The 61,463-nt window shown below is 55.3% G+C and overlaps 2 protein-coding genes across 2 annotated transcripts; one reads left to right on the top strand and one right to left on the bottom strand.

Annotated features, from left to right (window-relative positions):
• Positions 1-19,680: 19,680 nt before the first annotated feature.
• Positions 19,681-46,035, bottom strand: IGHMBP2 (immunoglobulin mu DNA binding protein 2). The gene is made up of 15 exons (XM_068555495.1): positions 45,879-46,035; positions 43,985-44,154; positions 40,453-40,636; positions 40,146-40,243; positions 38,245-38,408; positions 36,557-36,757; positions 34,390-34,537; positions 29,823-29,997; positions 26,911-27,093; positions 26,513-26,631; positions 25,873-25,967; positions 24,767-24,890; positions 23,257-24,087; positions 21,599-21,771; positions 19,681-20,772 (listed from the first exon to the last, which is right to left on the bottom strand). The coding sequence occupies exons 1-15, from the start codon at positions 45,962-45,964 to the stop codon at positions 20,575-20,577; spliced, it is 2,949 nt and encodes a 982-aa protein (XP_068411596.1). The 5' UTR covers positions 45,965-46,035; the 3' UTR covers positions 19,681-20,574.
• Positions 46,036-46,098: 63 nt separating this feature from the next.
• MRPL21 (mitochondrial ribosomal protein L21) lies at positions 46,099-58,384 on the top strand. The gene is made up of 7 exons (XM_068556199.1): positions 46,099-46,216; positions 49,528-49,585; positions 51,999-52,084; positions 53,223-53,386; positions 55,082-55,134; positions 55,507-55,610; positions 58,269-58,384. Exons 1-7 carry the CDS (start codon positions 46,117-46,119, stop codon positions 58,331-58,333), a joined length of 630 nt encoding a protein of 209 aa, XP_068412300.1. The 5' UTR covers positions 46,099-46,116; the 3' UTR covers positions 58,334-58,384.
• Positions 58,385-61,463: the final 3,079 nt, after the last annotated feature.

Here is a 61,463-nt window from a genome sequence, read left to right as displayed (position 1 = left end):
CTTGCTGGCCCCCCGTCCCCCGATGTCCCTGCCCCACCTGATGACTGCGGTGCAAAGGACCTGCGAGGCCCTGTCAGCAAATGTGGAGGGGCCTCCAGGGGGTTAGAGGCAGGTCGCGACTCCAGGGTGGGCACTGGGCCGGGCGGGGGCACACGTGCTGGTGTCCAAGCCAAAGCAGGGACTCAGCAGGGGAGGAGGGGCCTGGACACAGCAAAGGGGCGGGAGGAGAGCAGGCGACAGCTACCCAGAGGGACTCTCCCAGGGGATGCTGCATGTCCTGCTTTCAGAGCCATCCTCCGGTTCCTTATCCCTCCCACATCTTTAGAGGACAGATCCCCTCACACTGTCCTCCACGCACATTTATAGGAGGAAACCAATCCGGTGGAGCATTCAGGGTCTGTCCTTAGAAAGAGAAGAGCACACGGCCTGAGGCCACTGCCTCAGCCCCCCAGCAGCCCCCTCAGCCTAGAGCAGAATCTCTCCACTGACTCTGCGGGCAGAGAGGTGGGAGGAGGTGGGAGCCCTCGGGACAGGGAAGGGGCCTCGGTCAGGTCCCATCCCCCAACCGCGCCCAGGCCTGGCACAGAGGAGGCCTCGGTGACCAGTGCAAGAATAAAACAGTACAGAGGGGGAAGGGGAAGCTGGGACGAAGTGAGAGAGTGGGACGGACATATATACGCTACCAAACGTAAAATAGATAGCTAGTGGGAAGCAGCCGCATAGCACAGGGAGATCAGCTCGGTGCTCTGTGACCACCTAGAGGGGTGGGATAGAGAGGGTGGGAGGGAGACGCCAGAGGGAGGAGATATGGGGATATATGTATACGTATAGCTGATTCACTTTGTTATACAGCAGAAGCTAACTCTCCTTTGTAAAGCAATTATACTCCAATAAAAATGTTTAAAAAAAAAGAATAAACAGTATGATCTGTAATATGAATAGCAGCAATAAGCAATACAACCCATTACATCATTAGTACAGAAAGAAGTGATATTTGTGAAATAAAGTAGCGGCCACCATCAGCGGGGGCTCCGCGTGCTGGGGCCGCACCCACAGCCTTCACGCGTGAGCCGGGTCCTCAGGGGACTCTGCCGCAGAGTCTGGGCTCCGAGGATGGAGCTGAGACCTGTAAATGGGTGTGATGACATTGACCTTGGCCGGCACTGCAGGTCAGGAGAACAAGTGTACGTGGTGCTCCCGGCCCCAGGCTGCTGGGCCCATCCCAGGTCCCAGCCAGGCCCCATGGACCCTGAGCTTTGCCACCCCGGTTCTCTGAGCCTCCCATGCAGGGCACCTCAGGGGCGAGCAGGTCAGACCAGGAGGGCAGTTGGCAAAAGGAGTAAAGGAAGTCCTGGGTGGAGGAACGCTCTGGCCCATCAGAGTGCGGGCAAATGTCAGGGACGGGGACGTCACCGGCCATCAATTACGCAGCGGATGTTTGTGGAGACCCCTCCCCAGGCCCAGAGCTGTGCTCAGGGTGAGCCCTGGGGTCTGGCAGGTAGCAAGCCCCGCTGTAACTGCAGAGGGGCCATGCTGACCGGAGGCCGCACTCGGGCACCTGGGAGAGGTCAGGAAGCTCACTGGGTCATCACTGAGTGTGTTGTGTATCCATGATGGGGTGCAAGGCGCCAGGCCCAGGAATCCCAGCTGCGGAGGGGCAGTGCCCATCACGTCCCCCGGGGGCCCATCGTAGTGAGCACTCGCGCGCAGCCACTCTGCCCTTCCATGCTGGCTGCTGCAGGACCCGGAGCTGGGCACTCAGGGGCTCCAAAGGGGCAGCACCCTGCAGGGTGGAGGCCGGGCCTGCTCTGGGCGCTGACGGCCAAGCCCGGGGGCTGGGAACCTTGCCCCGAGCTTGGCCACCCTCACATCCAGCAACAGAAACGAGCCCTGGCCTGCCCCAAAGCTGCGAGCACGTAATCTGAATTAGGCGTGAGGGAAAGTGACCTAGCGTGGCCAGCGACAGCTCCAAAGAAGGGCAGGTGGTATAACGAGAGGACATCCGGTCACCGCATGGCCAAGCTGGAGGTCCCCCACACTGGCCTCTTCCCTGCGTGGGAGCCCTGAGCGGTGGGGCTCGGACGCAGGTGGCAGGGGAGTAGGCGGGACCCTGTGGCCCGGGGGCCCCAGCTCCGGGGGCAGAGGGTGCACTTCTGTCCTCCTCATGTGCAGGGATGGCGGACGCCCTACTCCATGGCAGCAGGTCCAGGAGCAGCGGCCCGGGCGCTGCCAGCCCCAGGGAGGCGCCCACCCACACGGCGCGGGCGGTGCTGCACGCGCTGGTCCTGTTCACCTGCGTGGGCGGCATTGCGGGCAACGGCCTGGTGGTCTAGCTGCTGGGCTCCCGCTGGCGGAGGGGCGCCGTGGGCATCTACGTCCTTCACCTGGCCGCGGCCGACCTCCTCTTCCTCCTCTGCTCGGCGCCCCTGATCGTCCTGAACGCCAGCTCCTGGGCGGCCCGCGTGCACCACTTGGGCTGCCTGGCGGGGAGGAGCGCCAAGCACCTCGCCCACACGGCGGGCCCGAGCCTGGTGACAGCCCCCGGCGCCCAGCCCGGCCTCTGCGGCCTCGTCCCCACCTGGTGCCAGGTCCACTGGCGGCCGCGCCTTTGGGGCCTGCTGGGCACCACGCTCTGGCTGCTGGCCCTTCTGCTGACCGCGCTGGCGCTGTACTTCCACGAAGAGGCCAGGCATCGCCACCTGCAGCCAGGCCCCGCGGTGGACACCGTCTTCCACTCCTTCACGCCGGCCAGCTTCACGACCGTCGTGGCCCTGTCCAGCATGGCCCTCTGCCTCCAGGAGCAGAGAAGCTCCCGGCCACGGCAGCGGCGGCCCACGCGGCTGTACGTGGCCATCCTGGTAGCGCCTTTGTGCTCCGCATCTGCGCCCTGACCCTCGGCATCTCCGGGTTCCTCCTCTGCTGGCTGGACCTGCCCCAGAAGACGAAGATTCTGTTCAGCCACTTCGCCCGCCTCTCCCTGTCCGTGAGCAGCAGCGATCGGGGAAGGGTTGTGGGGGGAGGACTGGCTCTGGCTTTGAGCCTCGGCTCCACCACTACCTCCCTGGGCGCCTTTTGTCCTCTCTGAGCTGTGTTCTCATCTGTAAAATGGGGACAACCACCTCCCTCCGCTACCAGGCTGCTGTACAGAAGGGATGTCCTGCATCCGTCTACCAGTGGGCGCTGAGAAGTGTTATCCCTAAGGTGGAACCCTGGGCCTTCTGGTGAGGTGGCCTGTGCTGCATTAGAGCTGTATGGACACAGCCCGGCCCTGCCTGACCCATCCCAGGCCCCCTCCGTCCTGTGCCCGGGTCCGCCAAGGGTCAGGTAAAAGATGTCAACCCCCGAGGGGACTCACGGGATCTCAGAGGATGACTTTTCATCCCAAATAAAGCCAGGACTTATTCGGCTCTTACATCACCTATGCCTTATTTTCCGGGGCAGGGTTGTACCCCATCCTTGACTCAGGAGCTCCACTTCAGACTTGCAGAGCCCAGGGCACACTCACTCCAGAGACAGCCAGGGGCAGTAAACAGGGCAGTGAGGATGACCAAGGGGGCTGGATGACAAGGGACAAAGGCAGTGATGACCAGGAAAGGCCAGGGTGACCAGGGGAGGCCAGGATAACCAGGGGAGGCCAGGGTGACCAGGGGAGGCCAGGATGACCAGGGGAGGCCAGGATGACCAGGGGAGGCCAGGATGAACAGGGAAGCCAGGGTGACCAGGGGAGGCCAGGGTGACCAGGGGAGGCCAGGGTGACCAGGGGAGGCCAGGATGACAGGGGGCCGTCAGGGTGACGCTCTCCGTCCCGGCCAGGCAGCCTCCACTCCAGTCGGCTCCAGTCCACTCTGTTGCCGAGGCCCCCTGGTCCCCAGAGGCTCCTCTCAGTTGCCTTTTGCCAAGGGGAACATTTGCCTTTTCCAGACCTGGCTCACTGCAGTCTGACTCAGGGAGGACGCGGAAGAGGCAAACGCAGAGGGACGAAGAGAACCGGCCAGTCACCTCCCCAAGCCTTCCTCCCTCCCCACACTCCTGCCCTTTCAAGCAGCGATACGGGGTGCAGGGAGGGAAGCCCACTTCAGAGAGCCCCAAAACACCTGCAATGGGGATGTATAAGCCCGATGCGGCATCTCCTGCACCTCCAAATAGGTGCACGGGTCACCTCACAGTGACCCCCTCGCAGAGCGTCCGGACCTCCAAGAGTGACCCAAGGCAGCCTCTCCACCTGGCCAGGCTATTCTGCCCGGAAACAAAACGCGGTAACCAGGGAGGTAGCCGAATCAGGACCCTGAGCAAGCCCTGTCCCAGGCCCGCCCACCAGGCCCTGCCCCGCCAAGCCCCGCCCCACCAGGTCCCCGGGATAAGCTCCTCCCCAAGCCCCACCTTGCCCCCTACAAGCCCTGCCCTAGGCCCCAGGACCAGGCCCCGTCCAAACAATCCCCACCCAGATAAGCCCCGCCCCACCAGGTCCCACCTAAATAAGTTCCTCCCAAGTCCCGCCCTTCCCCGGGCAAGCCCCGCCTCCAGGCCCCTCCCAGCCTCAAGCCCCGCCCTCCACCCCCTGTAAAGATCCCCTTAGCAAGGGTCCCACGCTGGTGAGGAAGGGCTGGGCCTGGCTGGGGCGGAAGGGGGTATGTAGTAGGGGCCCTGGAGCTCAGAAGCCTCCCACTAGAGCCCCTGCCCAAACCGAGGAGCCACCTCATGCAAACCGCTTCCAGCGGTCACGGCCCCACCATGGGTCCCGCGGACCCTGAGCCTCTAGTCCCAGGGGTGCCTGAGACCAGCCTCCTCCTGCCCCAGCCTGGTCAGGGGAGGCCGTGTGCCGGTGAGGTCCCCCTGCATTAAGACCCACTCAAAATGTGATTATTAACCTGTCAGCACTTGCACGCAGGCAGCCCTCACCCGGGGCCGTGCACAGTCCCAGGCACGGTGCAGACGAGCCCCTTCAGTCCCCCACAGCACTGGCAGGGCGTCCTATTCGCACCTCCTTCTACAGGTGAGGTGGCTGAGGTGGTGAAACACTGAGGGGCTTGTCACCAAGCCAGGAGGCAGCAGAAATGGACTCTGAGGCCAGGCATTCAGCTCCGGAGTCTGTCAGCTCCACCCACGTGCCTTTTGAAGGTCAGCACTCTTCATACTCTTCAGCAAACCCAGAGCCCAGCACGAAGTTGCACTGATAAACAGACAACTGGATGTACCCTTAGTGCTCTCCGTCCTAAAACAAACCAGCTTCCGGGTTGCATCCATGACACCAGACAAGACCGAGAGCAGGGACGAGGCTCATTCTGACAACTGGAGAAAAAGTGCAGCTACACACTGGTCAGGGAGACCCCCCAGCTCCCTGGGCAGAAGGTTGGAAGATTCTTTACTGGGTGTGTTAGTTTCCTGTTGCAGCTGTAACAAATTTAGCATTTTAAAACAACACAAATTCGGACTAATATCTCTGAGTGGACTTGGAACTACTTTTTTTTTTTTTTTTTCTTTTAATTAGGAAAACACAGCTCTTTGTAGGGATACTTTAGTCTGTTGTTGCCTGAAAAGTCACTAAAGCGTGATGCTACAGAGAGCTTCTGGCCGGCGAAGCATGCATTTTGAATGAAATGAGACTTATTAGCTAAATCACAGCCGATGCTTCACTTCTTAACCTTGTTCAGCAAATAACATTTTCTCAGGGTCTTAGGGTCCTATTTTCCATGTTTGTCTCTTAGTTGTATCAGAACCAGATCTTCAATATTTTAAACTTGGTGACACATTTACATATGTTAAAAAATGAAAGTGGAATGCAATCCCTACAATGGTATAAAAATGAAATATTTCTTTAGTTAGAGATCATTTGAGTAACCACTTTAAGCTATTGGTTCTAAAAACTGAATCAAAGATGAAATATAGGGACTTCCCTGGCAGTCCACTGGTTAAGACTCTGTGCTTCCACTGCAGGGGGCACAGGTTCAATCCCTGGTCGGGGAACTAAGATCCCACACGCTGTGCAGCACGGTCCAAAAGAAAAAAAGAAAGAAGAAAAGAAAAGAAATTTCCACTTGAAATAAATAAATAAATACAGATTCATCATCCTATAGTTTGGGAGGTCTGAAGTCTAAAATGGGTCAGCAGGGCTGCATTCCTGCTGGAGGCTCTAGAGGAGAATCCGTTTTCCTTGGCTTCCAGTTTCTAGAGGCTGCCTGCTTTCCTTGGCTGGTGGCCACTTCCTCCATCTTCAAAGCCAGAAGCATAACATCTTCAAATCACTCTCTCTCAGCTTCCATCACCACATCACCTTTTCTGTCTCTCACATGCCTGCCTCCCAGATCTTCCAAGGACTTACTGGGCTCAACCAGACAATCCAGCATAATCTCCCCATCTCAAGACCCTTAACTTAGTCACATCTATAAAGCCCTTTTTGCCATACAAGTTCACATATGCACAAGTCCAGGACATCAGGACATGAACATCTTTGGGGGACCATTATTCTGTCTACTGCACAGTGGAAAATGGCCTGTCCAAGAGTCAAGACTGGGACTTCCCTGGTGGCGCAGTGGTTAAGAATCCACCTGCCAATGCAGGGGACACAGGTTCGAGCCCTGGTCCGGGAAGATACCACGTGCCGCGGAGCAACTAAGCCCGTGCACCGCAACTAATGAGCCTGCCTTCTAGAGCCCGTGAGCCACAACTACTGAAGCCCATGCGCCTAGAGCCTGTGCTCTGCAACAAGAGAAGCCACCGCAATGAGAAGCCTGCACACTGCAAGGAAAAGTAGCCCCCACTCGCCGCAACTAGAGAAAGCCCACACACAGCAATGAAGACCATCAATTCAAATGTGAAGCTAGATAAAGAAAAGTACTCAAAAAAAAAAAAAATCTGCCTACCATTCACTCTTTCTCAGAAAGTCACTAATAGCACAAACCAAGAAAGAGGGGTGTTTCAGTTTTGTCAGAGTATTTGGGGATGAATTCATAAAAGCTCATAGAAAATAAGCAAATGAAAAAAAAAAAACCAAGGCAATTAATAACTCTATGAGAAGCAAAGAGTTGTTTGAGAAAGGAAGTGAAATCAGGGTACATCATACTTCTCTCCTCTATTCTGATTTGTCCTCCTAGATGAGCCCATTTAGTCCCATGGTCTTAAATACATTATAGACCAGTGAAACCCTTCTCTCCCATTGTATCCCATTACCCACCTCCCTCTTGAGAGTCAAACTTTCACATCAACCTGTCTTCATAACACCTCCCCTTGGGTGTCTAATAGGCTCTACAAACTTAGCACATCAACAGCAGAGTCCTTGCAGTCCTGGGACCCAGCAGAGCCCTGGGTCTTGGGCTCTTCTCCCAGTCTGCTCCATCTCAGGAATTCTAACCCCATCCACCAGCTGCCTAAGCCAAAAACCCAGGAGGTGTCTTAACCTCTCTTTTCAACCCCTCATCTCCCACATCCTTTCAGCAATCCTGTAAGTTTAAACCCAAAATATATCCAGGTCTCTCCATCAAACCCTCACTTTCTCCTTGCCTCTGCCTCTGTCCCTGCAATCCATTCTTGACCAGTCTTGGGTCTCAGTGGGTCTCAGAGTGAAATGCAAGCTCCCTTCCACAGCCTCTGAGGTCCTGGCCCACCTGGCCACCCGCCCATCACTCTCTGCCCCACTCACACTCACCTTCCACTGGCTCCTCAACAGTGTCCATCTCGTTCCCATCTCAGGACAGTTGCACCCACTCTTCTCTTGACCACAAATGTCCTTCCTTGTGGTCTTTGCACGGCTGCTCCTTCTCAACACTGAGATTCCAGTTCTATCACCTCCTGGTGTCAGTTCCTCAGATAGGCCTTCCCAGACTCCAGGACCTTCCACTGGCCACTCTCTGAGATGATCGTATTTCACTGTCCCTCTTCCCATCCCACTCAATGTCACTTCCAGAACATACCAGCCCCCAGAGCTCAGGAACCCTGCATGCTCTGTTCATTCCATGCCCCACTGTACCCCAGAGCCCTCGTACAGCACCTGCCACTTAAAAGATTTTGAAGAAATCAAAACCCGCCCCCCAAAGTAAATAACCTTAATCAGGGGTAGGCACACTTTTTTCTGTCAAGGGACTGGTAGGAAATATTTTAGTCCTTGTGGCCACACGGTCCCGGCACAGCCACTGGATTCTGCCGTTTCAGGGACAGACAGTAACCAAATGGGCAGGGCTGTGTTCCGATAAAACTTTACTAATAGACACTGAAATTTGCATTTTATGCCAGTGTCATATGTCACAAAACATTTGTCTTCTTTTGATTTTTTTCAACCATTACAAAATGTAAAACTCATTCTTAGCTTTAGGGCTGTACAAGAAAGGGCAGAGGGCCAGATTTGGCCTGAGGACTAGAGTTTGCCAACCCCTGATCCGAATAACATTAGGAAAATGGTTTACTGAATTACAGAGAACTCCATGATGTAATACATGATGTACTACTCACAAGGCGATTTTAAATGACAATTGCGACAAGTATTTTTTAAAACATGGGAAAATGTTTAAGACACATAAAGTGCAAAATAGCAGAACCCACAAGGGATATGAACAGCCTGACTGATGGTAACTCTGTAAAAGTGTGCAGACACATGGAGGATAATCTGTAAAATGTTAAAAGGGCCGTGCTTGGTAAGCAGAGTAGGAGTAGTTTTATCATTAGTTCTTCCCATTTTTCTTCAAGAAGATTCAGTATAATTCTTGGCTCCTGTTGTAAAGTGAAGTTCCAGAGGCTGGGGGAAGCCAGGGATTAAAGTCATAACTTTGGACCACGTTAGGGATTTGAACCCAGCTCTGGTCCTTACTCGTTGCTGAACCCCAGTCCCCTCTTCTAGGAATGTGCGAGCGGGGAGTGAGAGGGTGAGTCCAGATAGAGGGGGGGCCCTGCATGGGGCCCCCCTCCCGTGGCGGCCTCCTCGGCCACCGCCCATCATGGGCCCCTCCCTCACGACTGTTCCCTGTGTCTCAGTGGTTAGCCAGCTCTCTGCAGGAGGCTCCCAGGCAGCCCTGGTCATCGGGGGCCCCGCCCAGACTGCACCAGCACTAAGCCAGCTCCTCCTTCAGAGGAAGGAGCAGAGGCTCGGAGGCCAGGCCAGCCATGGAGCTAACAATCATCCCTTCCTCACAGGGGTGAGTAAGGACCAAAGGCAATAACAGTTATAAAGAGCCTGGCTCAAGGGCAGGCTAGAAGGCTTAAACCACTGTTTGCTTTTCAAGAAGTCCAGGGGACACAGAATGACCAACTGACCCAGCACTTCCACTACGAGAGAAGTGAAAACAGGTACGCGTAAAAACTCATATGCAAACGTCCCCAGCAGCGCTATGCACAACGGCGAAAAAGTGGAAGAGTCCAAATGTCCGTCAGCCGAATGGATAATTATGAACGGGTAACAACATGTGGTCTGGCCATACCAGAAAATAGTGTTCAGGCATAAGAAGGAATTTACACATGACACACGGAAGAACCCTGGAAACATTCTGCCCAGTGAAAGAAACCAGACACTCAAGGTTATGGACTGTATGGTCCCATTGATACGGAATGTCCAGAGCAAGCGAATCCACAAAGGCAGAAAGGAGATTTGTGGTTGCCAGGGGCTGGGAAGCGGGGGATGGGGAGTGACTCCTGGTGGGTATGGGGTTTCCATCTGGGGGATGAAAATGTTTTGGAGCTAGATAGAGGTGATAGTTGTACAACATTAAGAATGCTGCCGGGGGACTTCCTTGGTGACACAGTGGTTAAGAATCCGCCTGCCGATGCAGGGGACACGGGTTCGATCCCTCGTCCGGGAAGATCCCACATGCCACGGAGCAACTAAGCCCGAGCACCACAACTACTGAGCCTGCGCTCTAGAGCCCACGAGCCACAACTACTGAGCCCGCGTGCCACAACTGCTGAAGCCCGCGCGCCTAGAGCCCGTGCTCTGCAGCAAGAGAAGCCATCGCAACTACAGAAAGCCCACACGCAGCAACGGAGACCCAAAGCAGCCAAAAAATTTTTAAAAAGAGATGAGACAAATACGATTATTATTAAGAACATTTGGGCGGGACTTCATGAACCGTTAAGTCACCCATCACCCAAGCCAGAAACATGGACATCTTCCCAGCCTCTCACCCCACTGTGGGTCAGACAACAAATTCCAATGATTTAACCCATGAATATTCAGCAGTTGTGCCCCTCACCCCCTCCACCTGGTCACCTCTCCGGACTCTGGCTACACTTTCCCGCACGACTCCTGTCCACCTCTGACACCTTCTCCTCATGGTCATCACCAGAGGGACTTTTCTAGAACACGAACTGAGCCGATCTCACCCTCCTCCCACCCGTGTGAGACCCAGGCTCACCCCACAGCCAACCAGGACCACACGAGGCCCAAGATGGAGAAGCTCGTGGAGGACCCCAGACCCAGGAGGGATCGTTCTGTTCTGATTACAAGACCAACACTCACCGTTGGGGAAAACTTTTAAGAGGTAAAAAGCAGTGCAAGTGAAATAACAAGCGCCACACCAAATCCCAGAGGTCAGAGAGGTTTACAATTTGGCCTTATGGCTTTCCATCTTTCTTACGCGTATCAGTGTGTTTTACGTAAATTAGAGCGTACTGAATATATAGCTTTGTATCCCATTTTTATCATTAAACATGAACATTAAATGATTACACAGTGTAATTATAAGATGATTCTAGGGACTTCCCTGGTGGCTCACTGGTTAAGACTCTGGGCTTCCTCTGCAGGGGGCACAGGTTCGATCCCTGGTCGGGGAACTAAGATTCTGTATGCCGGGTGGTGTGGCCAAAAAAACAACAAAAAAAGATTCTACCATTCGATTTTTACAAAGTATCTGCAAAAAGATGAATTCCTAAATGTTATAGAGGAACTCTGGGGTAAAGATGGCAGATTAAACACATACACCAACTGAAAGTCACCCAGGAGTCAAGCAGACTGATTCCACAAAATCACCGAAGGCTCAGGAAGTGGGGGCCTTGGGTGATAAAATAACCAGGATGGAGGAAAGCCTTTCAGAGAAGCAATCGCTCATAGAGACAGTAGGACAGAGGTTACCAGGGGCTGGGGGAAGAACTTAGGGTTTAATGGGGACAGGGTTTCCATTTGGGAATGTGAGAAAGTTCTGGAAGTGGACAGTGGTGATGGTTGTACAATATGGTGACAGTACTTAATGCCACTGAGATATACCCTTCAAAATGGTTAAGATGGTAAATTTTATGTGTGTTTTGCCACAATTTTTTTTTTTTTTAAAGATGCAATCAGATCCTCAAATCCCATCTGCTACTCAGCGAGCCTCCTCCCCAACCTGGGAGAAGACTCACCGCAAGCCTGGTCTCTGCTGTGGGTAAAACGGGCACCTCCGCTCTGGGGCCCGAGGCACAGTGGCGGCGGGGAACCCACACAGAGGAAAGAGCATCAATCGGGGAGATGAACAGCAAGGCTGAGGCCCACCCCCCACGCCACCCCCTGCCACTGGGGATCCAACAAGTCCAAAGGGAAAGACAGGCACCGACCTCCGGCCCCCAGCTCCAGGGCCGGGCAGCTGACTCCACAGCAGAGTCCTCGGTCAACGAGCCCGTGTGGGTCCATCTGAGGGTCCAGGCCTCAGTAGGTACAAGTGGACAACCAACTGGTGTCTGAAGAGAGCCATCCTGCAAAGGCAGACAAAAGCAACATGGGGGGAAAGAAACGCCGCGGGAAGAGGAACGCAGGGAGCAGTACACCAACAGCACCCCAGGAGAGGAAGCAGGAGAGAGAGCTGTAAAAAATGGAGAATTCTTAAACCGTGAAAAATGTGATCGTATGAATTTTCAAAACAAATAGAACGGTTGGGCGAATAAGGCTGAGGAACAGCTCGTAAAAAGAAAGCAAAAGGCCGAGAGACAGAGAACGGAAGAGGTAAAAAAAATTAGAAAATGAGTCCAGATTTGCCATACGCACGAGAGGAACTCCACGGAAAGGGCAGAGAGACATCACAAAGAAGAAAACACTCAGCAAAAGGACCTCAGAAAATCTCGCTGAGCAGAATCACCAAAGAGCACTGTCCTGGCTGCAGAGGGACAGGCCCGAGTCATGCGTTCGACAGATGATCAGAAGTTCCAGGAGGTAGACCGGGGGTTGAGACGGGTGCAGACCCACCCCCATGGAGCTTACAGACATTTTAAACCAAGACTCACAGAAAGAAATGCATTTACGTCGCAGCTCTGTACACACAAACCCCTGAACAAAAGTTTCAGCAAACAATGCTTCCTTCGACCGCATCTGTCACACTCCGATCACTCCCATCTCGCTTATTCTATTCTGTTTCATTTCAATTTTGTTAAAACCCTGGTCATGACTCACCAGATTGATTTCACAGCCCACCAGTGGGATATGACCAGCAGTTAATAAGAAAAACAAAACATTTGGTACATATGTACAATGGAATATTACTCAGCCATTGAAAAGAATGAAATCATGCCATTTGCAGCAACATGGATGGGCCTGGTGATTATCATACTAAGTGAAGTAAGTCAGACAGAGAAAGACAAATATATGATATCGCTTATATGCGAAATCTAAAAAAAAAATGATACAAATGAATTTATTTACAGAACAGAAAGAGATTCACAGATTTAGAGAATGAACTTGTGGTTACCAGGGGGGACGGGTGGCGGGGAGGGATAGATTGGGAGTTTGGGATCGACAAGTACACGCCACTATATTTAAAATAGATAACCAACAGGACTTCCCTGGTGGTCCAGTGGTTAGGACTCCGCACTCGCACTGCATGGGGCACGGGTTCCATCCCTGGTCGGGGAACTAAGATCCCACAAGCTGTGCAGCGCAGCAAAAAAAAAAAAAGATAACCAACAAGGACCTACTGTAAAAAATAATAATAATAAAAGAAAAACAAAACACTAAGCTAGAGGGGACGGCAGATACTATAATGGTGTAGTAATGAAGTCTCATGTGTTCCACTTTGCTAAGCTTTGAAACTTCACCCCAAACCCCAGAGCCTTCCCTCTGACAGCAAGCTCCCGGCCCCCTTGTCTGTGTGTGGCAGGACCCCCGCCTCCGACTGCTTTGTTGAGAACATCTCGTAGGTGCAAGGCTGGAAGCTGGGAGACCAGAGCACCAGTGGAGTCAGGAAAAAGGGAAGCCACGGTGGGCACTTCAGTCCAAGGATCTCACCCAGGACGCTGGCTGCACAGAGAAAATAAGCAGCTCCCAATCACCCTCAGTGCTGAGAGGACAGAAGGGCCGCGAGCTCAAAGGGCGGGCCCCGCAGCTCTCTGAGAAGTGGGTGCCGTGCAGCCTCTGAGGACAGGCGAGAGGCTGGTTCTGGAAGCACCACAGGCAGCTGCCCTGCTGGAGTGACACTGAGAGGGACAGGAAAATAGGGCCCAGGTCCCTTCTACCATCTCCCAGTCTCCCTCTGGAGCCGGCTGCTGGCAGAACAGGAGGACCAGGGTGTGGTCTGCGGAGCCTCAGCCCAGCATCACAGAGCAAAGCAGAGAAAGGGGGACTCGGGGGAGAAAGGTGCTGTGTAGCTGCCAGCGACCCCGAGGCGGACGGGAGGCGGCTGTGCTGGGGACTCGGGGAGGCGGGCCGCGGGCGGGCGTCTGGGCTAGGGCGGCAGCAGTGCGACGGGAAGACATGGGCAGATTCCGAGCGTGGTTTGAAGGCAGAGAACAGAGGACTTGCTGGCAGGTCACTGTGGGGTATAAGAGAAAGGGGCACAGGATGAGCGTGAGAGTTCAGGGCGGGGCGACCTTAAAGATCGAGCTGCGGATGTAGACGGCGTGTCAGTGTCCTGGGGCAGCTGCAACAAATGACCCCAAACTGGGCGGCTTAAAACCACAGAAACTTGTTCACTCCTGGTTCTGGAGGCCGCAAGTCCAAAATCAAGGTGTCAGCAGGGCCACGCTCCCTCCCAAGGCTCTAGGGGAGGAGCCTGCTTGCTTCTCCCAGCTTCTGGGGCTCCAGGTGTTCCCGGGATCGTGACCGCGTCCCTCCAAACTCTGCCTCTGTGGTCACATGGCCTTCTCCTCTTCTCGTGTGTCTGTCCTCTTCTGTCTCTTATGAGGACACCTGTCATTTGCTTGAGGGCCCACGGGCCGCCAGGATGACCCCATCTTGAGATCCTTAATTATGTCTGCATAGACCAAAAAGTCTTATTCGTAGGTCCTGGGTAGTAGGATGGGGGCATATCTTTTGGGGGCCACCATTCAGCCCACTGCCGAGGAGGCAATCAGGTGCTCAAATTGGGACGTGTTGAGTTTGAGATGCCTCTTAAATACCCAGGTGCAGATGTGAGCAGGCATTCATTTGGAGTTGGGGGAAGACGGCCGAGAAGACAGTCATCGGGGAGCCAACAGCATATAGTTGGCCTTAAAGCCCCGAGTGGCTCAGGCCTCAGTCTCCCAGAAGCAGAGGTGGGGGATCCAGGATTCAGGTGTCTGGCTTACGGGGAGCGGCCGCTGGAGGAAGAGAGTGAGGAAGCCGGTGGGCTCGGGGGAAGCTGAGCGAAGAGGTCTTAGCTGGAGACAGGCGTCGGCCTGATCCCAAAGTGCTGGGGGACAGATCTCACCAGAGTCCCCCCGCCTTGAGCCAAGGGCCAGCATCTTGAACCTCTGTGTCCTGCTGAGTTCCGTCCAAATTCCTGAGCCCAGAACCCAGGAGTTTGATAAACGGTTGTTTTATACCACAGAGTTTTGGGTAAATTTGTTATGCAGCCATAGCAACGGGAACAGCCTTTTTTTTCCTCTGCTGAATGGGAAAGCCCCAGCCGGCATCTAGTCCGAGTGTGGCCCTGGCCTCACCCCACCTCGGAACTGGCCCTTTTTGCCCCCATCACCCACAGGTATAACACCCTCTGCTTCTTCCCAGACCAGGAGCCTAGCAGGCCCACTGCTTCCCCGCCTCTGACTGCCCTAGTTCTGTCTGCTTTCTGGAACACAGGGATGTTTATCTTTGGGTGGGGTGTGGCTTCATGTTTTTAAACCTCTTTTCCATTTTATTAGGATGGCTGGGGGTGGGGTCAGAGACGGGGGGGGGGGGGCGGGGGGGGGCGGTGAGGGCCGTGCCCCGAAGCATAAACTTGCAATGTCATCTTAACCGGAAGCCTGAGTTCTACGCCTCCTGCCCTCAGTGATGGGGGCCCGGAGGACCCCCATGGGGCCTGCCCCTCCCATTGCCTCACCAGGGGAGAATAAAGAATGGGATGGCACAAGCCCTGTTCTCAGGCTTGCCGAGGCGGAGGGTCCTGCCTTGGCCTGGAGACGGCTGTCTCTGTGCTGTAGAAGAAAGAGGCAAGTTTATCCCCAGCTGAGTCCCCGGATCAATGGCCTGCCGGTGTCTTCCCCGTACATTCAGAGACAGGGCCAGCAGTCCGTACAGGGTTTGCTAAGGCTTGGCTGCGTGGATCTAAGTGCTGAAGCCAGCAGGGAGATCCACCAGCAAGGGTAACCTCTGTCCTCTCACTCCAGGAAAGGGTGTGAAAGACACCAGGACACTCCTGCATTCACTGCAGAGGATCAACCAGAAATTCCCTGCCCCGGCTCGGCTGTGTCATCCAGACCTGGGCACCCCATGCCCATCCACAGCCTCTGTCTGTCCGGGGCCACTGGCAGCCCCCGTAGCATCTCTGGGCAAATTAGAAACTGGAAGCCCCCTCCACCCGCCAAAAAAGGGACTTCCCTGGCGGTCCAGTGGTTAGGACTCAGTGCTTTCACTGCCAAGGGCCTGGGTTCAATCCCTGGTCGGGGAACTAAGATCCCGCAAGGCACGCGGCACAGACAAAAAAAAATAGAAACTGAAAGCCCTTCCTCTGAGTGGCCACAGCCAGTTGCGCAAGACTTGATAGGCTGGGCACTGGTGGGTTTCAGCCCCAAATCACCCCCAAAAGCCACTTCTGTCCACTCCCGAGAAAGGTGAGCAGGTCCAGCTCCGGGGCAGGACCCCTCTGACTGCTGAAGTTTTCCACGTGGGGCTAAAGGCTAAAACGAGTGGCATTACAACCTCGGAATGGTGTGGACACTGTGTTTCATAGGGAAGAGAGGGGCGTGACAAGCCCTCTGTTGAGTTTCTGTTTCTCTGGGTCCTGGAATCTCTAACTCATTGCGTTGAAAGAATCCAAGTATGGCTTCCCCCTAAGGAGGTTCACTTCTGATTTGTGGCAGACCCCAAAACAGTGATTTCCAAGTGTTTCTGATCATATACCCCCATCAACAACATATACAAAATTATACACCATGACCAAGTGGGATTTACCCCAGGAATTCAAGGTTGGTTTAACATTCAAAATTCAATTCATGCAGTCTACCATATTCGTAAAGGACAAACCCCACACGGCCATCCCCATAGGCACAGAAAAACCTGTGACAAAGTCCAAAACCTATCCGTGATGAAAAAAAAAAAAAAGCTAATAAAAATTCATAAATAAATAAACAAAAACTCTCGGCAAACTAAGGATGGAAGGGAACTTCCTCCCCGATACTGCAAATGGGCATTAGGGAACGTGGTGGAGGTGAAGGACGGCCCAACCCTACACGTTAACTGAAATTTCTTGCGTTGTACACTGGCAATGGGTGGATTTTATGGTATGATACACACGCCTCAATAAAGCTGTACAACAAAATAACTCCTCGGCAGCTGAGGGCAGGGGAGAGAGAACTGAGTGATGGTTCCAGTAGAAAAGGGGGGAATCGTTGCTGAAACAGGCAGGCAGCCCAAAACAAAGAGAGAAGTCAGAGATCAAAATAATTCACAAACTGGCCAACCCAAGCAGGCATAACTAAGAATCTGCCCGCCTAGGGTGAGCCCAGGTCGGCTCACTCGCTCCACTTTTCCTCCAAGCAAAGAAGTTTCCAGACCAAATAAGGCTGCAGCTTTTGAAATGCTCCTGGCACAGAACACAGTTCCTTTTTAATACCAGGTTGTAACTCAGGCCTAAACCATCCCCAAAGCAGCCTGGTGCCCATCAGCCCACTCTGATTGCCTGGTAACACTCCAAACAAACCCAGGTAAACACAGGGCAGGGCAGGGCTGGCCCACCGGCAGGGGGCGAGGGTGCGCCCTGCTGCATGGAAGGAAGCCTGGGGTGCCAGCCCAGGTGCAGGGCTCACCGAATCAGCAACATCGGCTGGCAGCAGACCAGCTCCTGGGGCTCCGGGCGCCCTGGCCGTGGCTGAGTGCGGGAAACACCATTTGCTGAACCCAGACGAGGAGCCACATCTGTCTTGTTTCATCTTCACGGCAGCTCTGCAACAAGATGACAAGGACAGTGGACACTTCCTGAGCACTGAAGCACTCTTTCAAGGGCCTTGTGAGTTGAAAGCTTTTCATCTTCACAGCAACCCTGTGAGATGGGTCCTGTTACCTCCCCGTTTTACAGACGAGGAAACTGAGGCTCAGGGCCATGCAGCCCGTACAAGGTAGATCTGGGCATGCACCCCAGGGCTGACATGCTCTGAAGCGAGGGCTCCGTCCTGGGCCGTATCGCCCCTACCCCAAAAGAAGAAAACGGCAGGCCCCCTCGTTTGTGCCTCCACAGAGGCGAGGAAGCACGCCCACCCGGAAGGGACCCCAACGCCAGCTGCTCCTTCAGGAAGGGCTGCAGCCTGCAGGTGCCGGCAGCTCACGCTCCTTTGGCCTGGGATATTTCCTCCTTTTTTGGGGCTACCCTGTCCAGGCTGAACTCTAGGACATTTTTTTGAGCAACCAGCTACAAATATTTTCCTAACAAAGTCTCTCTGGGATGAGAAACGGAAAACTTTTGTGTTGTAACCATCAACTCATGACATTTTAACCATGGGTCAAAGCCGGCTTGAGTGGAGGGCAGTGGTGGAGGGGTGAAGGCTCCATGCGGGGCAGGGGTGTGAGGCAACCACAGCAAACCACCCGGGGCACTGCCAAGAGCCCAGTAGCCCGGCCCAGGCCTTGCCAACACACGCTGCCCACTGCCCGCTGCCCACTGCCATGCTGCAGACTTCTCAGCAGAGCCGGAGAGGCGGCCCATTCCCGTCCCTGTGACAGAAGAAGCCACATTCAGTAGAGCTGGCATCCGCACGCAGGGCCCCCCAACTCGGGAGGTCTCCCGCCACCCCCGCGCCAACTTCCTTCCTCTACTTCGAGCTCTTCCTGGCGGGATGGCCCACGGGATGAAGGTACAGGGCCTGCCCTTGCCGGTGCCCTGACTCGGCACCGCCTCTGTGCTGGGACTGGATAGACCCAATAAGATACACAGACGTGGGCACAACTGGGTCAGCGAAGATCCTTTTAGCTGCTAGCAACGGAAACCCAAGGCAGACTTTCCTCAGCTAGAAAAGGGGATTTGTTAGTCCGGGACACTGAGAAGAATGGGTTCGCGATCAGGCGTGGCTGGATCCAGGTGCTCGATGTGATCAGGTTATTCCCCCACACCCAGTTTTGGCGCTGCTTCTGGGTTGGCCTCCTTCTCTCCTGCAGACAGGCTTCCTCTAGGTGGCAGGAGGGGTGGCTGTGGGTCATCCCTGGTGGAAGAAGCACCAACACTCTTCTTCTAGCATCCGTCTGTGGACCCCAGGGTAGATCCCTGATGGGCCGTTTGGATTCTGGCCCATCCCTGAACCTGGTCCTCCTGTGGCTGTTAGGGTGTGTTCTCTGATCCAGCCGAGGACCCAGAGCCTCCCTGTGGCGAGGGGATCGGGGCTTGTTACCATGGAGGCAGGGAGACTAGCACCCTCAGGAGGCAAAAGAGCTGCCACCGTACCCCTCAGCAACCATGAAACGATGCTTCAAGTGCAGACACCTTGTGACCTTGCAGCCACGTTCACAGTTCCCACCAGCCAGGGCCCTCCAGGGCAGCGGGAACTGCGGCTCTACACGAGGCAGTGCCCTCTGTGCTGACGTGAATCATCACCAGACCGTGTGTGGCACTTAAAGACACAACGCACCCGGGTCCCCACTCCTTCCTCTTCCTGAAGAATTCAGTCCTAGAGCCACTTTACGGGAGCGAGCGAGGAAGGCGTCCGCGGAAGGGGGAGGAGGAGGGGCCGTGGTGCAGAGTGGGTGTCGGGCCTGGGCAGGGGTGGGGCGTCCCCACGAGAGGGGGCACCGAGAGGGCCGCCAGGCGGGGAGCGGGCCCCAGCACTGGCAAACGCAGGGTGGTCAAGCGTGTGGGCCTGGTGGGGAGGACAGGCTCCATCAAGATGCTGGATAAATGGCATCCGGGGGGAGCTCCAGAGGGAGACTGAGGCCAAAAACCCAGACACCTGAACACCAGTGGCTCTGAGGGCCCCGGGGATGGGAATGACGATGGGGGCGGGAGGGCACAGTTGGTGACAGGGAAGGAGCCAGACCGATGCCCGGAGGCCCCGTGCAGGCCCGGCCTCTTCTCCAGCGGCGGCTCTAGGCAAAGCGCCATCCTCAGCGCTGTCCTTCCTTCGAGCCGGACCCTGTGTTTTCCTCTCCAGTTCACAGTGCTACACCTGCCAACTTGAAACTTTCGTTCCAGTTGGTAGAAAATCAAGCAGAACAGGTACGTTTTCTCCCCCTTGTCGTTTGTCCCCAGGACAAGAGCTGCCCTCCCTGGCCGGCGCCCACCTCCCCCACGAGGCCCCGAGTGTCCTGCGCTCACCGGTTCTCAACCACTTCGGAAAGTGACGCTTTGAGCAAAGAGGGGAAGAACGACCATCGGAGACACATAACACACATACTGTGGACCGCGTGCACATGTTTTTATTTAGTTTTTAAATCACTTATATCCCTTTGAAACACATAAAACTCTGAGGATAAAAGAATACATCCACCTGGGGTTCTCTTCAACGAGGGACCCGGGAGGACACCTCCGGGGGCTCTGGGTCTGCAGGGGTCAGCAGCGCCGGCGCTCTGGGGTGGCTCTTTCCCAAGACCGGCACCGGGAACGGCGCCGAGGACGGGCAGGCGCCGGCCAGGGAGCCTTCGTGAACCACACCCGGGCCTGACCTAGGGCCTGCACAGCAGCAGAACGGCCAGAGCTGTCAGGTCAGGCTGGGGCCACCGCAGCCACGAGGGGACAGACAGAAGACGGCCTCGGTGAGTCACAGCCCCAACGAGGGGCGAGTCGTGCATGCGGGCACGCAGGAGAAGTGCCAGCTCCGAGACGTCACCTGTGCGCCCTCCCTCACCTGACGGGCTGAACTCTGGCCAGCCCTGGACGGCGGGGGCATCACTTTTATGGAGTTTGAGGCCCAGGCAGGTGTCCGAGGGAACAGAACCTTCCCGACGCCGGAAGCAGCAGCCCGTGATTCCGAGGGCGGGATCTCGGGGAATGGCCTGGGCCGGGAGTGAGGAAGGGGGCGCAGCACTCCAGGGCCTTCCCTACAGCAGCCCTGAGAAGCGGCCACTGGCCCTAGCTGTGCCCCCGGCCTCTCCACCGCGACCCACCGCGTCAGAGCAGCTAACCGCCCGGGGCTCCCGCAGCCCCCTCACCCGTCACCGGGCAGACGGCGTGGCTCTGCCTGCAGCACTGTCGCCAGGAGCTGCCACCGGGGACAGAAAGACGCCGGGGGCAGCCCCGCGCACCGGCGGCCACAGCTTCAGACACAGAGGCGGTGCAGGCGGTGGGGTTCCTGGCCTCACTTCCCCGTCTCCTTCCTCCTGCCCCTCCGCCGGCCGGTCAGCTGGTCCAGCTTCTCGTCCAGCCTCCTCTGCAGCTGCGCCCTCTTGGCAGGGTCCAGGGACCTGTCCTTGGTCCCGCTGCCGGCGTAGAGGACCCCTTCCCGGCTAATCCTCTGCCGCGCATAGGCGCGAGCCCTCTCCCCGCAGCCGTGGATCTGGGGGGACACGAGAGGCGGTGCTGCGCCGGGCGCGGGGCAAGAGGCCCCCAGTTCTGCCATCGCAGAGCTCGGGGGTCATGAAGCCCCAGCACCAACCTCGGAGGGGCTCCCTATCCTTCCCGCACATGGACCCTCACCTACGGGCTCCCGGGGCTGGGGGGCGGGCAGGGTCCACACCCTGGCAGGGCTGGCAGCTAGAGCCCAAAACCCTTCCTGCAGCCCTGCCCAGACCCTCCTCCGAGCATATGCCAGTGCAGCGCCGGCTCCCACACCTCCCTGGCAGGGTGATCTCTATCTGCTTGGCGGTGACATACGCACAGACCCACAGTTTGTATGTGGGTGACACACCCACGCGCACAGGTCCAAAGTTTATATGTGGGTGACACACACACGCACAGGCCCACAGTCTGTATGTGGGTGACACACACACGCACAGGCCCACAGTTTGTATGTGGGTGACACACACACGCACAGGTCCAAAGTTTCTATGTGGGTCACACACACACACAGGCCCACAATTTGTATGTGGGTCACACACACACACAGGCACAGGCCCACAGTCTGTATGTGGGTGACACACACAGGCACAGGCCCACAGTCTGTATGTGGGTGACACACACACACACAGGCACAGGCCCACAGTCTGTATGTGGGTGACACACACACACACACACACAGGCACAGGCCCACAGTCTGTATGTGGGTGACACACACACACAGGCACAGGCCCACAGTCTGCATGGGGTGCATACACCCAGGATCTGCGCCCTGGAGACAAAGCCCTGCCGCCCTCCCCACGGCCCGAGCCCGAGGGCCCGCGTACCTCGGGCAGGTGGTGGCCGAGGCAGTAACGGCGGCCGCAGTGCAGACAGAGCTGGCCCAGGGTTACGACGCTGGCTGTGCACTTGGCGAGGCCGCAAGTGTTGTCAGCCTTGATGGCAGCCGAGACCAGGGCGTCAAAGTCCTCCCCGGCGGGCAGATCTATGGTCATGGGTCCTGAGGGGAGAAAGGCGTCACCCGAACAGGCAAGGAGAAAGAAGTCAGACCGGAACTCTCCCGCTGGGCCCACGGCTGCCCCATCGAGCAGCTGCGCCCGGCCTCCTGCTTTCGGGGCCACAGCAAGTGAGCAGACGCACCATCGAGCTGGGTCCCTCACCGAACCGACGACCAGTCACACCAGGCAGTGAAGGCATGAGTTTCCAGAAAGGGCTGGCAGTGCAGGAAGCAGGCCTGCACAAAGTTCATCCTCTTAAATCCAGAAAAGCATTTAAATGTGAGAATGTTCCTTACCTCATTAAGCACAAAGAAACCCAAACTACCATGCCTCCAGGGTAATGGTCAGATGAACTACTGCACGTTCACCGGCCAGGGTTAACGCAACCTTAACGTTCGTAACCAGGTGTGTGAAAATCTTTTAAAGTTGTAGGAAAACGCTCAGAAGAGGAAAAGAGACACAATTATAATGTGGTCGTAATTCTGTAATTACACCATAATTCTGGCTGCTTGAAGAAGCGTTCAAGCAGTTCAAACCCCGAGCAGTGCCAGCACCCCTGAAATGGGGTGATGTCTCCCCAGGGCGCTCGGTCCTCCAGTGGCCACGCCCCACGCCTTCCTCTGGAAGGAAGGCCAGGTCCTCCGGTCATGCCTTCCTGGCCCCCGTCCTCCATGGCAGTTACATGTTCTCAGTGGGGCTTAGACAGGAGTGAAGCATCTCCTTCCCGCATCAGAGTGTCAGCTCCCACAGGGCGGAGGTGGCGTCCGTCTTGCTCACTAGCACAAAGCTTGGCACACAGAGGTCGCTCACTAAGTGTCACGGAGCGAGTTCAGACGGACCCTCAGACGCAGGAAGGCTGGCTTTGAAAGCTGAGAATTATGCTCGTGCAGCTTTGCACACAGGCATCAAGGGATACGGGGAACGGGACCGGCTTCGCGGTCTTGCCAAGAGGGAAGCGGCTGTAACAGAGCTCACCGAGGCATCTCCAGAAAATCCAGACCCTGGACCTCCAATCTCAGTACGGGACGGGGGTGCAGAGTAAACAGGCCCCGGGCGCCCCAGCAGAGGGCCAGCACAGCCCGGGATGCGACAGCGGAGTGCGCGGCCCTGCCTGGGACCCCGCGAGCCCGTGGAAGGAGCGCCGTTGCCGCGGCAGGGCGCTGCGGCTGCCCCTCCGTTCCCAGGGGCCCCGGGCCCACGCCGGCTGCTCCTCCGGGCCCTTCACCTGCAGCAGAAGCTCTGAGGGCTCCCTACCTGCCGGGCCCTAGGCGAGGCCCCGGGCACACAGAGGCCACTGTGACTAGCACGGCCCTCAGGGAACTCAGACCACACCGACTGAAACCCGGCACAAAGTGCAGGATCAGGGCAGGGGCACCACCGGGAAGGGGTTCCTGATTCTTTCGAGGGTGGCAGGTGGGTCTGCGGTGGGGCAAACCCCCCAGTAAAGGGGACACCACGCCCATGTTCTCGCGAGTCGACCAGCTTACCTTCTGCTTCTTTCTTCTTTTTCTTTTCTGCTAACTTCCGCGGCCCGGAGCCCGTGGCCCGCGGCTCCTGCTGGCTCCCCGCCCTCTGCAGCCTCTCCAGGTGCAGCGCCTTCAGGTCCGGCTGGCCCTGGCTGCTCTGCTCCCCGATGGGGGGCTCTGTCTGCGCAGGGCTGGGGGGCTCTGGACACAGAGGGGCTTTGCTGCCAGGCCCTGCCGGGGGTGCTGGAGCCGCAGGGGCCGGTGGGACCCTCTTGCTCACGGTGATGAACCGTTCCTTCCCCTCCCCGGCACTTTCGTGCCTCAGCCCATACTCTTCCGCGATCTGATGGACCCACATCCTGTCTTGCGAATCCAGGGAGGCAGGGAACTCTAGCTGTGTCTTCTCACTGGCCACGAACTCCATTATCACGGCCCTGAATTGCTCTGCGCCTTCTCTGCTCCTGGCTCCCTCCCGGCCGCCTCCGTTGAGGCTGGGCTGAGGCTGGGCCTCGGAGGACAAAGGCGCCGTGCCCGGCTTCTTCCGACCCAGCGCGGCCCCCGTGGGCCGCCTGCTCCCGGGAGCCCTCCTGGCCGTCGCGGCAGAGCCGCGGGGCTTCGCGCCGGCCTGGCCAGGGCCCTGGGCACCCTCACGGGAGTAGTTCTCAGGGACGATGTCGTCGAGGTACTCAAAGGCTGTGCGCACCTCCCCGTGCTCCGTGAAGTAGTCCACCAGGGTCTTCAGGAAGGCGTGGCTGTTGACGGTGTGGGAATCGCAGACGATGGCCACGTGGCGCCGGGCGCGGGTGACGGCCACATTGATGCGCCGGTTCTCGGCAAGGAAGCCAACCTCACCTGCACACGAGCCGGGGGGCACGGGGAGCAGAGACTAAGGGTTAGGAAGGCAGGCCTCCCCCCATCAGCGACCATCACCCGAGAAGAACCACGTGGCTCCGTCCACCCCCGCAGCCAGGGGCCCCGTCGCTCAGCACCCACCCCTCGGCCCCCAGCCGCCATCTAGGACGGTCCTGAGGTCCCACCTGGGGCTTTGGCTGCTACCAGACTGCCGCTCATTCCCAAGTCGGTACAAAGTCCTCTCCCTAAGCCCAGACCCAGGACACAGCCCAGGGCTGCAGCTGCGGCCGACACACGAGGGAAAGCGCCAGGGACATTCCAGTGTGTTCTTCCCCCGCCTCAGCTTATCCCCCCCTCTTATCTGCTGCCAACCTCGTACTGGAAACGACTCACAGAGCCCGTTAACTAACAACTGTTTCTGGGTACAATTTTCTTACCAGATGGAACATCCACAAGCCCTGGCCGCAGAAGCCATGCCCGGAGGCTAAACTGGCCTGCAGGCCAGGAGACAAGCTCTGGGCTCTCGGGACCCCCCTCTGCAGCAGCGTCCCGGCCTCCCCAGCCACCCCGCTCGGCTTGTGGGACCCTAGTTCCCCGACCAGGGATCGACCCTGGGCCCTGGGCAGTGAAAGCGCCGAGTCCTAACCATTGGACCACCAGGGAATTCCCAGCTCCGCACCTTTCCTGTTGGATCTGACGAAGGACAGGATCACAGCCTCCTTCTCTCGGCCCTGGAAGCCGTCAACGGACTTAATCTCGAGCTCCGGGTGCCTGTGCGTGAGGCTCTCTCTGAGCAGGTCCACCTGAAACACCAAGCGAGGCCGCACATCACAGCCCAGGTCGGGGCGGCCTGGACACGCTGCCGTTCAGCCCGGCAGAGTCCTGGCCCTGCAGAGCTGCCAGGCCCCAGGGAGGCCCCGCAGGAGCCTCGGGGAGAAGGCTTCCGAGAACCGCTCTTCCCGTGGGCGTGCGCACAACAGATAAGACAGCACACAAACGTGGCAGCTGTGACCCACAACCCAGCGCTGACGTGCGTGCCACCATCTCGCTTGGCTCAGACATCCCCACGTGTGACGCCTCCAAACCGGGACGGCAACTGATCTGCGGGCCTCACAATGCTTTGAAGCAGGTACGTCTTTCCTACCAAAGCAGGCAGGCTTTGCTTCACGAGCACAGAGGCACTGAGAGGGGAAACGGCAAAAAAGCCCAAGAGAAGGCAGCAGACGTCTGTTGTGTCTGCTGGTCCCGACCCACGGCCTTCTCCAGGCGACAGCCGCGCCCCCGACCTTCCTTTGGGCAGCCTCCGGGGCCGCGCCAGCCCCGTGGTGTCCCATGAGCCGGAAGGCCGACCCCGGGAGGGGCAAGGACCCAGCATCCGGCCATGGCCAGCGGCTCAGGGACGGGACAACCTGAGCTGGACCAGTAAGACTCAAAGCTGAGACTCCCGTGGGAAGTGCCATAAGGAGACAGGCGGCCCCCGGGACCACCTTGGAAGGACGACGTCGGGCTGAGGCTGCCTGGCCCCCGAGGGCAGGCCTGAAAACGCAGCCGACACAGCAAACCAGGCGAGAGCCCAGGATGGGGCAGGGGACGGCATGGCAGGGGGAAAACACGGACAGGTGGACAGAGGCCGTTGCTGAGGTCATTTGAGCCCTGGATCCAGTCAGGATGTGGTCAGTTCCACCCTGGAGCTTTCGTCCCAAGAGCCCATAAATCGCCCTCTCCCTCTGGCCCCTCTGGGGCGGCGAGTTGCCCGACACACACAGAGACAGCGGAGCCCCACACCTGCAGGTTGTATGGCGTGATGATGGCAATGTCGCCGGCCTGGACACCGGCGTCCACCAGTGCCTGGACGTGCAGGCTGACGAGGCGCACTTCACCTGGAGGGAAATGGGCGACTCTTCAGCACGAGGCGGGGCACGCCTTGCACACCTGTTTTTTAAGCGCTTTTCCATCTGTGCCGACAGGCTGCTCTCACACTGGGCCTGACTCCTGCGAGCCAACCACCTGGGGCAGAGGGGCCACCAGGCCCGGCAAACAGCACAGGACCCGCAGCTGACGGGAGCCTCCTCTTGCAGCGGAAGAACGGCCGTGCGTCCCACTGACTGGCAGCCCTGTGAGTGAGCCAGGGTCGCGTCCCAAGGCCAAGCCCGGCGGCGCCGGGCCACTCGGTTCTGAACGAGGACATAGGACGCGACCTGGGCCCACCCAATCCCTTGACTCGGGGCCGTCCGCCCGTCGAGAACTCCACTTCCCAGGGCGTCTGGCTCAGGACCACCTCCCCAGCGAGCAACGTGCCCTCACCTCCTCCCCCTCCCTTCGCCCGGCTCCTCTGTGACGTGGGCAACTGAGAGGGGCTTCTGTTTTAAAGCGCAGCTCGGGGTCTTTTTAAGCAGAAAGGCTGGCGCTTTGCAGGCGGGCTCACCGGGGTTCCCTTTCGATTGCTCATCCTCGTCCTCCAGCTCAAACAGCCCGCAGCCGGCCGTGTCCACCAGCAGCAGCGGGACACCTGTCTCCTCCGTGGCAGCCACCCCCGGGAGGTCCCTGCACACAGGTGAGACTGAACACACGAGGCCCCAGCGACAGAGCGGCGCTGGGGTCCCAGAAACAGGAGCCCCGCTGCCCTTCTCCCCCAGCCCGCCCCCCTGCCCCGACAGGACAGCGGACGGTGCAGAGAGCGAGGGACCTCAGACTGCATGAGCCCGACCCAGCTCTCCAGGGCGAAATGCAGAAATCCAGTGTCAGAGGCCACTTTCACTCTCAGATCTTTATGGAACGTGGTTCAGGTGACACAGGGGACGGGGGTGTAGCGGAGTCACTCACCGCAGGAGGTGCCCGGCCACGGAAGGGTGGGTCGTGAGCTGTCCCTGGTACAGGGCCTCCGAGGCCCAGCGCGCGATGGCCTGGTGCATGCGGTACTGCACACTCAGCATCCGTACCGACCTGGCGCCATGCCCTTCCGCCAGCCGCTCCATCAGGCTCAGCGACAGCCCCGCCTGTGCGGCCCTGCCCCAAGGGGAGAACAAGGAAGGAGGGCCTGAGTCCTGAGTCCCGCCGAAACCAGGGGCCGGGGAGGAAAGCAGTCCTCAAACCTTAGCACGCAACCCACGCCCCACTTCTGACCTAGAACTAAGGGTGCGGCCCCTCAGAGGTGCCCACATCCTAATCCTGGGACCTGCAAGCATGTGACCTCGGTGACAAAGGGGAGGAGCAGAGATGGGAGAGGATCCCGGGTCATCCGGGAGGGCCCACGTCATCACAGGGGCCTTCTTAGAGGGAGGCAGAAGGGTCAGTATCAGAGAAGGCGATGTGACAAGAAAGCCACGAAGATGCTGCAGAGCCGGCTTTGAAGACGGAGGAGGGGTCACAAGGTAAGGAAGGCAGGTGGCTCCAGAAGCTGGGAGAGGCAAAGGCACCGATTCTCCCCGGAGCCTCCAGAAGGAACCAGCCCCGCCCACACCTTGATCTCAAGCCACAGTGACTGATTTTGGACCTCCAGAACTGTAAGATAATAAACCCCTGTTGCTTGAGTTCGTGGTAATTTGTTACAGCAGCTAAAGGGAACTAACACAGACAAGCTTTTAAAAATTCCAACACACTCCGGCCGTGAGGAGTCCACTACTAACAAGAGGAGTAGCTGACGGCTGCTGGGTGCTTCCCACGCACCAGGCACCGCTCTCGACACTTTACACCGATTAACTCGCCTCATCCTCACAAAGCCTGAGCCGGTTACTGGTACGCTTCCCCTGTTCCACACGAGGAGAGCGAGACCAGCCCGAGGCCGCCCAGCCAGTGAGCCGCAGAGCCAGGACCCGGCCAGGCCGCCGGGCTCCAAAGCCTCCCCTAACCACCGAGGGAGCGCGCCCAGGGTTACTCCAGGCATCCGTCCTCCCTCCGCGACTGACCAGACCTCTGCAGTTGATGCTGTTTAATAAAGGTACCTATTAAAAGCAGCGCCAAGGACAGGAGGGGTGAAGTGACTACCAGCCCCAACCACAAACCCAGAAACACCCAGCACGACCCCCCAGACAGATTTCCCCCCAAATCACCCTACTTTCTCCACACACATATATGGTGCCCCCTCCCCGAGGGCACACCGTCCACCCAGAGACCCACTTCCCAGGACCCCCCGGGCCTCCTCCGGAACCAGCCGCTGAATCGACACCCCCGAGGCCCCGCTTCTGGAGAGCGTCCGAGCCCGTCCCCACGCGCACGCCCGCTCCCACCAGGACGATCTTCCAAACCACGTTCCCCCGTCTCCCACTTTATTCACCCCACGCTCTGCGCCCTCACTCTGAAGCCCCCGGCCGGACGCCCCTTCCTGGGGGACCCTGACCTGCACACTCCTCAACTCCGGGGTCCCCACCCCCCTCCTGTGAGCTCCACCAACGGCCTCCCTCACACGGACTGGAGGAGACCCTCGTCTCCAACAGCAGCAGCAGGGAGAGGGCCAAGATCTCCTGATCTCGCGGGGGCCTCAGCCTCTGGGAGCCGCCCCTGGACCTGGGTGTGGGAGCTGGCCCGGAAGAGGCCAGTTTGCTCAGGGATGCCAAGGGCCAGGCTTTGTCTCCAGGCCTCACAGGCCTCCCACTGCCGCTGGGAAGTAAACGATGGACCGACACACACCACCGCCAGGAGTGCCGAGGGCTGAGAAAGCCAGGCGAGCGAGCCGTCGACGGGGATGACAGAGAAGTGAATGAAGGGCGGGCGGGACCCCTGACACCCGGGGAGGAGGGACGGAGGGGCCAGCGTGGCCGGAGCCCTGGGGGGTCTGCGGACGGGGTGAAGAGGCCCGGTGGCGGCAGCAGGCACCCAGGAAGCAGTCACACCACCAGGGACTGACTGCTGCATCTCTACAGCGGCAGGAGCGCGGTCCCCTGAGCCACCCCTTGCGTCCTCAGTAGAAGGACGTGCCTGCAGATGAGGGCCAATCAGCCAGAGTCAGTCACGCAGCCACCGAGGGGACCAGCTCTCCCCCGGGACCCCCGCGCGAACGCGCACCTCCACCTGCCGCCCCGTTAGAGGACGTCAACTCGACAGGCAGGGACTGAGCACGCGCCCGGTTCTGGGGCCTCAAGGGTGGACACCACTCGACCCGCGACCTCAGGGAGCACACGTCTGACCGAGCTGCCGTCTAAACGAGCAAGTGCAGGAGCGCACGGAGGATGGCACCCCCGGCGGGATGAGAAACACCACTGCTGTCGGAGCTGCTGCCCGGGCGGCCTCACAGTGTGACCATCCCGCTCATGCCAGAGCCCGCACGCCCAGGAAGGACCCGAGCTCAGGGCTCCCGCTCCCGCTCTGCTTCGCCCGGGGCGCCTTTTACAACCACCCCTGACAGTGAAGCCCGGGAAAAGCCAGTGGCCTCGGCCCCCACCAGCTTATAAACGACAGGTCTGCTAGCCGCTCTCTAGTGACCTGGGCTGGATGGCTGCCCCTCCCCCACTGGCTGCGTCCCCTCTTCTGGCATCTGTGAGTCATACATCTTGAGACCCTACTTCCTCTGTGCAGTGTAACTGAAACCACACCTCCGATCAGGGGGACCCCAGGCTTTTCCCTCCGCCAAAGTGGGTGCTCAGATGCCCAGGGAGCCACCTGCCCACCGCACATCCTTAAGTCAGCACATCGGCCAGGCTTCCCAGCACCTCCAGGGCCTCCGGGTGAGCCCGGGGCTTCTGGGCTGGGCTTCGAGGGATAGAGAAGGGGGTGGCAGCTGAGGGGCGGAGGGGCCTTACTTGTGAGAGATGATGGTGGGGGGCAGCTGTTTGTGGTCTCCGGCCAGGACGCATTTCCTGGCCTTCAGCAGGGGGATCCAGCAGCTGGCCTCCAGGGCCTGGGCACACTCGTCAATGACCACCATGTCGAAGTGGCCGTCTGGCAGCAGCTTCAGGGGACCGTCCGAAGAGGCACCTGGTCGAAATCAGAACAGTAAGCCTTTACAGGATGCACCGGCTGTGTCATCCTAGCTGCAGTCACCCCAAAAGAGCCACCAACAAGCCACTGTTTCATCATCTAGTCTTGTATTAAGGCTCGTGTAATATGCTTGCACCTGGGAATAAAACCTGGGAAGGACGTTCCGGAGCTCACGGTTCCAACCCACTCCACGTGTAAGTGTGAAGCAGTGCGCCCCTGGCCATGGGCCACTCCAACGTTCCATTCACCAAAATCAATCAGCCCTTTGGGGCTGGGACCCCAAATCTTTGGAAGGCTGTCTTAATTCTAAATATTATTTCTGTATCATTTTCTGAATTTAGAATTTAGTTAATTCTCTTCTTAGGTGTTCTCTTGAACACACAGAACAATGAACTGCTGGGCGTTCACCCAGGGAAAAACCCCCAAGTACCAGCAACACAGAACCACCGCACCAGTGCCTCCTCCATGGAACCCAGAGCCGAACAGTGGAACAAGGTCCAGTGCGGGCGAGACCCAGGGCCCATGCCCACGCTCACAAACAGCGGCGAGGCCTTGGGCAAGCCACCCGACCCCAGCTCCTCATCTACAGACGTGGACAACACCTGCATCTCACAGACCGTTACACATACCACATACTAACAGAGCACGGATGTGTCAAGTAACACATATCGGTTGTCCAAATACATATATAAACACGTAGCACACATATTAAATAATATATATCAAGTGCCTGCCACAAGATGATAGGCTTTAACAAATGCTACAAATGTGAGTTCTTGCCCTTTTCCCCTAGGTTAATTACGTTAAGATGTATATTATCTTATGACTAAGACCTACATCTTGATAAATTTCCTGAGCCCGACTTTTCAGAGACGGTTAGGGAGTCTGTCCGCAGAGAAGGCAGAATTGGGACGGGGCTTTGGATAGCTAAGAGCTGTGCCTGGATTATGGCTGTGATTTCACGTTGCAAAGGGAAGCGCTTCTAGGAATCTCACTCCCCGTTCCCCAGTCTAAGCAGGAGGGACCTAAAAGGCCACATGCTGACCTTGCACGGAGGGGCGGCTGTGATTTCCAGCGGGTGCTGCATTAAAGTCAGTCAGAGAAGAATGTGAGCAGAATCGGCTGACTAAGGGCCTCTGGAAACTCCCTCCACCGCTAAAGCAACGAGAACACTGGCAAAGCTGTCAGAAGCGACTGTTTCAGAACTCCAGAAATCAATCCAAAGCTTACAGCAATCCAGGAGTGTCTGCTCCGAAAACTGACTAACTCTGGGCAAGAAGAGCGGGCTCTGTGGCATTCCTGTGCACAGGCACCGCTCTCAGCTCTGTGCTGGCCCTGAAACCAATGGCCTGCAGTCACAGTGAAAAGCAGCAGCCTGCCCCACTGGGGACAGAACTCCTTCGAAGCCCCACCCCCAGAGAACTGTCACTGTCAGACGTGCTGCTGGTTCCCTGGAAGGTCCCACTCGCAAGACTGTCTTTTTCTGACCTGACTTGGAGCTCGCCCTGTGCAAACAGCCCTTCCCCAGGGGGTGTCAGTGGGAAACAACCAGAGGCCACCATTGCACACGCGTGCTCTCAGAGGCTGTGGATAACAGCTGGCGCAAAGCAGGATGACCAGAGCTTTGAAGGAAAACCTGGGGAGTGAGACGTCCGTGGGCTTTGAAAGCTCCGACACGTGGCCGGGAATCGAGAAGCCACACTCGTGTAAGGGCTGTCTGCACACTCGGGAAAGACCAGAGGAGGCCCTACGCACTCACCTCTGGCTCACCTTGGGGCTCTGCGCCCACAGGAGGTGAAGGCGAGGGATGTCTGAGAATGACGTCCCGCCAAATAGAGACTATTGATAAAGACACAGAAATTATTTAAAAAAAAAAAAAAAAGTCTGCAGTTGAAAAGTACAATAACTGTTATTCACTGGAAGGGCTAAACAGCAGTTCTGAAAAGGCAGAAGAATCAGGAAACAGGCCAACTGAATTATTCAGTCTGAGGAACAGAAAGAATAAAGAATGAATTCCATGACCAGCACCTTGAAGACCGTCAAGTACACCAACGTATGCATAACAGGAGCCCTAGAAGAAAAGGAGAGCAAGAAAGGGGCCAAAAGAATATTGGAAAAAATAATGGCTGAAAACTTCCCAAATCTGATGAAGAACAAGGCACACATCTAGGGGACTCAACAAACTCCACGTGGTTAACCCAAAGGGAGCACACCGAGACTTTTACCACAGTCAAGCTGCCGAAAGACAAAGAAGGAACAACAGGAGAGAAACAACCTGTCACATACAAGGGATCCTCAGTAAGACTAACCCTGCCTTCTCAGCAGAAACCATAGAGGCCGAGAGGCAAGGGGTGACACATTCAAACAACTAAAAGGAAAAGGCTGTCAACCAAGAACTCTACCTCTAAAAACAGTCACTCAAAAACAGAGAAGAAAAAAGATATTCCCAGGTAAAGAGAAGCTGAGACCTGCCCTTCAAGAAATACTAAAGGGAGTCCCCTTCAGGGTGACATGAAGAACCCTAGACAGTAACTCAAATCCACACAAAGAAGCAAAGAGCACCAATAAAGGCAACTACATAGGTGAGAACAAAAGACAGTATGAAAGCATTTTTGTAATTCTGTTTTTGTCCTATCTGATTTAAAAGGCAACTGGGAGAAACAATAATTACAGAGTCAATCAGAACCTGGACCCTGTCCCTTAGAGTAGCCCCCACGAGAGGCTGTGTCAGACAGACCCTAAGGCAACCCCCTCCTTGACCCTGGCCTCCCGGTATTCACACTCCGTGTAATACCCTCCCCTTAAGTGTGGGCCAGACCCGTGCCTTGCTTCTAGCCAAAGGAATATAGCAAAGGTGATGGGGTGTCATGTCACGGTAGCATTACAGAAGACTATAACCCGTCTTGCTACAAGACTCTCTCACTTGCTGGCTTTTAAGAACCAAGTGGCCATGTTAGAAAGGCCTAAAGCAGCTAAATGTGGTCTCCAGCTGAAGTGGCTATCTTTATACCAAAGTAGATTTCAAAAAAAGAACATACTAGGGATAAAGAAGGTCATTTCATAATGATAAATCGGTTAATTAATAAAGAAAACATGACATTTACTCCCCTAGTAAAAGAGCTACAAAGGACATAGGGCAAACATTGACAGAACCCCAAGGAGAAATAAACGAATGTGTAGTTATGGATGATTTCAACACCCCTCGCTCGGTGATAGGACACACAGACAGAAAATCAGTAAGATACAGACTTGAACGACAGTTATCAACCATTATAAAACACTTCAACAAAACCAGACAGCCCAATCTTTTCCAGGGTACGTGGAACATTCACAGAGACCACATTCTGGACCATAAGATAAGTCTTAATGAAACGATCCAAGTCGTACATAGTATGTCCTCTGTCCACATGGAATTAAATTAGAAATCAATGATAGGAAGCTATCTGGAAAACCTCCAAATATTTGGAAAGAAAATGACACACTTCTAAATCATCACGTGTCAAAAACAGAAATTAAAAGAGAAATGAGACAGTATTTCACAATGAATGAAAATGAAAACACAATACATCTGAATTTATGGGATGTCGTGAAAACAGTACATGGGGAAACATTTATGACACTAAATGCCTATAGTATAAAAGACAACAGGTCTCAAATCAATACAAATCAATGACCTCTGCTTCCAGCTGAAGAAAACAGAAATTGAAGAGCAAACTAGACCCAAGTGAGCGGGAAGAGGGAAATAACAGAGGAACCAATGCCGAGATCAATGAAACAGAAAACAGAAAAATAACAGAGAAAACTGGTGATACCAAAAGCCGGTGCTTTGAGGTGATCAATAAATTAATAACCCTCTTGCCAGAAGATCAGGGAAAAAAGAGAGGATACAAATTACCAACATCAGGAACAAAAGAGGTGACATTGTTACGGATGCTATAGACTTTTAAATGATAAGGGGTTACTATGAACAACTTTATGCCTAGGAATTGAACAACTTAGATTAAATGGGCAAATTCCTTGAAAGACACAAGCTCACTCAAGAAGAGACACCCTGAATATCCTATATCAATTAAAGAAGTTGAATTTGCAGTTAAAAACCTCCCTACAGGGAGTTCCCTGGCAGTTCAGTGGTTAGGACTCAGCACTTCCACTGCCGTGGCCCGGGTTCAATCCCTGGTTGGGGAACTAAAATCCCGCCAGCGTGCAGCGTGGCCAAAAAAAAAAGAAGAAACCTCCCTACAGAGAAAACTCCAAGCCCCGAAGGGCTGGAATTGGTGTATTCTACCCAATTTTAAAGACAATTCTACCAAACTCTTCCAGAAAACCAAGGAAGAGGGCATACTCCCAGCCCTCTTCGAGGCCACATGGGGTGGAGGCCCGTCCCCTCACCTGTGTTTGTCGCGAGGACCACGTTGGCCGCCACCAGGCTCTCCAGCATGGCTGCTTCCTCCCTCTCCTTCAGCTCCTTCCTTAACAGCTTGATTTCATTTCGAAAATTACTTTTCTCTCTCTTATCCTGGGTCTTCTTGCTTTTTGCCTGTAAAGAAAAGCAAAGAAAACATCATAATTCTGGCTCGACTTTGCACTTATTTTAGCTCCTTTTAATTCACAAAATGCTTTTATTTATCATCAAGTGGTCCACTTCCGTAAGTCCCTTCAAAGGCGCTAAAAACTCAAAAGTCTTTCTTGAAGGAGCAACAGATCCACACAGGTGACATCCTGACTGGCCTTAGAGCCACTGTCACCTCCACAGGGAGAGGGAGGAAGGGAGAGTGCAGGTCCTCCAAGAACCGTAGTAAGCTCAGCTGAGCCCAGGGGTGGGAGCCCAGCCCTGCCCTGCACAGTCATCAGACGTGCTCCTGGGGAAGAAAAAGCACCTGCGCGTGCCAGGATTTGGGTTTTAGTAGTTTATACAGAGAGAAGCTGAGTTTCTCTCACTATTCCACATTTGTCAAGAGAGTAAAATATTTTCTTCAGCCCCCAAAATGTCTACCTAGACCCTGACTTACTTTCATACGCAAAAGACATGTAACCCCTTCCTTATCTGTGATTTCTGCTTTGGAGAAGGGGTTTTAGCCGGAATGACAGGAGGGAGGTCTAACTTACAGAGAAGAAAACTCTGAAAAGCATGGATTTTTTTTTTTTTTTTGGCTGCATTGGGTCTTCGTTGCTGCTTGCGGGCTTTCTCTAGTTGCGGCGAGTGGGGGCTACTCTTCGTTGCGGTGCGTGGGCTTCTCATTGCGGTGGCTTCTCTCGTGGAGCACGGGCTCTAGGCGTGCAGGCTTCAGTAGTTGTGGCACACGGGCTTCAAGAGTTGTCGCTCACGGACTTCAGTAGTTGTGGCTCGCGGGCTCTAGAGAGCGGCCTCAGTAGCTGTGGCCCACGGGCTTAGTTGCTCTGCGGCATGTGGGATCTTCCCGGACCAGGGCTCGAACCCGTGTCCCCTGCATTGGCAGGCGGATTCTTAACCACTGCGCCACCAGGGAGGTCCCAAAAAGCATGGATTTAAAAAGGAACAAGAAAATGAAATCGGGCTTCCCTGGTGGCGCAGTGGTTAAGAATCCGCCTGCCAATGCAGGGGACACGGGTTCGAGCCCTGGTCCGGGAAGATCCCACATGCCGCGGAGCAACTACGCCCGTGCGCCACAGCTACTGAAGCCCGCACTCTAGAGCCCGTGAGCCACAACTACTGAGCCCGCGAGCCACAACTACTCCCCGCTTGCCGCAACTAGAGAAAGCCTGCGCGCAGTAACGAAGACCCAACACAGCCAAAAATAAATAAATAAATAAATAAATAAATAAATAAATAAATAAATAAAATTACAAAAAAAAGAAAATGAAATCATCCACATGTGTGACGGCACGAATCACATCACTGCAAATTCCTACAGTGCCTTTAACCTTGAGTAACATGCGTGTGTCCTGGTCTCCGCCCCTGGGCTTCCCACTATTCCACAGGTCCGTGGGGAAGGCTGAGTCTTCGCACCAGCCCCAGACACGAGGAGAGAAATGTGAGGCAGTGAGACGGGCTGGCGGTGAGCAAATACAGGGCAGGACACGCGATTAAGGGAACTGGGGGCGGACGTGTAAACTAGAGAACCAAAGAGCTCGAAAGTTCTGAACTGCACGAGGAAACTCCATCTCAAACTGACCTATCACCTACCTAGCTCTCGTTCACAAGGGTCACACCATGTTTTATATTAATGGACTAGAAATTTAGGGAGGACGCATATTTTCTGAATTTTTATTTTCAGGCTGCTTTTTTTTTGCTGGTCGATATTATCCAGCCAACATGCCAGACACAGGGAACCCTTAAGAGGAATATTTTCTGCAAGACAACTGCTCGCCTCTTCATGAAACTATCTTGAAGACAGGTGAGTCCCTGTTCAGTGCTGAGCACAGGTCTCTACCAAAAATGGGCGGTCCCAACGTTCTAGATAAGTACATGAATCGGCAAAGGCCAGAGAAAAGCAAGAAGAGGATACAGCACACTCCCGGCAAAGACTGCAGATCATGACACCACACGCAGGGCGGACACCGGCTGAGAGCTGCTCACCAAGACCTGGTCGATGTCCCTCCTGACGTCAGCCACAATCCGGGTGCCGTCACCCCGCGCCAAGACCGCGTCCAGGGAGTGCTGCTGCACGGACTCCAGGAGCCGTGCGGGGTGCCCGAGGCGCAGGAGCCTCTGCTTCCACTGCGCCAGCTGCTCCACTAGGTTGTCCACGGCGATGTTAGAGGGGGCGCAGCACAGGACCTGGGGAAGCACAGCGCAAACTCGGGCTTGGTGATTTCTTTTCTAACGAAATCACTTAAGTTTACATTAAGCAAATGGGAAGTCCGAAAGTTAAAGAGAGGAGGGTGGAATGTGAGCAACCAGTAACGTTACAGTGTAAACGTCCGGCTGTAAGGACGGATGCAGACAGTCTGCAGGACATGTGTTACTGCAAACCGACACAACATCTGGATACCAGACCTCGGGTCTTAAGAACCTGTTAGGCTCCAAAGGACCAGAAAGGATGCCCGGCACCTGGAAGGAAAGGCCTCAAAGTGCCCTGAGATAATCAGGGCCGGGACACCCGTCTCATCACCCATCAAGTCACTTTATCATCTGACAAAGCGGAATGAGAAAAAACCTTTCTGAACGGGCTCAATCTTGCTTCCAGAACTGCAGTCTGGCTCTTAGGAGGGGGCGGAGCGGTAAGGGGAGGCGGAGAGGAGAGTCCCCACCCCATCCAGGTGGCCAAAGGCGGTTTGCACCAAAGCGTGAACACTCGGGTCTCCTGTTTCATTGTTTCCTGAAACAGAGGCACCCAATTAAACCATCAAATCTGCTCCCTACCAGTAAGTCATCTTTCACCAGCTTTTCTTGGTAAACGTCTTGCCAAGATGGTCATTTGCAGGAAACCATTGGACGTGGCCTTGTAACCAACATGGCTCTCCCTGTAGGAGCAGGGGCTCTGGGGAGAGTGCCGCCCGAGTCTGAGTCCTGGCTCTGCCACCCACTGTGGAGGGACGGGGCCCGAGACCATAGAGTCCCCGCGCCCGGGGCTTCTGTGAGGATTAAAGGGGCGAACACTGGAAAGACTGAGAAAGGTGCCTCGTTCATAAGAAGCACCACCTACAAACGTGGACCATATTGCTCTAATTCTTATCCTTATCCAACGTTTATGACTCAGAAAGGTTTTCTAAAAAGCTCTCCATGTGCTCAGAATCCACGATGACTTGTGTTGATACAGAGGAGGATGAAAGATCCTTTCTCAACCATTAAAAATCTAAGCGAACAATAATACACGATATCACATTCCACATCTCGGAAACCGGCAACCTGCACTCTGCCCAATTCACCAGACCACCTGATTAACCGAGACACTTTTGTCTCGGGTAACTGGCTGCAGGGTCTTCTCCTGAATGGCACAGACTGTCCCTGGTCACCTGCACGCCCAGCGTGCCCAGCAGGGGCCTGAGCACAGAGCATGGGTGCTGAGCGGACGGCTCCTGGACCGTGGCCTGGTCGACAGTAGCCCAGACGTCACCACCCCAGACCAACGGTCCCAAGCACGGTCCCACACCCCAGGCGCTGTCAGAGACCGAAAAGGGCCCAGCCCAGTGCTCGGTCAGTAAACACTCAGGAGCATTGCCCACCGAGTCCCCCGGAGCCCAGGCTGGGGCCCTGCTGGGCACCTGCGAGCGCGGCAGACCGGAGTGAGGGGTGCCGGCGGGGACACGGTGCCCACTGCCCACCTTTGAGCCCTGTTTCACAGCCTGGAGAATGATTTCAACCACAGTGGTGGTCTTCCCGGTGCCGGGAGGCCCATGGATGATGGCGAGTTCCTTCTGGGACAGCGCGAACCAGACTGCTTCCTGCTGGGAGGCGTCCAGAGTGGCGTTGTAGAAAGTCAGGGGGGCTGCGGAACAAGCGACAGTGAGGCTCCAGCTCCCCGTCACCCGGCGCTCCCCACCCCTGACCCCGCGTGTGCCGACAGAAATACGGGCTGTAATGAGGAGAAAGCCGGCCCTCCCCAGGGGTCAGCCAGTCAACGCAAAATCAACCTGCTTTGTTCTCCTGGACCAGGAATCTGCAGACTGTGGCCCGCAGGGCAAGCCCAGCCTGCCGCCTGCTCGGTGAGTCAGGGGTCCCTGGGACACTGTCCCCAGCAGCTCGCCGCCACGCCGGCCGGCACAGCCTACAATGTTTACCATCTGTCCCTTTACTGAAAAAGTCTGCCAACTCATGCTCCAGAATAACAGCTTCTTGCAAAGTAAATGTTTCTGGGAACAGATTCACTTCTACCATAGTGTCCCTTTTTAAACGCCCATAAAACAATGAAAACAAACAACAAAAAGGAATTATGAGCAGATCCAGGACCATGTTTCTGTTCTGAATCTTCCACGGCCGATTCTGACGACCTGCTTCATAAGCTCCGTGCTCTGAGAGCAGGTGCCGCTGCATCCAGCCTCGCACCCGCAGCCTCCGCCCCGCGGTGCCCGCAGCAGAGACGCGCGCGCTGACCCCCACGGGCACAGGGTGCCGACCCGGAGGTAAGACGGAGACAGACTCGGAGAGAGCAACGGAGCATCCGACCCAGAGCTCCTGCGTGTCCCCTCCTCCCCTGGACGCTGGCTACAACCAGGGTGCATCGGGTTCCTTGAAACACAGCAAATACCGTGCTAGTTCCCGTCCCAGCTCACAGTAGCCTCTCGGTAAACAGTCGGCAGAAATAAAATCGTACTGAAATGTTGAGTGCTTTTGGAATCTGAGAAGGTACAAAGCAGCCCTGAGCTTAGAGCCAACACACTGCCAGGGTATGAGCACCGGCTTGACAGGAAAAGGGTGTGGGGTGGTAGTTGTGTGAGAACGACTGAAGCTATACTGTAAAAACCGGCCAAGTCCAACATCTACAGAGTGGTTCAATGACAGACAGCTGCTTGATGAGGTGATAAACTCCTCTCAAAATGAGCTTCTCCAAGACACTGAAGGAGATGAGAAATTGCACAGACCACCGTGAGAATGGTGTGTGTGTGTGTGTACATGTGCACATGCGTGTGTCTGTATGTAAGTCAGACTGTTCTATGTGGAGGTGGAAAAACAACTAGGAGAATACACACACGTATCACTGAGGCTCACTCTAAGTGGCAGGTTTTCGAGTGATTTCTTTCCCTTGTTTATATGCTTCTTTATTTCCAAACGTTCTATGACCAATACACGGCACTCTTACAATTAGAAATAAACTGTCTTCAATTTAAAGGATACTGAGAAAATAATCAAATGCACTTAGAACTGAGACTTTTCAAACTATAAAAAAATGCTATCAAGCATGAAGCATGATCAGCCATCCTCTGTTCTCACAGGGCACTGAGCTAGAAGAAATACCCTCGCATTTCAAAACAAAAATATTCAATATTTAGATATGTTAGAAAGAACATCATAAAAAAAAAAATGGAATGAGCTACTTCTTTGACACCGTGTACAGGAAAGAGACTTAGTTCTAGCAAGTCACACAAAGAAACTTATAAAAAGACACTAAGGTAGATTTCTTCTCACTGTACATTCTCAAACTCTTGCTAAAATGGCCCAGGGTCTCACTGTTCGAGATCCTGTCCATGGTGATTTCAACTAGGAAAGGAAAACTACAAGCTCTTACGTATCTCACTGGCAGGGCTGGGGTCTGATCCGCCGAAGAGGACCTCTGTGAGCGAGGACGCGGGGCCAGAATGATACTTCTTTAGGGTAATCAGAGTTCTGACAAAGGAGAAAATGAAAATTAGGGGCTTAGTGAAAACCAGCAATTAACCCAGCACCCGAGGCCCCACGCAACGCTGCCACCCGCCGTCTCCCATGAGGGGCACGCGACCCACCCCAGACTGGCTGTGCCTGCCCTCTTCTGCCCAGCAGAAGTGAGGTGTGTTTAAGGAAAATGTCACATGTGACCTCCAGTCACATACACTTACTTTTTCAGTCGCTTATAAGTGATGTCGTTGGCAAGTTTTAACAGCCTGTAGGAATGCTCTCGGTCCAAACTCAACTGGAAATCATGGGACTCGTCAAAGGCCACGGTAACCAATTTCTGGGTGATCCGGGTCAGGATCCCAGTGGCCAGCTGACTGTCTTCCTCATACAGACCCACTATGTCACCTACAGAAGCAAAGACCAGTTCCATAAACGCTGAACAAAGTTAAACGTGAATTACTTCATATAACAAATTCCAGCATATTTCAAACATTGTATCTGTTACTTTCATTAGAAATGAAGTCAGTAAAAAAAATACTTTTAACTAACATCATATGTGAAAATTTACTGCAGCTCAATGAACTGTTTAAAACAAACATGACGGTCAATAAAATATTTAAAGTCTTCCTCTGTGCCCAGCACTGTTCTGGGTGCTGGTCTATATTAGGAATAAAACATGGTCCCTGAGCTCACGTTAGGGAGGAGAGGCACAAATACAAAAACCTACCAGGGGTCAGAGCCAAGGGCTTTAGTTAAGATGAAGTGCAGGGACTTACCTGGTGGCACAGTGGTTAAGAATCCACCTGCCGATGCAGGGGACACGGGTTCCAGCCCTGGTCCAGGAAGATCCCACAAGCGGCGGAGCAACTAAGCCCGGGCGCCACAACTACTGAGCCTGTGCTCTAGAGCCCACGAGCCACAACTACTGAGCCTGCGTGCCACAACTACTGAAGCCCACGCGCCTAGAGCTCGTGCTCCACAACAAGAGAAGCCACCGCAATGCGAAGCACGTGCACTGCGACGAAGAGTAGCCCCCGCTCGCCACTAGAGAAAGCCTGTGCGCAGCAACGGAGACCCAATGCAGCCAAAAACAAATAAAATAAATAAATGTATTAAAAAAGAGAAAGGGGCTTCCCTGGTGGCGCAGTGGTTGGGAGTCTGCCTGCTAATGCAGGGGACACGGGTTCGAGCCCTGGTCTGGGAAGATCCCACGTGCCGCGGAGCAACTAGGCCCGTGAGCCACAACTGCTGAGCCTGAGCATCTGGAGCCTGTGCTCCGCAGCAAGAGAGGCCGCGATAGTGAGAGGCCCGCGCACCGCGATGAAGAGTGGCCCCCGCTTGCCACAACTAGAGAAAGCCCTCGCACAGAAACGAAGACCCAAACACAGCCAAAATAAATAAATAAATTAATTAATTAAAAAAAAAAAAAGAGAAAAAAGATGAAGTGCAGCAGAGGGTGGAGAGGGACGAGGGTGCCATTGCAGAGTGTATGGGAAGGGCCTCTCTGAGGGGTGACCCGGAAGCAGGGTGGGCCCTGGAAAGAGTGGGGGCCACGGGCTCACCTGGGGGAGAACATTCCAGGTGGAAAGGGAAGACTGATGGAGGAGGGACAGGGTGGTTTGCTGCCCGCTCAGCTGGGCCGCCCCACTCCTGCGACAGCTGTTTGGTGATTCACCATCACCAGGCGAGCCTGAGAGGCTCCCCCTGTTGCCGGGACGGAGCACACGACCCACACCCGAGCCAATCAGGGCTTCACGTGCCCCCTGGCCAGCGACTGGCTCGGGGATGGACAAGGGACCAAATCAGAGCCCCTGAGACGTGGTGAGACTTTCGGGTGGACAGCTGCAAGGAGGCCCTCACCCTTCCCAGCTGGACCAGCAACTGGAGAGGACGTGAGGGCTGCAGCTGCTACCACTTGGTGCCTGAGAAGGAAGCCGACCCAGGAGAGGGCGGAGCCGAGACGCGGAGCGGAACTGAGCCCAGGTGACCTCCTCTGAGCCCTGCAGCCACCTTCCACCTATCACAACCCATGCGGCCCCCTCCTGCTCCAGCCCACCTGGCTCGGGGTTTCTGTCACTTGAACACAGACAGTTCTGACCAAACAAGAATCCGCGCTGAGATGCAGCCAGGGCCACCCACACACTCACACGCCATTTATTCCGAGTCAGAGTACGTGCCAGACGTCAGCCAGGCATGAGGCGTATTCTTAGTCCTAGCTGCTTTCCTTCCAGCCAATGAGTTTCATCTGCACCTTGAATCTGTTCTGTCTCCCGCCCCAACTGTTAAAGACGAAGAGCAGGTGGCAGCAGCGCCCCTGGGCCCGAGGTCTGGTTCTGCGCACGGGGGCCTCTGTGAGGCTGAGCGCAGGCGACCCCGTCCCGACTGTGACTTCCCCACCGGCCGCCCTGAGTAGGGTCCCACATTGCAGAATTCACATCTCTCAACTACAGAGCCTTAAAACTGCTCTTCAGGAGACGAGAAACTAACAACCCCACCTACGTCTGATCAGGAGCTGAGGCAACACGTCAGGTTTTCAGCTCCGTACTTTTTCACATCAGCAGCTGGCTTCCTGTTTATCAGCTACTCATCAACCTCTCAGGTCGTTCACTCCACAACACTCACTAACTGAACACATATTATTCCTTTGCTTTTCAGAGCTTACAAACGCCCTGCACGTACATTCAGTCCCACCCACTCATCCTGATGGCGAGGCCGAAAGCTCAACTGTAATCCCCTTGGTTCTGTTCTTCAGAGGACACGTGACTGACTCTCGGCCACTTAACAGCAAAGTGTAAGATCTGACTCCAAACCAGCAGCTTCCCCTCCTCCTATCTGTCTCCAAACCCAGCCCGTCCGTATTCCAACGACTGTGGGGCAAGAGTCTAGAAAATCGAAATGTGAAACCAACAAACTCTGTCACCACCAAAACAAGGCAGAGAGACTTTTCTAGTGGAAATACAGCGTTCGGCAGCATTGCCCTCCCCCAGTTTCCAGGTCTGATGAAAAACAAGCGTCCCAGGGATTTCCCTGGTGGTCCAGTGGTTAGGACTCCGCGTTTCCACTGCAGGGGGCACAGGTTCGATCCCTGGTCAGGGAACTAAGATCCCGCATGCTGTGCGGCGTGGCCAAAGGAAAAAATAAAAATAAAAAATAAATAAAACAAGCATCCCAGGTGTGAGCTTAAGAAGCTTCTTCTAACTGCCCCTCCTTTCCAGCAGAGCTGCCACAAGTTTAGCCAAAGTATCCTTGGCACAGGGAAGGTCTGGGAATACACAACTACACACGTTGAACCATCTGGACCAGGGCTATTCAAGAGACATGTGAGAATCATGTGTAATTTTACATTTTCTAGTAGCCATACTAAAAAACCAAAAGAAACAGGTAAATTTAATCATGTTTTACTTAACCCAATATATGAAACATATTATCATTTCAAGACATAATCAGTATTCAAAGAAATTACTCGATATTCTAAATTTTTTGTACTAAATCTTCAAAATCTCATGTGTATTTTACACGAGCAGCAACCACTAGCCGTATTTCGAGTGTTCAATAACCCCACGTGGCTGGTGGCTGCCAGTCTGGACAGCGCTGATCTAAACTACCAAAAAGCCTCGTAATTGCTGAATTCCTAAGTGAGAGTTTTCCATTACAATGCTTTATTCCCCAACTGGTCGTATGTGACCTGGTCTTTACAACCCACACCTGCAGACAGCAATACTCAACGTCCACCTATGAGAAAAATGCACAGACCGGAAGTAAAGCTGTTACTGGGAAGCACAGCTGCAGATATGCATCTCCTGGGCTCAAAGGTGACCAGCAACCGTCCGTACATCCCGGTCCGCTGGCTGGATACCTGCAGCTTCAGCAAGCAGACGCCTCGGCTCTGGAGTTCTTTCAGAGAGACATTTTCCTGCCAGGACCTGGGAGACACCCAATGTTGAGACTTCAGTATTTGTATTTTACCAGTTTTTACTTCCAACCGTGCAGGAAGAACAGATGGCAATCTCTGCACAGGCACTAAGGGTGACCAGGGAAACTCTAAACCTGCCCCCTCTCAAACCTGCCCCCCCCCCATAGCCCCAACGCAGTCTGTGCCCTCCTCCCAGTTTCCCAAGACAGAACCTTCGCTCATCTTCACCTTCTGTCCTGGGTCCTGTGTGTCACTGAGTCCCACCAGGCCCCTCCCATTTGTACCCAGAATCCACCCCTGCCTCCTCCTCGCCGCCACAGCTTTGGTTCAAGCCCACATCACTGGCCGTCTCTGGACTAAACTGAGCTTCCTAATTTCCTTACCTCTGGGTTCTCCCCAGCCAATCCCAGCAGCAACATCCAACAGATCCCCCTAAGATGAAAATCTATTCACCTCCCTGACCTGCTTAACTGAGCCGAGGCCCATCCTCTGCACAAGAATATAATACAATCTTCTCCACAAGGCCCTTCCCAATCTGGCCCCCGCCTATCTTCCCATGGGTGCTTACTCTGTACTCTGAACCGTGCTGATCACTTGACTTAAGAGATCATTGTGTTCCCACCTCACTGGTTTGCTGTGAGAATGATCTCATTTTACAGATGAGGTAACTAAGGCTGCAAAGTCACCCAGCCATAAATCATGGAGCTGGGATCCCACTGAGGTCGACAGGACTGCAAACGCTCTTAACCATCACGATCAAAAACCTCTAAAACAAATCCTCTCCACTTGGGCAGCACAACGGTTGAGCGCAAACTCTGGGATCAGCCTGCCTGAACTCAAATCCTGGCTCGACCTGTGTTACCTGGAGCACGTGACTTAACCTCTGTCTCAGCCTCCTTAGACATAAAACGAGAATTACAGTAACCAACTCCGCAGAGCTGATGTGAGGTTTAAAGGGACTGATGTATGTGGGGTGCTTTTACAGCCCTCAGTGTCATCTCTCAAAGTTTCAGCCCTACGAAAACAAGCCCGGCTTTCTCAGGGCTCCACCCTCGCCTGCAGGGCTGCCCTTCCTCCCCACATCTCTTCCAGGAATATCCTCCCCCGCATCCACCTGAACCCCTATTTTTCTGCAAGCTGTGCTCAGGCACCACCTCTTCCACGAAGCCAGCCTCAACCTAAGGCTCCCCAGGGTCAGCTGTCCACCCTCCTGCTCCCACAGCACTTTGCTTGCACACACGGGTCAGCACCTGTCACGCTGGAAGGGAACTGTTTCCGCTCCCACCTGCCCCTTCCGCTCAAACCCAGCCGCCAGGGGACCATCAGTGACTCTATCTCACTCGGGGCCTGGCACGGAACAGGCGCAAACACTGACAGAGGGGACGATGACGGAAGAGGGCTGAGAACACTTTGGGGATGGAACTGGGGAGAGAGGCAGGACCTACGAGGCAAAGTTCAGAGGGGGACTTCAGGGGGAGAACAGACCCTTCCTAAGGGTCCCCCAAACGGAACGGGCTTCCCCGGGGGGTGAAGAGGCTTCTATCTCTGGGGGAGGAGGCCGAGCCCCTTCACAGCCGCGATCCGGACTCGAGGAGTCAGGAGGGCAAATCCCGACCCCAAGGCTGGTCAGGCCGAGCCCCCAGGAGGGAGGTCCGCCCAGGGTCTGAGCTGGGAGAGTAGGGGGGCCTGGGGGAACCGCCGGACCGACCCCGAGGCCCGGGCCGGCGGCCATACCTGCGCTCCTCGACCTCCGCGTCCCTCTCGAGCTCCAGCAGGTCCAACTGCTTGGTCACGAAGCTCTCCACAGCCGCCGAGGCCATGGCCGCAGTCCGGCCTGGGCCCGGAGCAGCCGAGGTCCCGAGTCGCCGAGTTCCGGCTGCCGCGAGGGGCGGTGCTCCCGGCCGGGCCCGGTGCGTCGACGCACCAGGTTCGCGCCTCTTCCGCTTCCGGTGTCGGTCTAGGCTGCGGGAAGATGGCGGCGGCTGTGGCGGCGTCGGCCCTGCCGGTCACCTTCGGGCGGCTGGTGTCTGCATGCAGCCGCAGTGTCCTGAGAGCGTCGGGGCCCGGAGAGGGTGAGACCTTGGCCGCGGGGTGAAGGGAGGAAGCGGGGCGCCCCGCCGTCCCGCCACATGTGTGTCTGTGTCCGATCGATGTTAATCGCTTTTTTTGATGCGGTGATGACAACGCGGACTTTAGAGTTGGGGAAACCTGGGTTCAGATCCTGGTTCCTTTAGTTAGTAGCTTAAATACTGATGAAAGCTCCCCAACTTCTATATAGGCTGTATTTAACCGGGGGAACAAACTGAGGCTCAGAGTGGTTAGGTAACTTGCTTATGGTCACACAGCAGGGAGGTGGGAGAGGACGGAATCAGACAACTCGGTCCGGCTCCAAGGCCTGTGCTTTAAGCATCGCCCGCAGTCTGCGAGCCACTCTCTGAGCCTCACTGTCCTCAGCTGGAAAATGGTGATGAATGTCCTTGCCTAATGGTAACCAATCCAGCAAAAGCAACAGCTGTATTTTAGGTACTGGGTTGTCGTGAGGCTCAAAAAGATTCTGTTTGTCAGAAACACTATAAACCTCTGAAACGGTTGGAGTGTGTATCTGTGTGAGGGAATGTTTATGTATGTTTTAGAATTGGGTCTGAATGTCTACTTGATGATAATAAATAATTGTTCCCTTTTTTAGGTGTGATAATGATGCTGTGGTTGTGTTTTTGTAAAGAATCTTTATCTTTCATAGAAATATACTGACAGTTGCTTTAATCACAGAGTTGGGTCAGAGGTACTGTGAATGAATCAAGCTTGGCCATGAGTTGATAACTGTTGAGTCTGGAGAGAGATACAGGAGGACTCGCTATTCTCTTTACTTTTGTATGATTGTCATTTTCCATAACAAAACTTGGGTTTAAGCAGGCAGGGAAGTTTTTACAAAAGCAGTGGGACTTACTGCATTCTACTAACATAAAACCACCTCTAGAATGCTGTGTTCAATTCCAGACCCACTGTTTTCAAAGAGAAGCACAGATGAAGTGAACTGAGTAAAGAGAGGGTGACCAAAATGGTAAACAGGCAGGACCTTGAAGAGTGAGTGAAGGAAACAGGATGGACACTGGCACGGTCCTTAGGGATCTAAAGGATGATCCTGGGGGACCATTTGTTCCCAGTGGGGTCACTGCTAAGCTAAGACCATAGGCAGGGGAAGCAGATCAGGTGCAGAAACTTTGTGAGCTTTCAGTGGTGGGATGGCTCTCGAGAGAGGCCAATCACAAGTTCCCAATCACGGAGTATGCCACAGGGGCTTCATTTGATGGCTTAGCAGAGTAGATTTCATTCATTTATTCGTATATTCACCATTTATCAAGCACCTATACAAGTCAAACACTGGTCCAGGATAGCGAATACATCAGTTATAAACATAAAACAATAATCCCTGCTTTTATGGAGCTAGCATTCGGACGCGGGGGGGAAGGGTTGTGCAGAGAGACAGGCAATTTTTTAAGAAGAAGCAAATTGCGTAGTATGTTCGAAGCTGTTAAGACTCATGGAGAAAAATAAAGCACGAGTTGGGAAGAAAGGGTTCAATTTTAAATAGGATGGGTGGGGAAGGCCTCTCCACTGAGACGGTATTTGAGTGGAGACCCAAAGGAAGTAGGGAATTAGCCTGGGGGCCACGTGGGGTGGGGGAGCATCCAGGGCAAGAGCAGTCAAGGCATAGGCCCTTGTGCTTGGCATCTCCCAGGAATAGCCAGGAGGCCAGAATGGCAGGTGCGTGGTGAACAAGGGGAAGCTCGTGAGGCATGGGCTCAGAGAGACAGACGGAATCGCGCTGTCCACTGCCGTGTCGGCCACTGTAAGACTTCGGCTTCTTCTCTGCGTGTAATGGGGTGCTCTTGTAGAGTTTCGCAAAGTAGTGACATGATCTGGCCTCAGTTTTAACAGGATCCCTCTAGCTGCTGTGCAGAGAAGGGAGGCTAGGGCGAGAGCAAGGTGTTAGTAACAATCCAGGCTTGGGTGATTGAAGTGGTCAGAGCCTGGATCTCTCAAAGAGAGGCAAGGGGATTTGCTGATAGGTTGGCTGAAGGGTGTGAGAGAGAAGGGTCATAAATGACTGAGATTTGGGGCCTGAGCAACTAGAAAGATGGAGTCGCCATTATGTGAGATGGGGAGGGGTGCGGGAGAAGCAGGCATGAGGGGCAGATCAGGAGCCTTTGTTAGGTTCTGAGACGCCTGTTAGACATGCAGGTGACGATGACAAAGAGACAGGTGTTTGTCGTGTCCGACAGGCTGCAGGTGTAAACTTGGGAGCCACCAGTGTATAGGTGACATTTAAATTCATACAATCACCAGAGGAACGGCCATAGGTAAAGAAGAGGTAAGATCCAACGTCTAAACCACAGGCACACCAAGATGGCAGAGGGGAAGAGAAACCAGCCCAGGAGACCAAGAATTGGGAACAACCGCTAATGAGTGAGCTTTAAAAGAGTGAATTTTATGGTTTATAAATTATAGCTCAATTGAAAAAATAAAACCAACAGTAGTTATTGAGAAACCTGTCCTCTGCTTTTTGCACTTAAGCACCAGGCATTTTATTTCTGAGTCCTTCTCAGTAGGCTCTGGGTGCCTTTGTCGGTGTATTAGTTATCTACTGCTGTGTCCCAGGTTACCCCCAAATCCAGCAGCTTAAGATACCTAACATGTATTATGGTATTAGGTCACGCCATCGCTGACGGTCAGGATCCAGGAGCAGCTTAGCGGGTGCTTCTGGCTCCCAGTCTCTCATTAGATTCAAGTCAGGCTGTCAGCTGGGGCTGCAGAATCTGCTTTCCAGCCCCCTCCCTGGGCTGCTGGCAGAAGGCCCCTCCAGGGACTGTTCACAGCACAGCAGCCCTGCAGCAGAGGTGAGAGAGGACGCCCAGGACAGCAGCTGCCCTTGTGTAACTTACTCTCGGAAGTGCCGTCCTGTCACTTCTGCCACATGCTGTTGGTCACAGAAACCAGCGCCCTGTCGGGGGACAACACAGGGGGGAGAGCACCTGTATGTGGGCTCATTGGGGCGTCCTGGAGGCTGCTCCCACACTTGGGTACCGAGCAGGGCCTGAACTTAGTGGGCACTTGTGGTCAAGGCGTGGGTTAGCAGGTAGGTGATTTGGGTTTGGGCCCTTTTCGATGGTGTGATAAACACATCCTGACGCTTATGGTAATAACCAGTAGCTATAAGTGATGTTCTTTTAGTTTTGTTGGCCTAGATTTTTCTGCAGACATGTCATGATGTGGTGGTTTAAATCGGGTGCCAGTCACAGTAGCGGCACTTGCACATTGAGCATCGTAAAGGGCAGTTTGCGTTTCGTACTAGTAACTACGCATGTTTCTCTTATTCCCTCAGCTTCCCTGTGGTCTGCTTCTCGAAGGTTCAGTTCGCAGAGCGCTTCATTTCCACAAGGGTAATATCAAAATGTGGGTTTTGGTGACTCTCTTCCTTTCCTTTCTAAAGTCAAAACTTCAAACATTTGGGTTTTCAAGAATATTTAGTTTTCTTTTAACTTTTTTGACAGTATTTTTCTCAGACCCTTGACATATAGAAATACAGACAGAACCTCAAGCACCCAAAGACAAAGGTGTTCTGGGCCTTGCACAGCTGTGACTTTCTAGGCAAAAGCTTTTAACTCCTAACTGGGGGTTTATTTCCAACTGGGAAGGTCGAATCACAGGATGGTTGTGTCAGAATCTCTAGGAGGACCTCACGTAATTTGAAAGAGCATTTCAGTGTTAAAGAAAAAACATAAAATTAATATAGACTACAGAAGGTAAATTTGACAAAATCATACTCAGGTAGGGATACACAGGGTCCCGTCCCTGCCCCGCCCTGTCAGCCCGGGTCCCTGAGCAGGGTCACGCACTCTGAGCTTCCTTCCTCTTCGGCAAAATGGAAGCAACATTAGTCTCCATCTCAGTGGGTTTTCACGAGAGTCGAGTGAATTTCTGCATCTAAAGAGCTTAGAAGGGAGCTTCCCTGCTGGCTCAGTGGTTAAGAATCCGCCTGCCAGTGCAGGGGACATGGGTTCAATCCCTGGTCCGGGAAGATCCCACATGCCGCGGAGCCACTAAGCCCGTGCGCCACAACTGCTGAGCCTGCGCTCTAGAGCCCGGGAGCCACAACTACTGAGCCCACGTGCCACAACTACTGAAGCCCGAGTGCCTAGAACCCGTGCTCCGCAGCAAGAGAAGCCACCGCAATGAGAAGCCCGCACACCACAACGAGGAGTAGCGTCCTCTCGCCACAACTACTGAAGCCCGCGCACCACAGCTACTGAAGCTCGTGCGCCTAGAGCCTGTGCTCCTCAACAAGAGAAGCCACCACAATGAGAAGCCTGCACTCGGCAACGAAGAGTAGCCCCCGCTCGCCGGAACTAGAGAAAGCCCGCATGCAACAGCGAAGACCCAACGCAGCCAAAAATAAAATAAATTTTTAAAAAAAAAAAGAGCTTAGAAGGACTTGTGGTTGCCGTGGGAGAGGGATGGATTGGGAATTTGGGATTAGCAGATACAAAGTATTACACATAGAATGGATAAACGACAGGGTCCTACTGTAGAGCATAGGGAACTATATTCAATCTCCTGAGATAAACCATGACAGAAAAGAATATAAAAAAGAATGTATGTGTATAACTGTATCACTATGCTGTACAGCAGAAATTAACACAACATTGTAAATCAAGTATACTTCAATACAAAAATTAGAGAAAAAAAAAAAGAAGAGCGCCTGGCACGTAGCAAGCTCTCAGTGCAGCCGCCTGCGCTCCTGCAGCGGAGATTCTCAGCAGGGGGGACGCAGGGCCTGGTGTTTCCCTAAAGCAGCAGTGGGCACCCTGGGTGAGGGTGGAGGCAGAAACCCTAAGGGGCGCTTTCGTGAACTCGGCTGGCTTCTCCTGTGACCGCCGTGCGCGGCCACTGCTGCCCCCGGTCCCTTCCCAGGTTTGTCCCTGGGTCCTCGGCTGCTGCCGGGCCGCCCGGGGCTCCTGACACTCAGACGCGACGCGCGACGGGGGTGCACAGCTTCATTTGGGGGCCGGTTGACTTCGGCAGGGAGGGCGTTCGCTCACTTCACAGGTCTGTTCAGCACCTTCTGTGACAGTGACCGGGGGCCTGGGCCCTGCGCTGGAAGCGGCAGGGTCCCCAGTTTTCTGGGGTCTTCTGGCTGGTCTAAGAGTTAAATTGACATGAGACAGGTTAACAGGAGAAAATCAAACCAAAGTTTAATAACCTGTACACACAGGAGAGACCCAGGAGAAATGAGCCACTCGCCCAAATGGCCGAAGCCCTCACCTTAAGTAGCACCTTCAGCTAAAGACAAAAGACGATGTTGAGGGTAGGGGTTTGACACTTCAAAGGGGACGAGGCGATTCACGTGGAGATGGAAAAGCAGATGTTTGGTGAATAAATGTTTGCTGGGCCTGCAGAGACAGTGGAACAGGAGCGGCCTCGGATCTCTGGGCCCCCGTGTTCCTCGCAGCCGTCTCTGGTGATGCCCTGTCCCAGGACAGGCCCTCCATCTCGAGTCTTTCAGGAAGCTGCGTGCAGACCCAGGCCTGCCTGCCTCCTGCCAAAGTTTCTTCCTGCGTCTTTTGGGCCTTGATTGTTTTCAGCTTGAAGTAATCTGCCCGCCTAAGAGACATTTTGGGGGGGGCAGGTTTTGCTCGCCTACAACTGCGGGGGCAGCTGTCCCGCCAGCCACACGAGCATCAGAGACGGGCTGGGTCCTTGCCCTTCCTAGTGTGCTGAGCGCAGCCATTTCTCACACATCTTGAACCGTCTTTTCACGTGTGTGTGACCCACGTCTGTAAAATATTTTTACAGATACGTTCCTAAAACGTCACTGAGTTCACCACCTTGGCCAGAAGTTGTTGTGCCGGACCCCGTCGAGGAGGCCAGACACCACGCAGGTAAGAGAGGCAGAAGCAAGGGGGTGGCGCCCCTGCTTCCACCACAGAGGGGACCTCCTGGCCACGGAACAAGGACTTCACGTCCCCGGGTGCCCAAGACATGGTGCAGCGTGAAAGCTCAGGTTCGCTCAGCACCAGAGTTCAAAACTCTCATTCGTTGAGCCAATCCTCCTAGGGCACCAAGGCGCCAGCCGAGCTGCAGGCAGGTAATGCGGGTGGCGGAAGGGCCAGGGCCCAGCTCTGTCTCCCCGCTGTTGGTAGAAACGGGAGTTCAGGGAAGAAGAACAACGTGCTCGGCCATCGGTGGAAGCCGGCCCCAGCCCAGGTGTTCGAGAGGCCATCCGGGTGTCGGGAGGCTTGTCAGACAGAATACGTGTCGCCAGGAGGGCAGTGTGGCCACCACGCCCAGCACCGGGAGGGAGTGCAAGATCCTCAGTTTCCAAAAGCTGGAAGTCCATAGTAATGCGTGGAATCTTCCAGTTTTTAAATACTATTTCGGATGCTGTGCCCGAAAAGTAAAACTGCAGGCGAGGTTCTGCCCTCTTGGCCAGGTGCAGCCGAGGGCTTGACTCGGTTTCCAGGGCAGACACCGTGCCCTGCGCCCAGCTGCAGGCGAGGCCGGAGGGTCGGGGCAGGAGAGAAGGGCCGGGCCTAAGGCGAGGTGGTGACCAGGGGAGCGGGGACTGGGTGGGCGGAGGCGAGCAGGTAGCGTCCAGCCCCATGAGGTATAATTCTAGGTTTTCCTTGTTTGCAAGAAGCCCTCTCCTCTCACTTTGCCAGGCCGCTGGCTCGTTGTTAATAACAACTGGAAATCAAACCAGGTGAGGGTTTCTCCACCGCAGGGTCAGAGGAACCAAGCCAGGCATGCCGAGCGCTCAGGCGGGAGGATGGCAGGGGGATGGGGGCTTCTGAGCCATCAGGGCACGATCGTCTGTAAGAGCCCCGTGTGCCCCGAGCGCCCAAGTGCCAGCTCCTGGGAGCAGCGGCTCACCCTGGGCCTGCAACGGGGAGAGCGAGGAGGGGCTGCTCGCACAGGCCCTGCCCCCGCTCCAGGGATGCTCAGGGCCGAGGCTGCAGCGGAACAGAGGGCCCCCGGGTGAGGGTGTAGCTGTGACCCTGACCGCCGTTCTCCCCGCAGAGGTCGTGGAGAAGGTGAACGAGCTGATCGCCCGGGGCCGCTACGGCAGGCTCTTTGCCGTGGTGCACTTTGCCAGCCACCAGTGGAAGGTGACCTCTGAAGACCTGATTTTAATTGAAAACAAGTTAGACGTTGCGTGTGGAGAGAGGATCCGGTTGGAGAAGGTGAGACTGTGGGTCAGCTCTGGGGACACGGCAGTCTGGCCGGGTGGGCACGGTGGGGTCGGGGGTGTGGGCAGAGCTGCTCCCCGAGGGCGGCCCAACTCGGTAGGGCCCCTCCTTACAGGGAGACGATCAGCACGTTTCTCTAAGGAGAAGCGTGTGTCTGTGGGTTCGCCTCACGTCTCCTTAGCGTATATTCTTAGAGGAAAATATCTGATCACAGGTACAGTGAAAATATAAAGAGTAAGATGAAAAGAGTTCTCAGGCCCAGATTTATGAAGAGAAAATGTTGCGTTTCGCCTCGAACGCTCCCCTGACGTTAGGCGTGGCAGCTGCCACTGTCCTGAGCAGTCAGAACTGGTTTAGAGGCATCTCGCAGGGCGCTGGCCATCTTCCGACCCTCCTGACTGCTGCGTGCTGTGTCCTGCATGTTTAGCCAAGCGCTTCTGCCCTCCGCTTATGATTCTGTTTGTTGTGTTCGGGGGCCTCTTTGGTTTTTGCCTATTCTACTTCTGTTCATAAAACTGTATATGAGATTTCTGTACCGGATCATTTTTTTTGGACGTAGTTAACTGTTGGTATGATGTGATATAACATATGGTTTTCTTTATAATTTAAAACTCCTCCTTTCTTTGTGATTATAGATTCTTTGCATATTTACACCCAGGGGAGCATTAAACTCTCCTTTCTCAGACGGTCTTCCCACAGTCTGTGATCCGAGCAGGACCACGGCTCAGAGCTGAACCAGGGCGCTGTGTGGACACCAGCAGCCAGCACAGCCCCTTCTCCTTGGTGACCCCCGTGGTTCTGTCACGAGCTCATGAACAAGAGTACATTTACCTTTTACATCTAAAATAAGAGACTTCTGGAGTGTGTTTGTGAGGATTTCTAAAAAGACATTATTTTGAAACATTTCACATTAACAAAAACATAGGAAGCTCCACCTAATGCAGGTGGTTTTTCATAACGTAGGAAACCCAGCAATAGAGAACGTGTCGGGCTGAGAGTGAGTCAAGCAAGATTTCATTATTTGTCATCACCTAGCATACATAGCCCATTGATGTTATTATAAAATAGGCTTTGTCTTTAGACAGTTAAGCTTAATGCAATCGAGTTTTTTTCTCATCAGGAGAATTTCAGACAGTCTCCCAATGTGTAATGAGAACCCCACTGCACTTGGGTCGCAGAGCTGTCTTCACCTGAGGCCACACTTGGCGTCACAGTTTCCCTCTGGTGGGAGAGGCTTCCTGGCCGTGCAGGATTTTGCTGTCATTAAGAGAACACCTTGAACCTCAATCTCTGCAGTATCGGCAGGACTGTGAACTGCATAAAAGACACCACAGTCTGCTTTGTGCATTTTTTCCCCGTATGTATTACACTTCAATAAAAAGTTGTTATTTTTTAGAAGCCACTGTTGCCATAGGAGGTTACCCGCTCACCGGGATGACCAAGTTCCATGTGTCCGGGTCTGACAGCGCGGCGTGTCCGCAGGCAGCCCGGCGCCCCTGCTCACACAGGCACGCCGCCCGCTGGCGCCCCCTCCATCCCAGGTTGAGGGAGTCGCTAGTTAGGTAGCAGAGCAAGCCCACGTTTTGGTTTCGGGGAGCCGACACCTTGCTTCCTTTCCAGTGTGCTCGGGTCGCTGCCTGTTCTAGGGGCTTTGTGTTGCTTGCTGGTAACACGCCTGTTTGATTCCAGGTCCTGCTGGTTGGGGCCGACGACTTCACGCTGCTCGGCAGACCCCTCCTCAGGTAACGTGCTCTCAGATGCCGGCGGGGAGGCTGGGCAGAGGGGCTCCCGTCACACCCGCTGCAACCACCAAGCTCAGCACGCTTACACTTCTCACCGTGGGTGTGTAGTGTCCCGCGTACAGAGCATCCAGAACAAATCTTTGGCTTGTTCCTTATTCATTGCGGTTTGGCCCTTTTAAGATTTGCTGTGGGACGACACTGTTCTTTGTTGTGCTTTTTGGTAGTTTTCACGGTGTCTGCAGGGAGGGCATATGACGTTGATAACCCGCAGAAAAGGAAGTTAAACTTTATTTAGATGTTCTCATGTGAAGCACTAGTAAAACTGAAAAATAATCAGGAAGGTACATTACGGTTCGTTTTCCTCTCTTCCAGAAAGGATCTTGTTCAAGTAGAAGCCACAGTCATTGAAAAGACAGAATCGTGGCCAAAAATCAATATGAGATTCAAGAAAAGGAAAAACTACAAAAGGAAAAGAAGTAAGTTGGAGAAAGCATGGCTGCTGCGTTCCCGTCCTCTGGGTGCTGCACCGCGTCCTGCGCTGGGCCAGGCTGGACGGGGACCTGCCCTCCGCCGGGCGCTCTTGGGGGTGCAGCGGCCCAGAGACCAGCGAGACCAGCGAGATCTCTGCCCGCGTCCTGGCCCTGCCGGGGAGGGGCGGGTAGCAGTCGATAACCACTCCGGGGCATGTGGAGGGCGCGGCCCTGGGAGACGTCAGTGGCAGCTGGGTTCCTGCCGGGAAACCCAGAAGCAGGTCACGTGTCCACCACGGGGAATGGACGAGCAAACGGAGATTCCCTCAGTGGGATGTTGTCCGGTGCAGTGGATGGCCCACCTCCACACAGCAGGGACCATCTTAGACTATGTGAGCGTGAGGCCGAGTCATGAAGCCCGGAGGTGGGCAGAGCTCAGCCTCGTGCTGCCGGGCACGCGCTCGCGCCCGCACGCGTTACACACACGCATACGATGGCACGTTTTTAAAGGAAGGACGATACGTGCAGCATTACGGGTGTGGCTGCCTCTGGGTGGGGGGGAAGGAAGGAGTCGCAGATGCACAGGGATCGTGCCTCCCGTGTCCCGGTTCCCATGGGCGGCTCGTCCGACTTCATCTTACCGTGACGCTTCGAGCGTTCGTTCATGTTTGTTCCGTGAAGCAAAGGCAGGTGGGGACAGCCTCCTCAGAAGGTGGTTAAAGAGAAGAGGTGGCGGCTGGAAGGGTGAGAGCTCGAGGATGGGCTGGGAGGCGGAGGTGGGGCTGGTTTGTTTGAAGGAGTGAAAGAGGCTTTGGGGGAGGAGGGAGGCCCGTCTGGAGCCCGAAGGAAGGGAGTCCTGGGAGAGAAGGTCTGGAGAGGCTTCCCTGGGGAGGCAGCAGGCGGGGTGGCCCCTGGAGGGCCAGGGCATCGGGATGCTGGTGGGATGGAGCGGGGAGGGTGGGCTCGAGCACAGGGGCTGACAGACCAGGGACGGGAGGGCCCTCCATCCTGTCCCCCGGCCGAAGGGGCGTCCAAGCGGCATGCGGTGCCCCGACGTGTGGTGCCCCTGGTTTAAAGGGCCGGTAACAACGGGCGTCACCAAGGTGGGTCTGCTGGGAGGGGGCAGGGGATGGAGGCGCGAAGGGGTGAGGTCAGAGGTCAGAGAGGTGAAGAAGCAGCGCCCCTGTGTGGACTTGCTGCTGGTTCTGGCAGGTGCAGCGCGTGGGGTAGGCAGAACCTCAGCCAGGAAGGGAGGAAGCGGCAGCAGGAAGGGCTGGCACCTGAGAGGGGGACTTCACAGCAGGGCCCTGCCCCAGGGGCGCAGGCAGGGCCTGGTGAGCGGGAGTGGAGAGGCCGCCGCATCCAGCGGCCTTGTGGTGACTTGTGGGAGTTGGCGGCTCAGCGTAGGGACAGGAGGGGAGCCTGTGCCGCCTGTGCCCTGAGTGGGGGCAGGAGACCCCGCTCTCCCTGCCTGGCCTCACGGAGCAGGGCTGGGACGAGGGTTCACGGAGGGAGCCCCCTCGGCCCTCACCCAGCCGTCGCTGCCCGCTCTCCACGGCCTGGGCTGTGTCTCCCCCATCTTCGTGACCCCATGTGACCTTTTGTTCCCATCCAGAGCCCCCTGCCATTGTCCAGTAAACCCACAAGCAGGAACAGAACTGTCCCTGCAGGGGCCTCCACTGGAGGTCACAGCCCCTTGGGGTGGGACCCACAGGCTGCAGCATCCTGTCTCAGGAAGTGTAGTTGGCCCCCTGTATCCCCGTCTGCCACACTCGCAGAGTCAACCAGCCACAGATTGAAAATTTGCAGGAGGGACGTCCCTGGCGGTCCAGTGGTTGACTCCGCGCTTCCAATGCAGGGGGCGCAGGCTTGATCCCTGGCCAGGGAACTAAGGTCCCACATGCCACAACTAAGAGCCCGCGTGCCGCAGGGCCAAAAAAAAAAAAGTAAAGAAAATTTGCAGGAAAAAAACATCCCAGAGAGTTCCAAAAAGCAAAACTTGAATTTGCTTCACCAAGTACTTACATAGAATCTATATTATACATTGTATTTACACCTGTTCATATGGCATTTACAGTGTTTTAGGCCTCACATGTGACCTAGAGATGGCTTAGAGTATACGGGAGGGTGTGTGTAGGTTACATGCAGACACTAGACCCTCTTATTAAGGGGCTTGAGCGTCCTTGGATGCCGGTGTCCTCGGGGGTCCTGGAACCCATCCCCTGCAGATGACGAGGGACGATGTCTGTCTCTCACAATCCTCGGTTACAAACGGTGAAACGTACCAGAGACGGTAGCTTCAGCTTTACTAGAGTTGGGTCAGTAGGGAGCCTCTCCTGTGCCCTCCGCCAGCTCCAGTAGCCCCAGCGTAGCCAGAAGGGGTGCCCCCACCCATGCAGGGCAGGGGTCTCTGGGCACGTGGGGGCGTTGCAGCCCCTGCGGGGTCTGACGGGGCCCACGGAGCGAGTGGTGAGGCAGGTGGTCAGCGATGACCAAAACCACGGCCTGTGGGACATCACTGGGTGCCCGGTTCCGCCCGGCTGCGGGGCGGTGCTGGTGCAAGGCAGACCCTCGAGGAGAGAGCGGGCAGCGGCCGGGTCTCGCGGTAGCTGGTCGACAGCATCCGGATCTGTGTTCATGCCCGGGCCCTGCTCTGTCTTGCAGTTATCGTGAGTCCTCAGACCGTCCTCCGGATAAACACCATCAAGATTGCTCCATGTCTGTGCTGATCGTCCAGCTAATGTTTCTAGAAATATAAAAATAAATCCATTTTCCGAGGAGACCGGGTTTCCGTGTTGTGGTGTAGGTAGCTCTGCTGTAAAAAGCTCAGTCCTGTTGTGGCTTGTTTGAGGCTGAGCGCCCTGACTGGGAGCTTGTTCTTAGTAAGGAATAGCCTCCCTTAGCCGGAGAAACCAGGAGTTCGGGAAGAGTTACACGCGTGGCCCTCCCAGGGCTGGAGCCGGGATGCTTGTGTAAGAGACAGGCTGATGTTACTGGCTGCCCTCCACCGGGCAGCGCAGGGGCGTGACGTGGGGGACACAGCTGGGGCCCAGGAGCTGACGCCAGGAGAGACACGATCTGGATTCCACTCCTGGGCAAGATGTACAAAAACATGAGCAAATTCCATCCCTTGGGTAATCCAATTACCTGTTTCTAGTGATTTGCTTTTCTAAGAAGCTGAGATACAAACCAGGCCAGTGTGTCTGGGTGCAGAGTCCCTGCCCTGGTCCTTTTGCTCCGCTGGGTCCAGCAGGGAAGGAGGACCACAGTGCCCGACGGGGGCACTATGTCCAAGGCCAGGGTGCGGCGGTGGGGCTGCAGAGCTGGGGCAGCGCAGCACGTCTGGGAACTGGATGTGAAGTGACAGAGCAGAGGGGCCAGAGCAGTTTTGAACTTGATCCTAAAGGCAGCCTCCTGTCCCAGAAGGGTTGGGGGCTGCTGTCTGGGGCGGGTCAGGCCGGCAGCTGACCCCTGTGACAAGGGAGGGGTCCTGAACCAGATGGGCCAGGGCTGGAGGGCAAATGGAAGGACGTGGAGGTGGGGGTCGAGTGTAGGGAGCGGGGGTCTCCCGGACAGCCCAGGCTCCTGGTTCTGTGTCCTTCACAGAGGCCGGGCTTCCTCCAAGAGAATAGTTAGGGCTTTCAAGAGACACAATAAAACCCTTTATCAAACTGTAGTTAATACTTTCTTCCGGAGTCCCATGACAGGGGAATGAGAAAGGCGGGCGGCACTGCACCAGGAGGCCTCCCCCTCTCCTCCCTGCCCCCTTTCAGGTACCCAGTCACCCTCGGGGATGCTGGGGGATGCTGGCTGGCCAGGCCCATGGGGACACTCCCCCTCCTGCAGTGCCCTCCATGTACAGCAGGGGGCAGCAGTCCCGCTGGATGCGGAGATTCTGGATTCCGGCCGCTGGTTACTGGCTGCAGTGCCCCTGGGGTGGGCGGCAGGGATGGTGGGCCGACCTCAGAGCGTGGGTGTGCTCCCTCTGACACCGCCGCGTCAGGATCTGTGATAACTTTCCACACGCTGTAGCTCGTGTGGACTGCTCTGAGAGCCACGGCTCTGGATCCCGGGGCCTGGCTCTCTCCGGGTCCTCTCGGCCAGCCTAGGGCCCACTCCTGTGGTCCGTTTTACCTGTGCAGGTAAGATGGGAACCACCTCCCACATCCTTCAACTTACGCACATCCATATGCTTGAAATACAGAACAGATTCTGAAATCGTCTGTCGTAGTCAGGCAGCACAACTTACGTAGTTGGGGAGGGGGTGGGTGGCTCCGGACCCAGACTGACCTGGGTGTGAACCCCAGACCCACCCCCCAAGGAGTCCTTGGGCACGTTATCTGGTCCCTGGGCCTCAACTACTCATCCCTCAAATGGGGGCGATACTAGTACCCACCCTCTGGACCACCGTGAGGGTTCTGGGCGACAGCAGCTGCTCCGCCTAGGCAGCATTTGTGATCCTAGAAAGAGGCAGAGCCACCGTGCTCTGGGGAGCGGGTGACGTGCCTGTAAAGCACTGACGTCAGTGTCGAACTGGTGAAAGATTACTCCTTTTAAAAGCGGGACTAGGCATCATTCACAATAGCCAGGAGGCAGAAATAACTCGTGTCCATCCTGATGGATAAACAGATGTAGTCTACACCTACAATGGACGTGTTTATTCGCAATAAAAAAGGAATGGTGAGGACTCCACGTTTCCACTGCAGGGGGCACAGGTTCGATCCCTGGTTGGGGAACTAGGATCCTGCAAGCCGCCACAGCCAAAAAAGAAAGGAGTGGCATTCTGACACTTGCTACAGCACAGATGACCTTGAGGACAGTGTGCTGAGTGAAAGAAGCCAGACACAAAAGGACAAATACTGTATGATTCTACTTATGTGAAATACCCAGAATAGGCAGATTCATAGAGACAGAAAGTAGGTTAGAGGTCATCAGGGGCTGGGGGAGGGGAAACACAGAATTCTCACTTCCTGGGCACCAGGTTTCTGTTTGAGGTCATAAAAAAATTCCGGAAGTGGATAGTGTGATGGTTGCACAACATTATGAATGTCATTAATGCCGATGAATTGTCAGTTAAAAGTGGTTAAGTTGGTAAATTGTATGTTATGTATATTTCACCACAACTTTTTAAACAAAGGGAAAAAACCCACTAGGTTAATGAGTCACATCAGTTGACTGAAAAAAAAAAAAGGCAAAAATTGGATTCCCGTGGCTGTCGTTGATGACTGTTCCCTCCCAGCTGTTCTTGGCCGGTGACTGGACACTGCAGCTGCAGGTCACCTGGGCTTGGCAGGGGGCTCCAGCCACACCACCCTCACCGCCTGTCATCTCGCTGCCTGCTGGGCCCTCCCAGGCCGGTGTCTGTTCCCTTTTTCACAGGAATACTTTGCTGCTCGGTCTGCGGTGGGGCCTTCACCTCCAAGCACCTGCTTGCCTCCCTGCCCCCGCTCCGCCCCATTAATCCAGACCCCTGCCCAGCGGGCACCACCTTGGCCTTGCCCGGCTCCCGAGCTCAGGCTGCCCCTCCATCATCCGCCCAGTTCCCTCCGCCAGACTGCAGGGCTAACCCTCTCAGGGCCAGGTGTGGCCCGAGACCCGAGTCCGCGGTCACCCCAAAACCTCCCAGCGGGTCCCAGCGGGTCCAGACAGATAGTGGGGGTGGAGCATGTAGGGAGAGCGTGAAAGGGGACGATGGAATGCAGGACAGCCCCGGGCCAGGCACGAGGGCTTTGATCAGACTGTCACCTCCGTTACTAACCAGGGGGCCTGGCTGCTACTGAAACGTGTCACTAGCTCAGATGGGGCTGTGGAGCTGTCCCATCTCAGCAGGTCCCTCCGCAGGTCACCGTCTCTGCTCCC

Source organism: Eschrichtius robustus, chromosome 11 (genome assembly GCF_028021215.1).
Source record: "Eschrichtius robustus isolate mEscRob2 chromosome 11, mEscRob2.pri, whole genome shotgun sequence".
Classification (NCBI taxonomy): domain Eukaryota; kingdom Metazoa; phylum Chordata; class Mammalia; order Artiodactyla; family Eschrichtiidae; genus Eschrichtius; species Eschrichtius robustus.
Note: the sequence above shows the minus strand (reverse complement) of the source record. Positions and strands in the feature narration are given on the sequence as shown.

Bases quoted from the DNA above. Each gene is read 5' to 3' on its own strand.
- IGHMBP2 (XM_068555495.1), bottom strand. From the start codon at position 45,964: ATGGCCTCGGCGGCTGTGGAGAGCTTCGTGACCAAGCAGTTGGACCTG. The intron at 26,632-26,910 runs GTGAGTGACTCC...ACCTGTGTGCAG, and splicing joins GTGGCCGGGCACCTCCTGCG to GGACCTCCCGGGGGTGGCTG. The intron at 21,772-23,256 runs GTAAGCTGGTCG...TTCTCCCCTCAG, and splicing joins AAAGAAGAAAGAAGCAGAAG to GACCCATGACCATAGATCTG.
- MRPL21 (XM_068556199.1), top strand. From the start codon at position 46,117: ATGGCGGCGGCTGTGGCGGCGTCGGCCCTGCCGGTCACCTTCGGGCGG. The intron at 49,586-51,998 runs GTAATATCAAAA...ATATTTTTACAG, and splicing joins AGCGCTTCATTTCCACAAGG to ATACGTTCCTAAAACGTCAC. The intron at 55,611-58,268 runs GTAAGTTGGAGA...TCTGTCTTGCAG, and splicing joins AAACTACAAAAGGAAAAGAA to TTATCGTGAGTCCTCAGACC.